Raw genomic sequence first — 72,089 nt, 5'->3', positions numbered from 1 at the left:
GCAAGATGAAGTCAGTTAGGTCAGATATTTTTCACTATCTCAGTTATAATTTTGCAATGGCAGTTCTATAACTTCAAATAATGACAATTGCAATTTTCTTAAACAATCTAGGTAAATGATTAAAATAAAATAATTGGGCAAATGGGATAAATACTTGTAGACAAACTTATAATTTAGAATCTAAAGTTATATTAAATAATAGATATTTCATTATTTGGGTATTGTCCAATAATATATTGTAGGAAAGCATTATTTCTAAAAACAAAAGTGTTTCATTTTTTAAAAGGTGAAAAATTTTTGTCTAATTCAAAGCTCATTTAAAGGTTATGTATAAAACAAGGCAAAAGGAACCAGGAAATAAAAGAGATGTAAAGAAAGTTTTAAAAATAAAGAGGTTTTTTTTTTTTCTGTAAGAAAGCTTAAAGAGACATAATTTTATATGAGAAAGAATCATTTATCGTAAGTTTAGTCCTAGAATACAATGACAGGTTGTTTAAAGAAAAGGGATGTTCAGCACAAACCAGAAAGTCCATGCATGTAATGAACAGTCTGTGTAAGTCACAATAAGAGAATTTATATATTTCAAAAAACAAAAAACTTTTATATAATAAAGTCTATAATTAAAGGGAAATTATAATGGTCTTTCTAGATATTGGGCTTGATGTAAGAAAAAAACATTTATACACTAAATATTTGACTAGAACAATGAAATTTTCTTAAGGGATTGTTTTACTTTTTTTTTTTTGAGACAGAATCTCACTCTGTTGCCCAGGCTGGAGTGCGGTGGCACGATCTCAGCTCACTGAAACTCTGCCTCCCAGGTTCACGCCATTCTCTCGCCTCAGCCTCCCGAGTAGCTGGGACTACAGGCGCCTGCCACCACGCCTGGCTAATTTTTTGTATTTTTAGTAGAGACGAGGTTTCACCATGTCAGCCAGGATGGTCTTGATCTCCTGACCGCATGATCTGCCTGCCTCGGCCTCCCAAAGTGCTGGGATTACAGACGTGAGCCACCATGCCCTGCCAAGGGATTGTTTTACTCTTAATAAATTATAACATATTTTAATCTTTTAAACTCAAAGTTCAACTTTTATTGCATCTCACCATTTTCAGTTTCCTCTTCCCTTTTAAAGGGTGCAAAATAGTGATAATCTCCTTCAACTCATTTTCAGTTCATATAAATTTGTTACCTTGAGTTCTGTTTGTTGTGGCCTGATGCTAACAATGTTTTCTTAAAGGTCCGAAGGCAATGTTTTCTTCCAACATAATGTTCTGTGCAGGGCAGAAGGTCTTTTCTTTTCCTTTTGGTAACTGGCCTACCTGATTTTATGGTTTATCAAAACTATTCCTGTGCCATTATTATTAAGTTTTGGTGTGCTTAGGAAAAAGACTGAGATAAAAACAAATTTTTAATTAAGGTTATCACATTCGTGTATCTTTCTGTGTGTGCTTTTAAAGTCCTTCTGACATTAAGTTACAGGGCTTTGACTCCTGGGTCTAAAAAGGACACCAAGTCCTGCTAAATCTTAAACACTGACTGAAATTAAAGCCTCATTTTCACACCCAGTAGACAATGCCAATCAAAATAAACTGCATTCCAGAAACATAGGGTCAGAAATTAAAGCTATTCAACTCCTCGAGGCCCCAGGACTCTCACAGAAGAGGTGGGCATGTGAGATTGTAATGGTCAATTTTGAGAGATAAAATAAGTTCAATTTCTCTGTAAGTTGAGCATTAATGTCAAAGGCACACTGATGCAAGACCAGCATATGGGCTCTTGAGTCAGATTAACAAGGTTTTCTTGAAGCATTAATTGACTCCTTAATAAAGGTTATAAAAGGGTTATGGAAGTTATATCTTATGGTCAATATTAAACTTTTATAGACTGTTTATAAAATTTTGAAAAATAAGTTTAATAGGCTTCATGCTGTTTCATTAGGGTCTCCTCTCCCAAAAATAAAGGTCCTTATCTTTTTTTTGAAATCCTTGAGTTATCACTTTCGTCAAGTGAATGACTTATTTTTCAATGACATGTGATATCAAGTGTTTTAAACCTTTGATATTTGACAAACTTTCCAAAATCAAATTACAAATTATGTATTTTTCTGACCTAATTAATCCTTTAAGATATTAGGTTCCCTAAAGTCCAAAAATGACATAATTTGGCTTATTTTGCATAAAAATTATACAGGAAGCATTGTCAAATATGAAATGGTGTTTGGTTTTCTTTGGGCTGTAGTTGTATAACTATGTTATTGATATGTGTTCCAAAATCATGAGAAACTCCTATAATTCTGATGTGACTTGGTATACATTATCAGTAACAGTTATAATTGTTATGCTAAATTATCGTGTACCACAGAGGTAACAAATTTCCTAGCCAATTGTGTCTTTGACTATGGCTACCCTAAAACCATTTGTCATCCTTGGACAACTGTTTTCTTGTTTTGGTCGTCTTTAGAAGGTGGTTCTACTACTACTACTGAAAACCTTGGTTTTTGTACTACCTCTTTTCTTTCCCTCAAGTCAGAAGAATCAGGGCAGATATAGAAGGAACACATAGACATTTTTCATTACCCAGGATGGTTCAGCTGGATATAGATATTAGGAAACTAGTCAGTGTTAAATGGCTATTTTTTTTATTTCAAAGTTTTTGGGGACCAGGTGGTGCTTGGTTACATGAATAAGTTATTTAGTGGTGATTTGTGAGATTTGGGTGCATCCATCACCCAAGCAGTGTACATTGTACCCAAAGTGTAGCCTTTTATTCCTCACGCCCTACCCACACTTTCCCCACAGTCCCCAAAGCCCATTGTATCATTCCTTTGTTGTTGCATCCCCATAGCTTATCTCCCAATTATGAGTGAGAATATATGATGTTTGGTTTTCCATTCCTCAGTTACTTCACTTAGAATAATGGTCTCCAATTCTATCCAACTCTCCAGAGTCTTTGACGTAACTTTATATTTTATCTGTATTTCCTTTCTTTATATGGAGAAGTGGAGAATTATAATTCTCAAAGATATAGCAATTGGTAGAAGTAGATGATTCCACAATTACTTTATTCCACATTACACACATAGTGGTCTTAGGAGAATATTATTTTTTTATTTGAGGCTTTTTAAAAAATTATACTTCTTAGTATTCTCCTGTTTTGATTTTCTTCATAAGGAGTTTCTGTTAACTGTATATTAAATCTTCTTGGACTACTTTCAATAGTCATTATTTTCAATCCTTTTTATCTATTCATTTATTGTGCATTTTTAAAAGTCTCATTTTCACCTTCTCTTTTTATTAAGGCATTATCTGTTGAGTTGAGTCATTCTTGTGTTCCTTATTGTTTAGCCTTTGTTTCTAAAATGAGTTTCTTTATTTCTAATTCTTTTCTGAATTGTTGCCTCATTTTGAGTTTTTTGGATTCCAAATTATGTTGTTCTTTCATACCTTGTGTTACTTAATTTAAAAATCTATTCTGTAGGTGTGTTTTTGTCATGCTTTTATTGTTTGTAGGAAAATTATTCTGTTCTTTATTCTCTTTTCTTTTAATAACTTTGTATGGGATTTGACCTTACTACTTCCCTGTTTCTTAGTTTTTTCCAAACTTTTAGAAGAAGGAATGACACGGGGTAGTTTTTCTACTTTGAGAGGGCTCTATTTTCTGTTTTGCTTTTTCTCTTTAGAGTTAAAAAAAATACGGTAGCTTGCTTTTTGAACTGTGTTCCTTTCTACCTTTTAATAACTTTTTCTTTTCTTCATCTTTATTGTTACTATTCTTTCCTATTTTGATGCCACTCCCAGCAATTTCTATACAGTGTTGGCTCCCTGGGAGGAAGCCATAGTGGGTTAGTTTTGAAAATTTATGGAGGCTGGAGGTCTCCAGCCTCTCCGGTTCTTACAGCAGGCTCTTGTAGTTATCTGCTAATAGAGCAGGCACACCCCTCCCAGGTTCAGCTGCTGAACCCATTTGGCCCATTGTGTGATGCAGTGAGTTCCTCTTAGCTATTTTGAGGGTTCTATTGTTCTTACCTCTGTCAGATGTCCCATTGCATCCCTCTACTTCCTCTTGCACAGAAGTTGCTGTATGCAGATTTATGCCTGTTGGTAATTTGCCCTCATTTGCTTGTACATTGTGCTCTATGACACACTTTATTACCTGTTGTTGTTTTTTTTAATTTTTTTTGTAAAAATTATTCATGAGTTTTTGGGTTTGTTATTTGGTTACCCTATTTATTTGGATGTATTTGGAAAGATTTAAAAACTATGCTGCTGCCGCCACCGTCTTCTCAAAATGAACAGGGAACTATTGAATCATATTAAGAACATGAAAGTTTTCTAAAATATTTTCTGTTTCTTTTAATACATCACTTTCCAAGGGAAAAAGTTTTTTGACTCTTCAGAGTTGTGTTTCTCTTTTACTATAGAGTTAAAAATTACAGTGGCTTGCTTGTTGAACTCTGCATCTCCCTTCCACACTTACATAAGCCTTTTTTCTTGTATATAAATATTAACTTTGAGTAGACCCTGTGATTTTTGTCCTGTCTCCCTTCCTTCCTTCCTCTCTTAAAACAAAACAAAAACTAAAAAAAAAAAAAAAAGTGTTTGTGCCTTTAGCAGCCAATGGTGGCTGATCCCCACCTCTATCCCTCACCTTCTCACTTTGCTGCACACTTCCTAATTTCCAGTTGCTGGCACCTGCATTTCTTTGCCTGTGAACTTTCCCTGACTACCAGAGCCTGCTGGATTTAACTGAGTAGCAGGCTGAAGTGCTAATGCTGTCCTTGGAATCGGTCTTCGACTAATGACTGATGAGAGGAGATGTATGCAGTAGAGAGAGTAAAGGCCCACCCAAAGATGTCCACAACCTAATCCCAAAAATCTAAATAAGTTGCCTCACATGGCAAAGACACTTTCCAGATGTGATTAAGTGATGATCTTGAGATGGAAGCTTATAATAAATATAAAATTATTCTTCTTCAATCCAAACTTGAGAATTTGAGCACATACCTCCATCAGTCTCTCACCAAACTCATATCAAGTTTCATTTCAGACTGGGTTCCCCCAGAAGCAACCCCTAATTCAAGGACTTGAGTGCAAGTAGTTTATTTGGAGGTGTTCCTAACATAATAGGGGGTGAAAAGGTTAGACAGAAAAGAGAAGGAAGCTACTAATTGGTTTGTTTTCTAGCTGTGGATTACCATTGTTGGATAAGGCACTTAATCCCCACCTCCAGGACTCTGAGAGCCAACATTAAACATATGCTTCAGTTATCCCACTCAAGGGCTGAGGAATTTTCCAGATGGGCTCCATCTTATCCTATGGGTTCTTCCTTAAAAGTGGAAGAAGGAGGTCATAGTCAGAGAGAAATTTGAAGATACTCTGATGCTGGCTTTGAAGATAAAGGGGACACCCCTTCTATTTGCAAAGGGTTGCAAATGGCCTCTAAAAGCTGAAGAGGAAGAGACAAGGAAACAGATCCTCCCATGGAGCCTTCAGATGCAGCTCTGCTGTCACCTTGAATTTATCCCAGTATGACCCATTTCAGACTGATGACTTCCAGAACCGTTGTATAATAAGCTTGTGTTAAGCCATCACATTCATGGTAGTTTGTTACAGGAACTCTAAGAAACTAATAAAATGCATAAATGTGCCAACTGTCTCAGCCCTTGAGTGGGATAACTGAAGCCTATGTTCAATGTTGGCTCTCAGAGTCCTCGAGGTGGGAATTAAATGCCTTATGCACCAATGGTAATCTGCAGCTAGAGAACAACCAATTAATAGCTTCCTTCTCTTTCCTGTCTAACTCTTTCACTCCCCTACTATGTTAGAAACACCTCCAAATAAACTACTTGCACTCAAATCCTTGAACTGGGGGTTGCTTCTGAGGGAACCCAGTCTGAAACGGAATAGAGATGAGTTTGATGAGAGAGTGATGTAGGTATGTGCTCAATTTCTTCAAGTTTGGATAGAAGAAGAGTTTTATATTTATCATAAGCTTTTATAGATTCAAGATGCAATAACACAGGGGCAGGTGGGAAGTGGGATGGAAGACTGAAACTCAGGTGGTCATAAAACATAGTCTCTATCTTTATTTCAATGCTTTTTAAAATAGGTGATTGTGTGTGTGTGAGAGAGACAGAGGAAGAGGTGGCAGGGGGAGAGCATAAGACTGTGGAGTTCAGATTTCTGCTTTGTGAGTCTCCAGAAATGAATCTTAGGGCTTTCACTGCCACTAAGGACTATCAATCAATCAATCAGAGGAGGGGCTTTGAGGTAGATACAGTAGGTCTGCTCACTTTATACCAGGGTTTCTCACCTTGCACAGTTGACAATTTGGGCTGGATAATTCTTTGATGTGAGGTCTCTCCTGTGCATTGTAGGATGTTTAGCAGCATTCCTGGCCTCTACCTACTAGATGCTGATAGCACCCCCACACCAGCTGAAAAGCAAAAATGTCTCCAAACATTGTCAAATTTCCCTGAGGGATAAAACCACCCTTGTTTGAGAGCCACTCCAACTCCAACTCCTTTTTATCTTCAAATCTGGGACTCTGGAAGCAGGCAAGTTAAAGATCACATTCCCCACCGTCCCTTGCAATTGGGATTCTGCATGTGCCAGCTTTTGAGGACACAGCTGGGTGAGACTTAGAACATGGTGTGGACATCATGAGACATGTGACTTTTCTGTTACCACTGTCATGGAGGTAATTTTTTCCAGAACAGTATGGGTGAAGGTTTAGTCTCTGACTTCACAGGAACTGAGCACACAGGCAGCAGCATAATTTTTGCTAATGCAACGCTGTTGGATAATTGGACATTTGTCTTTGCTGTGTTACTTCTCACTATACAGCATCTAAGTTCATTTTCTGGCACTTCAAGAAATTTTAAATGGCTCCTTTCTCATTAAACTAGTCAGAGACTATTGTATGAACTAGTCATTTTTACCAGGACTGTGTACAGAGTACATCATAATCTCAATTGTGGCTTTTGTTTCATGGAGGAAGTAGGGAGAAAGATACTAAGAGTTTGAATTTTCAGGCTGGAAAGCTAGTGAACCTAGTTATACGGTGTTAAACATTTCTTACATGGCAGAACCCATGCTGACTAAGCCTGTAACATTAGCCAAAATGTTAGGACGAAGATGCAGATCAACTCAAAGTAGAGATAGCAGGAATAGGAAGGACTTGGCTAAGATAGGCTATGGGCCTGTGGTCCACAATCTAAGTAGGCTGAGCCTTCAGTAATTTGGTATCTTGCAGTTAAAAAATTCAACTATGCTATTTACTCAATGAATTGAAAACATATGTCTCCCCTAAACGTGCACACAGATGCTTACAGAAGCTTATTCATTATTGCCAAAATCTGGAAGCAACCAAGATGTCCTTCAGTAGATAAGTGAATAAACTATGGTACGTCCGGACAATGGAATGTTATTAAGCACTAAAAAGAAATGAGCTACCAAGCCATGAAAAGATATGAAGGAAACTTACATGCATATTACTAAGTGAAAGAAGCCAACTTGAAAAGACTACATTGATTCCAACTACATGACATTCTGGGAAAAGCAATACTATGGAAACAGTGGTTGCCAGGTGTTAGGGTGGAGGGAGGATGATTAGAGAACAAATGTTTTACAGGGCTGTGAAACTATTCTTTATGTTACTATAACAGTGAATAAATGTCATTATACATGTGTCAAGATCCATAGAATATACAACATCAAGAGTAAACCCTAATATAAACCATGGATTTTGGGTGATGCTGATGGGTCAACATAGATTCATCGATTGTAATAAATGTATTACGCTAATGCCAACGTTGATGGTGAAGGAGGCTGTGCATGTGTGGGGGCAGGGACTATATGAGAACTCAGTACTTTCCACTCAATTTTGCTGTGAAAGCCACTCTAAAAAATAAAAATTTTTATTTTACCAGCTGCTTCTTTACCCCAGTTTTAAAACTGTAGCCTCAGAAGGAGATAAGTTTCTGACCCCAAGTTCTCTTCCAAAAAGTCCTATAAGAGTGCCTGATAGTGGGAACTCACTCATAAAGAGAAGATTAAGAATTGCTTTTCTACCAAGTCCTATTTTAAATAGTCTCAGGATAGCTATCATTATAATGTGAACTGGAGGCTGGGCAGAGCATAATGGCTAGTAAGTCTCTTTGGCTTCAAAAATCCACGACTGCACAAGTTCTTTAACTGAGGTTATTTGTGAACAAAACTTACTGAAAGAGAATAAACAGAAATCCTACCAGATGTTTGAGAGAACTCTAAGACTATTTTATAATAGACTATGTTAAACACCAAAACTCTACCTGGACCCTAACTTGCACAACCAGGAAATAGAATGAACCAGAACAGTATGGGTGAAGGTATCCCCCAAAGCCATCTTCTCTAATGCCCACCTCAGCTGTGATCTGTGATCATCAAGAAAAGAGAGCTAGTGTGGTGGAAGCTATGGATGCACCATTCATAGCCTCTTCAGGACTAAAGAATTTATTTCCCCAAGCTGTGGGGAGTGTTCCTGGCTAAGAGGCCTCAGCTGTCAGTCTTGTATGGGAATTTTCCACTGCGAAGAAAAATTCTTTACCCAAAGGCAAACCTCCTTTCCTGGAGACAGCCTGCATCCAGTGACTGGTCATTGCAGGTATAAAAAATCCCAACCTCCTTGGCCAAACTAAAAACTATAAAGGATCAACCCAGCTTCAGACCTTCTTCTGTTTTGCTGAGACCTTTGCTGAGACTGTATCACATCCTGATGTGTCCCTTTACCCTCTGCTGAATTCAGTTCTCTTTTCTGCCTCCACGCTTAATGATCCCCAATGCACACCCTAAAAAACTTCCTGCATACTAGTCTCTGCCTCAGAGTCTACTTCCCATTGAGCTTTATTTTCAAAAACTAGAAAGATCTTCCAAGGAACAGAGGCTGAAGCTACTGCATGGGCTAATTAAGAAACTTCATCCACTGCTGCAGCAGGGCACCCTGGCTATTGACCAGTGGCTACCTATGTTTCTTGTATTCCCTTTTCTGAATAGGAACATATGTGTGTCCCTAAAAGCTGAAAATTAGTCATATTGACATTTTCCCCCTTAGCTTAAAGCAGCTTTCTAACAGGGACCATTGATGCACCATGGCCTAGAAAACATCTTTGCAGAAACTTACATGACTGTCTTCTTCCATTTGTGCTGGTATGACAATATACCTTAAACATAATTTTTGTTTGTTCCTTTGTTTTTAAAGACAGGGTCTCACTCTGTCACCCAGACTAGAGAGCAGTGGCACAATCATAGCTCACTATAATCATAGCTCACTTCTGGAGAGTGGGAGGTCCAAGATCAAGGCTCCAGCAGACACAGTGTCTGCTGAGGGTTGCTCTCTCTTCCAGAATGGTGCCTTCTTACTGCCTCCTGACAGCAAGGTGGAAGGGAGCAAAAGGGGATGAATGCTGTGTCCTCACATGGTAGAAGAGATGGAAGTGCAGGCAGCTCTCTGAAGCATTTTTTAGAGACAGGATCTTACTCCCTTGCCCAGGCTGGAGTGCAGTGGTATGATCATAACTCATTGTAGCCTTGAACTCCTGGGCTCAAATGATCCTCCTGCCTTAGCGTCCCAAGTAGCTGGGCCTACAGGCACATACCACCATATCCAGCTGAGTTTTGAAGTTTCTTGTAGGTACGGGGGTTTTACTATGTTGCCCAGGCTAGTTTTGAACTTCTGGCCTCAAGCAATCTTCCTGACTTGGCCTCACAAAGTTTGGGATTACAGATGTGAGCCACAGCACCCAACCTGAAGCCTCTTTCATAAGGACATTAATTCCATTCATGAGGGCTCTGCCTAATCACATTCCAAAAGCCCCTATCTCTTAATGCCATCATTTTAGGGGTTAAGTTCTAACATAGGAATTTCAAGGAGACGCCCACACTCAAACCATAAAAGTTTTTATCAAAATGAGCTAAATATTATTCAGTTGGAATTGATTACTGTTATATAAGAATTTGAACTATGAATACTATATTATTTCTTCATTTGGGAAGACCAATTGTCCTACAAGTGAGGCTTCCTCACTTTATTATGTTTTATTATTGCAAATAATACTTCACTCAACAATCAAACATTGCTTATGAAATTTTTTTAAACACTATCCTGGAAATGTTGGGTGCATATAAATTGATTTTTAGTTCATAAGACATGGAACCATGAGACACTACATATAGACCTAAGGCCCCTTTGCAAATGTTTTTGTAATTTGGACCAGCTTTAAGCTACACCATTCCTCTGCTAATCAAAGCTTTATTATGGCATTTACTTTAGAGTTTTGATCTCTGTGCAACAATGACTCCCATTAGCAAGCAGATATTTTCAACTTGTTCCACCATCATTACATTTTGGCTTATTAATACAGGGCTTCTTGGTTCCAGAATGATTATAGTTGCAATTTACTGATTACTTTGCATGTGTCACCTCAGTTAACCAACAAAACAGATAGGTATTGTTACTATGTTTTACAGAACTGGAAATTGAAATGTGCTCTGGAAGCAGACACGGATAGATTAGGGATCAACAACTGTGAAAGGAAGGGATCAGAGGAAGAAACTGTGATGTAGGCCTAATATGCCCTTGGCAACTCAATTGGAAGTTCTGGATCAAGTATTGCCCATCAGCTTCCCACGTCAGTTCAAAACGGCCAGCAATCTCTACACTCTCCCTGCTCCATCATTGGATGCAAGCTGTCATGGGAAAGCATGACCTTGGTCAAGGTGTGTCTCAACTGAGACCTGGGAGAAGTTTACAGCCGGAGGTACTCTGCCTATTGTATTCCCCCCACCTAAGAGCAAAGACATCCTTGAAGGGGGATCTGAGAAGTGCATTTCTGTGTCTACTACAGACTTTAAGAACATAGAACATCTATTAAAGGTTCTATAGCTAGTAAGTGACAAAGCTTTGATACCACGTATGTGATTCAAAGGCTTATGTCCCCTGCCAACTCATAATTGGTTTCTAAATATTCCTTCAAACTAGTATATCAAAATCATCTTTGGAGCTTTCTAAAAATAGGGATATCTGTCCTTCACCTTGTGAGATTCTGATTCAATGGAAATGGATAGGATTAAAAAATTCCACCTATTTTATAAAAAGTGCCCAGGCTGATTATAAAGTACAGTAATGTATAGAAACTATTGCTCACAATAACATTAGTGAAAAAATGGCACCAAATTGAAAAATGTCAAAGGTTTTAAATTGCTGGACTATATTTACAGTAAAGCTATGGAATGTTTTGGGGGGATGTTAAAAAGATTAGAACCAAGATCCATCTCTTTGGGGTTGTCTAACATCAGGGGCAAGACTTTTCCGGGATCCTGTGTCATGTTTTATGATTGCTGGTTCTCTGATTACCTAAGGGAAAAATATTGCAGAAAGCATAGCTGCTTCATCATTCATGAAATCAACCGAGTCTGTAAGTGAATTGAAAAAATTTGCCCTCCAAGTAGTTCCTCAGATGTTTGTAAGGAGAGTTTGAAGATACCAAATTCTATTTCCTTTTTGTCTTTCAACATAAAACTCATTAGAGGTTCATGTTTTTAAAATTGTTTCAATTTGTAATGCAATCGCTTTCAAGAATGTAATAAACTCTTTAAATTTGCAAATATACATGAAAATTATAATTTTGGAATCAAACAATACATAACTATGATGGGATTACAAAAGTTATAAGCTTAAGGCAAGATTGATTTGTTACTAAGAGAATAATTACTGAGTCTGGCTTCTTTCAATTTTTTTTTCTTTTTGTCTTTACTAGAACAAAGACAGGAGTGAGATTCTGAGGCAGGGTTTTATCTACAGTGGAACACCCAGGACTCTACCTGTGGAAGGATAAAGAGCTAGGCATGCTAATAAAAGCAAGAAAATATATACATCTTTTAAAAATACATTAGATGCTACATAAGATTTTTTCTAAATTTTCTCTAATTAGCATGAACTTTTTTGTATGAAAAATACTTGAAATAGTGACATAACAGTTTTAAGCTGAGATAAAGTTAATATGTTCTCTCTCTGATGTGGGCTTATGTCACCCACAAGCCATAAGGTTATGGCTTTTGACCTCCGGGACATTTTAAAGGGACAATGAGCCTTGCTTCAGCTGCCTCAAGAAGCTTTTACTCTACTCTGAACACAGGAAAAGGAAGGAGATGTGTAAATACTGCATAAATATTTCCCAGGATGTTTATTTAATAACAGAAATTCCAAAAGGCTGTGTGTAGCCTCTCTGTATTATACTATATTATAGGACCAACACTAAAGGTGGACGTAAGGATGTTGTAATGCTGGTTGAATGAGTTCTTTAAAATCAGCAATAACAACTCATTCATCATTCATCTCCAAACATAGCACATTGTCTATTTGAATCAATAAATACGTAATAACTGTTTTTTTAAATTTTAATTTACCCTTGGCAACTCAGTCGGGAGCTTTGAATCAAGTATTGCCCATCAGCTTCCCGTGTCTCGCCAAAATGGCCAGCAATCTATACAGTTTCCTTGCTCTTAAAACTTTCCTTGTACTTAAAAACATTGAAGTTTGGCCTTGGAAGAAAGTCATCAGCCTCTGAGAAAAAACTTATATAATCGATTTCTGTCAGTGATCACAAATGCACAAATCTAGATCTCTTATTTGGAGTCTCGAATGGCAGGTGAATTTGATTAGCTCCTATGACTAAGCTAAGCTAATTATTACAAGTGATTGTGGAGAAAACAGTCCTATGGTGGCCTGTGCTATCTGATCTTGAACTTTTCCATTTCTTTCTTTACTGTTTCTATTCTACTTCATCAAGACAACTGCATGAAGAATGTTTAAAATGGAAATTTCCTTTAATTGATATTCAAGATCTCCTTTAGATTAAAACTTTATTATCTAGAGAGAACATGTAGCCAATATTAATGATGATCTTGTTCCATTGATATGTATCCACAGATTAAAGACGGCTGTTCTTCCTTCTTCTGTTGAGGAAGTGCTTCCTGTCACTCATTTTCTCCATAACCTCAGATAAATCTTCACTGGTTTAATGACAATAAGCAGTCTCATCTTACTGTGACACGTACAGGAAAAAAAAAAGAAACCTAAAATCTTTTACATAAAAGAAGTTTCATAATCACAAACTATCACAAAAGGGAAAATGTATATTTACCATTGATAGTTTTACCATAAATTTCCTGACCTTAATTTGATTAAAATCTCAACTTAAAGTCTGTGACAATATAGATTTCTTTAAAGTTTAATTGCTCATTTCACTGAACTCAACAGTGCAGGAAAAACCTCAAGCTGGGGCAAAACTGTGGTAGAGCGGAAGGAGAAGTTAAGGACTGAGCTGCTTTGCAGATCAGAGTGTTTGAAAGTGAACAGCCAACCTGACAAGAAGCAAAAACCACAGGACAGAGTACCACATCATCTTTCTGTTCACTTTGTTTCACAAAATCATCCAGGTTCTTCCTACTCTCCTCTCTTACCACCTCTCTCTTCTTTTTTTTTTTAGTTATTTCACAGATGCCACTGGGGTAGATAAACTGACCCAACTCTGCAGCACTCAGAAGACAAAGCAAAGCCTTCTACTTGAGCAGTTTTTCCATCCCTGATATGTGCAGGAAATGAAGACATTGCCTGCCATGCTTGGAAGTGGGCAATTATTTTGGGTCATCTTCCTAATCCCATATCTGGACATCCGGAACATCCATGGTAAGGCACCTGCTTAAGTTATTTCCGGTTTTATTTCTCAGGGGGTCTTCGAGGCAACATTTTCCCTTGCTGAACTTAGTACAGTGTAATGTTTATAGTAAGTGGGTAATCGTAGATGAAACCAAGCACTTACATTTGCTTACCGAAGACATCGTAGAGCATAAATCAAATTAGAACATAGTTTTCATTTATCTAAATCATAGGCATTTCATCCACAGCTTGGCTGACTTTCTTAAAAAACAGGTTGATGGCAAGAAAAGAGAACTGAGTAGATGTTATAAATAGTTAAGTATGAATCTATCACTACTTTTTGCAAAAATGCTCTGGCTGCCATACTGATGATGAATAGATAACTCGTTCTTTCCAAACTGAGTACAGTAGAGTGTTGCAGTGCTCAGTTGGGTAGGAGAGTTGTTGGATAATTGGGGTTATACATATCTTCATGGTTACTCTCAAATAATACTGTCTCTAAATAAAATCTCTATACTTGCTTTGTTGGGGTGTATGCCATGAGAATACCAGTTGAGAAAATGCTACAAAATATAGGAGCAGAACCTTTCGTTATTGCTTCTGTTTTGTTGAAAGGGAATGGTTCCTACTTGGTTGTTGTCAACTGAACACAGAAAATAAGTTGGATTCTGCAAAGATGACATTTAGCCACCCCTGCAAAGACTTTACACAGGCTAAAAAAAAAAAAAAAGGCAATTTCTTCTTTGTTGTAAAGTCGCTTGCTACCTTATATTGACACAGGAACCCACGTATTATCAAGAGGAAAAGCCTATGAGTGGCTCATCAGAAGCTTCTGATTTTTCAGGTTTTATTTTTTTACTTTTTTTGAGACAGAGTTTTGCTCTCGTCACCCAGGTTGGAGTGCAATGGCGTGATCTCGGCTCACTGTAGCTTCTGCCTCCTGGGTTCAATCAATTCTTCTGCTTCCCGGATTCAATTGATTCTCCTGCCTCAGCCTCTCGAGTAGCTGGGATTACAGGCATCTGCCACCATGCCCAGCTAATTTTTGTATTTTTAGTAGAGATGTTGGATAATTGGGATTATCCAACATCTGTCCTACCCAGCTGAGCACTGCAAAACTCTACTGCACTCAGTTTGGAAAGAATGAGCTAGCTATTCATCATCAGTGTGGCAGCCAGAGCATTTTCACAAGAAGTAGTGATAGATTTGTACTTAACTATTTATAACATCTACTCAGTTCTCTTTTCTTGCCATCAACCTGTTTTTTAAGAAAGTCAGCCAAGCTATGGATACAACGCATGTTGGGCAGGCTGGTCTGGAACTCCTGACCTCAAGTGATCCACCTGCCTCCGACTCCGAAAGTGCTGGAATTACAGGCATGAGCCACCATGCCCGGCGATTTTTCAGGTTTTAAATATTCTGTCTTATTATTCCCTACAAGCACATTTTTATCAGTTTGGCTACTGCAATTTTAAATTAGAAAATCTGACCACTGAGGTTCTATGGAAAGTCCATCTATAATTTTAAACTGTGTAGTTTGGAATTTGTCTCTATGATGCCAGGATGCCATACAGCCAAGTACGAAGTGAAAAAGTCCTTAGTTACTTAAGCATCTTTATGTTTGTAAGTATCTAGTATTAAGTCGACTAGGTGCTTAGATGGTTGACAATTTCCCACCTTCCATCAGATGCCTACAGTCACATAGCCACAACCGGAGTCAAATATTATTAAATAGAATTCTTCCCCATTTGAAGGACACATAAACTACTCTATGAAATTAAGAACACTGAGTTTCAGTGCTAAACCACATTGATGGTGGGATATGACATTTATTTCTCCTAATGTGCAACCTAGCGTTTGCAAAAGTGAACTTGGGTGTTAGAACTGGGTTAATTTACTGGCTCCGCCATATGGCATTGATTAAGTCTCTTATCTTTAGTTTCCTCACTTGTACAATGGAGATAATAATCATACCTAAATTATGGGGCTGCTGGGAAGACTGACTGTAAATGCAATAATATGGGTAAAGTGCCTAGCATAGTAAGTGCACATATTTAAAACTCAAAAAATGTTAGTGGTATTTTTCCTAAATTATTTTCACCAAGCAACTTCCATGTAATTAAATGAGAATTATGTTTTAACATTATTATTTAAAATAGTTGAGTTTTTAAAGTTAAAAACAAAATAAATAACTACAATATGTTTTGCAATATATTTAGCCCAAAATATAGTAAATCAAATTATTCAGAAAATGTAATACTGCTGGGAGCCATGGCTCTAGCCTGTAGTCCCAGCACTTTGGGAAGCCAAGATGGGCAGATCACCTGAGGTCATGAGTTTAAGACCAGACTGGTCAACATGGTGAAACCCTGTCTCTACTGAAAATACAAACATTAGCTGGGCATGGTGGGAGGTGCCTGTAGTCCCAGCTGCTCAGGAGGCCGAGACAGGAAAATAGCTTGAACCCAGGAGGTGGAGGTTGCAGTCAGCTGAGATCACACCACTGCACTCAAACAAAAAAGGGAAAGACTTGAGTGAAGTGCTGGTCAGATATATACCAGTTGATATAATTGCAGCATCAGTTTATTAAATTAAAGCTATAGGTTAAGAGAAGGAACATTTGGTGCAATTTGTTCTCCCAGGCAGAGCTGGCGGCTCCATTTCTTAAAACCACATTAACTACCTTATATCTTGGGGATTTCCCGTGATTTACTTAATTGCCGAGTTCTTTACAGTAACACATTTTTGAAGTGTTTCAAGATAGCCTTTGAAGATTTTTCCCCCTACTTCAAAGCCATGTGAGATCCGTGTCCTTGTTCCTAGGAGTGAGGCTGCGTCTATAATAAGGCTGGAAAAAATGTAATGTTCTCTACAAGCTTCCTGTTTAAGATCCTTATTTATTACAAAAGTATGCTTGCTTAGTTTTTGTGTTTCTCCAAAAAATTAGAGAAACTTGCCCCTCAGTGTGTGGCATACAATTTCTGTCCTGATAGAAGTAATAAAAATGTCAACACCTTCCCTTCATGGGCAGATCATGTTGGTAAGAACTAGACTTCAAACGCAAATGTCTCTGTCCATTGTCTGCCCTATCGTCTTGGACAATTTGTCTGAGGCGGCCCTAGACCCTAGTTCAGTTGAGGATCAACCAAGGATTCCACCTTTAGTCAGGCAGGAACACTGCAGTTAATGTCTGGGTATTGCCTAGCACAGTATAGGATCCAGAATAAAGGCAACTGGAGCTCTTTGATTGATTACTGGTTATTGTGATTTTTTGAAAAAGCAATCCTAGTCTGGTTCAGTAAGGGAAGGACACCTGTATTCTGGCTCTTTCAAGAATACAGTGGTTAGGGCTATGTCTCCATTTTGATCTGGTTTGTGTCATATTTACCCTTTATTATGATGGTCCAGTATGGTTTATGGACCAGCTTTTAAACACCATATTCCACATCCCACACAGATTGTTTTGCTCTACCACAAACTGGCCATATCTTTGGGTCAAAAAAAATCATTCCTTGAAGTTCAGGTTTTGTAGCACAGTATCTTTATAAGGCATATTTCTATGACTTCAGCTATTTGTTCCTACTGAAATGTACATATGGAGGAATGCTAGAGATAGAGCTCTGTCTTCTGCCAAGTGCCTATGTATTATTACAATAATACCTGCCACATAGTAAATAAACGTTTAGGAATGCATTCTGTGGTTACAGGACTTCTTGAATTAAAGCATGAAAAGATTAACCTTGTGCTGATTGCAACCTTGAATATACTTTCCTATCACAGAGAATTTTTCAATTTCTTGCTTCCTCTGTCCTACTACCAAAGTTTCCTCTATTGTAAAGTTGAGGTCAAAGCTATTTATCTTGCCTCTTTGGGACTTTCCTACTTAATTTCCATTATTTGTGAGTTTCAACTTTATGCAGAGTCCAGAATTGTTGAAAGAAAAATATTTACAGGCATTTGTAATCAGGTCCAAAAAATAATCATTTTCTTTGTTCCTTGGAGAAGCTGTGTGGTATAGTGGCTAAGATCAGGGACTCTAGAGCCAGACTGCCTGGATTAGTATCCTATGTCTGCCATTTAATGGTTTTGTGACTATAAAATCTCTGGTTTTCAGTTTCCTCATCTAAAAAAATGGGAGAATAATCTTATAAGGTCGTTGTGACTATTAAGTGAATTAATTCTGTAAAATACTTAGAATAGTGCATGGTATGCCATTAAGTGCTGTGTGTTATTTAGCTAATATTTTTTATTTTAGTCCAACATTTCATTAACTCAATAGTCCTGTTAAAGTAACACTGGGTGACAATTGGGAATCAACCACAAATAAAATTTTGGAGTTGACAAAAGTCTTCTATAAATTACTCTTGATATTATTATCTACTCTTTTTTTTTCTTTATTTCTTCTAAAAAAGGAAAACAGTATACATGTGCAGATCATGCAGGTTTGTTACATAGGTATATGTGTGCCATGGGGGTTTGCTTAACCTATTGACCCATCCTCTAAGTTCCCTCTCCTCTCCCCACATCCCCCATTAGGCTCTGGTTTGTGTTATTCCCCTCTCTGTGTCCATATATTCTCATTGTTCAACTCCCACTTATAAGTGAGAACATACAGTGTTTGGTTTTCTGTTTCTGTGTTAGTTTGCTGAGGATGATGGCTTCCAGCTCCATCCATGTCCCTGCAAAGGGCACGATCTCATTCCTTTTTATGGCTGCATAGTATTCCATAGTGTATATGTACCACATTTTCTTTTTCCAGTCTATCATTGATGGGCATTTGGGTTGGTTCCATGTCTTTGCTATTGTAAATAGTGCTGCAATAAACATACATGTGCATGTGTCTTTATAGTTGCATGATTTATATTCCTTTGGGCATATACCCAGTAATGGGATTGCTGGATCAAATGGTATTTCTGGTTCTAGATCGAGGAATCACCACACTGTCTTCCACAATGGTTGAACTAATTTACACTCCCACCAACAGTGTAAAAGCATTCCTATTTCTCCACAGCCTTGCCAGCATCTATTGTTTCCTGACTTTTTAATAATCGCGATTCTGACTGGTGTGAGATGTTATCTCCTTGTGGTTTTGGTTTGCATTTCTCTGATGATTAGTGATGTTGAAATTTATTCTTATGTTTGTTGGCTGCATAAATGTCTTCTTTTGAGAAGTGTCTGTTTAGGTCTGGCGTGGTGGCTCATGCCTGTAATCCCAGCACTTTGGGAGGCTGAGGAGGGTGGGTCACTTGAGGTCAGGATTTCAAGACCAGTCTGGCCAACATGGTGAAACGCTGTCTCTACTAAAAATACAAAAATTAGCTGGCCATGGTGGAATATGCTTGTAAGACCAGCTACTTGGGTGACTAAGGCAGAATTGCTTGAACCCAGGAGACAGAAGTTGCAGTGAGTCAGGTTGCACCACTGCACTCCAGCTGGGTGACAGAGTGAGACTCTGTCTCCAAAAAAAAGAGAGAGAAGTGTCTGTTCATATCCTTTGCCCACTTTTTGATGGTTGTTTGTTTTTTTCTTGTATATTTATTTAAGTTCCTTGTAAATTCTGGATATTAGGCCTTTTTCAGACGGGTAGATTGCAAAAATTTTCTCCCATCCTGTAGGTTGCCTTTTTGCTCTGATGATAGTTTCTTTTGCTGTGCAGAAGTTCTTCAGTTTGCTGCAATTGCTTTTGGCATTTTTGTCATGAAGACTTTGTGACAAAAATGCCAAAAGCATTATCTACTCTTGTCCTTAGTCACCAAGAAATGCTAATAGTGTTTGAGAATCATGCAGCTTGAGTTGTATTGTGTCAATGAATTGTATCATATGTGATTTCTTTCACTTTTCTAATATTTTCCATTCTCTTACCTCAAAATAAGCTCAATATTTTGTACCTTTCTGGTATACTCTCGTGGTTATGGACCTGATTTACATGTTTATCTCAATGGAAGAAGTGGCTTGTGTGCATGTGTCTGTGTGTATGCATGCAGAGGTGTCATTTTTAGTGTGCTTAGAATCTAAACATATACAATTTGAGATTCACTTAGAACAGAGTCCAGAAGAGTGTTAGATCAGTCCCAGGAAAACATCAAGTTTAGCTGGCAGAGCTCTTTAGTTTCTCTTTGCTGCCTTCTTGATAACCATGTTCATCTTATAAGTACAACCTGGAACTCACACACATCACAAATGGCCTATTATCCAATAAGTTGGCTACAAGGGAGGCTGGGGCATTGAGATTTTTATCTGCGGGGTTATGGCCCCACTTCATTTTCGTCTATAATATTAGAAGATGAGAATTAATACTGGAAGACATTTAGCAGATTCTGTCCACATAAGTATTGTTTACTATTTTCAAGGGCTTTGAAAATGCCAATGAATCTCAGTGTGATGTCTGTGGCAGAATGTATTAGAGATATGAGGAAGTATCTGGGAAGAAAGTAGAGATTGACTTTCCCTTTCCAATCACAATACATAAGCCAACTTAATCTGAACATCACAGGTAACCATCCTTCCACTGAAGTCAATATTTGGAAATACTCATGTTGGTTTCTGATCAAATGCCAGAGGTGCTCACTGATGCTACTGTCAACAGCTTCTCAGGTATGCTCTCTGCATTTGCTGCCCTGTGTTTCTTCCTCAAGTCCCTGTGACCAAGGTGGAAAACTTAGCCTCTCTGAAGGACAGGGCCTGTGTGTAACAGGCAATCAAAGTCTCTCTGGACCAGAGCTATTCTCTACATAGTCAACATAAATCATTGTTCTTTAGGACTCATTAAGTTGACTAAAAGCTTTTACTATTCAAGAGCAATAATTACATGTTGACCAACTAAAACCACCAGAAACTCATCCTTGTTACTCAGAGTATATAGGGCTCTAAGGGGTGCAATGCATGTGAATCTTCTGGCCTACAGAAGCAAAGTCAGTGACCAATAGGGTAGAACTGCAAGGGGACATTTGTGACTCGGCAGAGATGTAATGAAGAAATCCTGAAAGCAAGCTTAGAAAATTATCAAAGGACAAAGTTTTTTTCAATTTTCTAATTTTGATCAAGGCAAGCCTTGCTGGTTAATATATTTCTGTAGAATTTCCTCTCTCACATAAAAGAAGATCATGCTTATATTGGATGTGCTGCCTTTCTTCTCTCTATAATCTATATTTTTTTGCCTGGTGTATATACCAGTTATTATGCACCACTGCTGATCCCTAGAATGGTTGTTAGGAGTAATTTTTCACAGCACAGCCTTCTGTGTTTCCATCTTGTCTTTACCACTCAGGCTTTACACCTGTGGACAATGACTCAACTTCTGTGTGACTTCCCTAAATTCATCCTATCAGAAAACAATAATATCTGGTACTTATTCTTGTTGTTAGGTGCCAAGCATAGTGCTAAGAATATTTCCTATATGTTCTCATTTACTTTCACAACAATCCTGCTGGATAAGAGCTTGTGCTTTGGAGTTAGCCAGGCCTGGGTTAAAGTCCTAGTCTTCACTCTTCCTCCCATCAGTTAGTGACCTTGGGCAAGTGGTTTATATTCTCTAATACCCAGTTTCCTCAACTTAAATATAAAGGCCATAATAGTAATTCCCTCATAAAATCATTGTGAGGGTCAAATGAAACAATATATGTTTGGTATCTAAAAGTGCCTACTTCATAATAAGAACTTTGAAAATACTAGTCATATGCTTTTTTTCCTCCTGTTAAGATAGATCTAGGTTGGGTCTATAGCGCATAGATAATGTGAGGTGGAGTGTACTTGTGGGCAAGTGGCAAAGAATGTGTAGCAGTGATTCTAGAGGTGATCTCCTAAATGTAACTTAAACTTTCCATTGGACATCTGACCTCATGACCTCTAAAGATCTCTTCTTGTTCTACTCTTAAATATCTCAAAGAGAGGAAATGACACGGGGACTTTGTAAGCTTTGCTAGATGCCGGAAAAAGCAATGACAAATACTAAAATGACTGATTTTAGACAAAACAAGTTTAGAATTATTTCAAACATGAGAAAATCAAGAGATATATGGCTTAAAGTCTTCGGTTGCTCAATACAACTGCATTGAAGAGATCAATCTTCAAATTTACTTTCCAAATAGTCATACTACACTAACAATGAGGTATTCCCACTGTAGAAGAAATTATTTTAAAGTGTGCTAATACCATATGAAAGTACACTTAAAGAAACATTTCATATATGAATATAAGAGATATATTTTTGTAAGAAGGGGATTTTAAAGAGGAAATAATAATAAAAGATGATTGTGAAAATGCCCTCAATTTTCTTGTTTCATGGTTCTTTGTTTTTGTTTTTTTTAAATAATGGGCATAAATGTAGACTTAGGCCCTGTGTATTCTTGGCATTAATACTTTCCAGTTCCATTTTTGTGAAGGAAATTTTTGACATTGTGTGTGTGTGTGTGTGTGTGTGTGTGTGTGTTTACACAGCGAGAAAATGGCTCTTCTTGTCTAAAGACCAATATCAGGTAATATCCACAGAGAATAAGTTAAATCTACTGTTACATACTACATCCTTGTCCGTGATCTGTATTGTCTGTGATCTGTATCTTTAGTGTTGTTTTTCAGGTGAGACGTATGTAAATATACTTTCATTTTACACAAGGGACTGAGGGTCAGTCAGTTTTCACCGGACTCGTGAGAACAATCACAGGGTTTTCCTTAAAGTAACAATAGTCACTTTTACAATAGAAGCTCTGATTTTAACATATGTATGTGTGCATCACACTTATTTAATTTTCTCCAGGTATTCCTAGTACTTCTGAGAATATGTGACTTATGGAGTGGGTTTATTTACCATAGAGTTAAAGTAATACCTTTAATAGACATTACATAATACATTAAATGAATACTTTCTATATGAGGTGGAACTCCCCCACCCTAGCCTCATGTCACCACATTTCTGATTTTGTGAGTGTATGTCAGCTAGTTTATGATGGGAAAGTGTGCTATCTGGGTTTTCTGATGTCGTGCATGTGATTTCCCAAGGTGCGCAAGTCAATGTCCTCCCAAGATCTTTGAAGTATGGTTCCATGGCTGCTATTGTTGTGTGTGGATTTGCCCCGACTGTGTGCAAATCACTGCCTTATGGGATCCCTAAACTCTAATTTCAAGGGAAGATTTGCGAGACAGATTATTTCCCTTCCCTGGTGGCCATCATCTCTTCCCTCCTCTCTGCCATTCCAGCCTTCTAAAGTAAGGCGGAACATACCATCTGGAGGCCTTTTTGCTGCTGAGTGTAAAGACTTCTTTCCTTCTGTAGCCTCCCCAGCATGTATCTGAAGTTTTGGTTTGTTGTTTGTCTATGATAGTATCTCCTGATAGACGCTAAAATCCTGGTTGACGTCACAGAAAACTGTTGGTTTATTATACCTTTAGTAATCATTTTAGTTTCTCAAAAAATCATTTGTTTGATTTCTGTGTTAAACTCTGACACTTTCTTAGCTCAAGTTAGGGCAATCTGCATTCATTACAGTAATTCATTTCTTTCAATGGTTGTAACCCCTCTGAAGTTTCCATAAGTTTGTAAGAATTTTTCAATGGAGACATAGTGAAACTCAGGGGAGATTTTCTTCATGATAATGGTTATAATCAAAACATATGGTCTTTAAAAACAAGAAACAATGGTATTTTACAAAATGTTCATAATCACAACCCTCTTTTTTTTAATGGTTAATTGGTTTCAAAAATTACTTACACTCTTCAGCTCAGCAACTACACTTGCTTGGTTGGGAGTTACGAGACTATACAGTTGTTTGTGGCTAGCACTCCTTTCTGATCAGCTGGTCTGTGTAGCTGGATGGCCATGGAGTGTCACTTGTTAAATATTTTTAATATCCACCCCTGAGTGGACATAAATCAGGCCTTTTCAAACTGAATACTTGTAAAGTCTAGCTTTTCTTTAGTGGTTAAAACTTAACCATTGTAAGGTATGTTGAGTTGCATATATTCTTCACCTCTCTGCCTTTTAGCCCACCTCTCTAAGGGCTTAGCTAACTCTGCTGTGCGGCCAGTACTACATAGAAACAGAACTGTGAACAGGGGATTATTTGCTCCTTTAACGTCTTTCTGTTTAGTCTCAGGGCACATCATGCTTTCTCACCTTTATACCTTTCTAAGTCCAGCTCCTCATGCAGAGACAGGTAACACACTATCAAGGAAGTAGCAGACTAGATAGAAGACAGAAACATGAACACATGTAATTATAAAGAGTGATGCATGTCACACAAAATAGCATCAGACATTCGCTAGGGAGTGGGGATATGAGGGTATGGTGAGTTTGCATAAAGAAGCAGGGGCTAGGCCCGGTGCGGTGTCTCACGCCTGTAATCCCAGCATTTTGGGAGGCCAAGGCAGGCGGATCATGAGGTCAGGAGATCGAGACCATCCTGGCTAACCCGGTAAAACTCCGTCTCCACTAAAAATACAAAAAATCAGCCAGTCGCGGTGGCGGGCGCCTGTAGTCCCGGCTACTCAGGAGGCTGAGGCAGGAGAATGGCGTGAACCCGGGAGGCGGAGCTTGCAGTGAGCCGAGATCGCACCACTGCCCTCCACTCCAGCCTGGGCGACAGAGCGAGACTCTGTCTCAAAAAAAAAAAAAAAAAAAAAGCAAACAGTGACAGTGATGTGGAGAATGGATTGAGGTGGAGGGAGGGAAACAAGGCCAAGTTTGGAATGTAGACGACCATTTGGTAGGCTGTGACAATAATCCACATGAAACAGAATGAGCTTCAAATTAAGGCAGTGTCACGGAAACAAATATGGAAGACATTTTCCATCCTGAATCAATTGAACTTCGCAGCTGATGGAAAGGAACAGTGACAAGGAAGCAGACTAAGATGGCTCCCCCGGTTCTGGCCAATGTAATTAGGTAGATGATGGTATTATACTGTGATAAAGAGAGGAGGACCAAGTTTACCCGGGGGTTGGCTTGGAAGAAGAAAGAGATTTATCTTCCCCCATGAAGCCTCTCCTGATTGACCCAGCGAGAAAGACTATCTTCCTCTTGAGGGATCTGAAAGCTCTGAGAGATTATATCGTATCCTAGATAATAAAATAAAAATCTAATGGCAAAATTGAAAAGTGATGTAAGACTTTCAGCTTCTTCTTTGTGCTAGAAACTGTCTTGTTACTAATGTATCAAGGACAGTGGGATATCCATACTCCTAGGTGTGAACAAGTGGGTCCACTGTCTGTACTGAATTTGAAAACAACTACAAGTTGGTTTCCTTTTTTTATTGACACGGAGTTTCTCTCTTGTTGCCTAGGCTAGAGTGCAATGGCATGATCTCGGCTCACTGCAACCTCCGCCTCCTGAGTTCAATCAATTCTCCTGCCTCAGACTCTTGAGTAGCTGGGATTACAGGAGTGCACCACCACGCTCAGCTAATTTTGTATTTTTTTATAGAGACAGGATTTCTCCATGTTGGTTAGGCTGGTCTCGAACTCCCGACCTCAAGTGATCCACCCGCCCTGGCCTCCCAAAGTGCTGGGATTACAGGCATGAGCCACTGCGCCCAGCCGGTTTCCTTTGAATTATCACCATATACTAGCAAATATGAACCATATCAGAGGTGAAATATTTACCCTTCAAATATTTTTGGTGTAAGTTCTAAATACTGTGGTTACTGTTGAGTTTTATAATAGATATGTAAACTTCAAATTAGTACATTTGTAGTATATATCTTTTGACAAACTTTGCATTCTACTTGCAAGTTAACTCAGAGAACTTCCTAGTTATAGAGCTGGCCTTAATGTATACAATTCAGCTACTTGTGTTCATTTTGATAGTAAATTTATAATGTCCAGGATCTCTCCAGTTTCCTCCAGGGACACTTTGTGCCCTCAGTCTCGGTGGTACTACATACTCCAGTCGTTCAACATTCAATTTTAAATAAACAACAATACCACAGAGAATGCTGAGACAAAGAAGCAGAACAAGAGCTGTTTCATTTTTGTCATTTGGTGCAAACGTCTTGAATTTTTATTTGTGTTTAAAATTTAAAACAGTGAAAAGGATACAAATTGTGATGTATAACATTTTCAGCTTGGCAACTGTATTTCATGCATGAAATGTTAGATTGATTAATATTTTTACAATTGAAATGTATTTTTTAAATGTTGTTTTAAAACTAAAGAAGAAATCAAGAAAATAAAACTTTAGTGTTACAATTTAGTAGTTACCTAAATTGTATCTCTGTAGAATTTCATTTTTAATACAACTCATTATTTACATAAACTGTTATATCAGACTATAACTAAAGAATCAAAGTTCATACTGTTTAGGTGGATATAAAAATGATTGAATAATTATCTGTGCATTTTTCCTTTTTTGTATTTTAATTTTTTTAAACATTTTTTAATTTGCATGGTTTTATACATGAAGTTCAGCAGAAGACAATGTTCATTATCTATATTTCTTTTCTGGCCATTTTGTTACTTGTTTCATCTCATGATTATTTCTGAAAATATTTTTATGTATAGAGAAAGGGGTTGCTCAAAATGATGTACTCTGGACCTAAAATAAAATATAATCGGTACCACCTGATCGTGGAATATACATACCACTAGTGGTTTTGATAAAAATTTTAAAAATGAAAGAATTCCTAAACCTATAGTGACTTAACAAGGGATATTTCATTATATAAGAGCCTGGAGGGAAGTAGAAGTTTTTATTTTTTGTTTGTTTGTTTGTTTGTTGAGACAGAGTTTCGCTCTGTCGCCCAGGCTGGAGTGCAGTGGCTCGATCTCCGCTCACTACAAGCTCCGCCTCCCGGGTTCAGCCATTCTCCTGTCTCAGCCTCCCAGTAGCTGGGACTACAGGCGCCCACCGCCACGCCCGGCTGATTTTTTGTATTTTTAGTAGAGACGGGTTTCTCCGTGTTGGCCAGGATGGTCTCGATCTCCTGACCTCGAGATCCACCCGCCTTGGCCTCCCAAAGTGCTGGGACCACAGGCTTGAGTCACTGCGCCCGGCCAGAAGTTTTTATTCTTTTACTGCATGTATTTATTTTAATTATGTTTAGCATTGAAAATTTCCTATCATCAGACACGAATGCTTGAGAAAAACAGCAGAGGCAATAAGAGCAAGAATAAAAATAACTGATAGCTCCCACTATTTGGGAGGCTGAGGCAGGAGAACTGCTTGAACCGGAGAGGTGGAGGTTGCGGTGAGCCGAGATTGCGCCATTGCACTCCAGCCTGGGCAACAAGAGCAAAACTCCATCTCAAAAATAAATAAATAAAAAATGAGATAAAATAACTGATCATTGGAAGTTGAGTAACAGCCAAAAGCAACTGTCATAGTTATTCCTCTTCAGGAAATATTTATTTGCTAAGACAAACTTTTGGGGGATAGCTTTGTGTGTCCTGAGTATCATCAGATGGATACGCATAATTCAGGACAGGCGAAAAGGACTGTTAACAAGCTTGTCAGATGGACAATTAGAATTGTGCTATCTGTCAACAGGGCCCCGCGGCTCATGCCTATAATCCCAGCACTTTGGGAGCAGAGGTGGGTGGATCACCTAAGGTCAGGAGTTCGAGACCATCCCGGCTAACATGGCGAAACCTCGTTTCTACTGAAAATACAAAAATTAGCTGGACATGGTTGTGGGCACCTGTAATCCCAGCCACCTGGGAGGCTGAGGCAGGAGAATCGCTTGAACCTGGGAGGCGCAGGCTTCAGTGAGCCGAAATTGCGTCACTGTACTCCAGCCTGGGCAAGAGCGAGACTCTATCTCAAAAAATATATAAATTAAAAAAAAAATAGAATTGTGCTATTTGTCTCAGTGGGTCATTTTTCCACTATAAACATCAGTGTTAGCCTCTGAGAGATAGGAAGTATTATAATACCTTGTTTGTGCACACAGGGAGTCCTCTTCATTTTAATGCCTATTTGCAAGCCTGCATCCATCATTGGTTCATTCCTCCCTTCAAGAAAAATTCCTGTGCCAGTCAATATGATTGTGAATGGTCATTATCCTGCTGATAAGAATATTTAGGAACTGCAATGTTTCCATAATCCCGTTGTGAATCAGTGATGTCACCAACTCAAAAAGCTAGCTCTTTTCTCCAGCCCTAACCCCCTTTTGCACTGCTCCGGAGCATACAGTCACAAAAGACAGAACCTGAAGTGATGTCTAATTGTGCCACTAACATCAAGTGATAGCCCTGTGGCTAAATAGAAAGGTAATATATTGTGATAGAAAGAGAAATTGCAGGCTAAAAGTGATTTCATAGTTTCAGTCACACATTGAGGAAGGTGAAGTTGTGTGTGTTTGTGTGGTCACGGGATGGTGAGTTAGAACTTTCTTACTTTTACAGCTCAACCTTTTCATCTTATTTTGAAGAAACTGAGGACCAGCAAAACTGGGGGACTATCTTCAAATTCGCTCAGTGTGTTAGCATTTGAAACAGACATGTTCAAAGGAATAGTCTCATTTTCAGCTATTTCCATGTCCTTTATAAATATCCCCCAAAATTAGGCATTGTATTTTTTCATAGTGGATAAGCAAAGTTTAAACTCCTGCCTAATATTTATTCCATTTGTTCTGAGACAACCGGTGGTCTCTATGTCATCATGTCAGAAAACCATGATCTAGTTGTGTATCAATGATCTAAATCTATCATGAGATTTCTGGTCTCTAAGACTTTTCCATTCCATTTCCTCATTCTTAAAATACCTCCCCTGTCCCATGCACTGCTCTGATTGCCAAATGGCTACTCATTTACCGAGGTTCAGCTCAAGTATTGCCTTTCCATGAAGCTTTGTCCCAGCTGAAGTTAACCTTCTGCAGACCCATGCAAAGTTGTTTGTACCTCTGGTTTGTTTTTTTTTTTTTTTTTTTTTTTTTTAGAGTCTCCCTCCATTGCCCAGGCTGGAGTGCATGATCTTGGCTCACTACAACATCCAACTTCCTGGTTCAAGCAATTCTCCTGCCTCAGCCTCCTGAGTAGCTGGGATTATAGGCATGCACCACCACACCCGGCTAATTTTTGTGTTTTTAGTAAAGATGGTGTTTTACCATGTTGGTCAGGCTGGTCTTAAACTCCTAACCTCAGGTGATCCACCTGCCACAGCCTCCCAAACTGCTAGGATTACAGGCATGAGCCACCATGCCCAGCCTTGTTTATATCTCTTTACAGTGTTATATAACACTCTCCCAATTGTCATTCATTTTTATTTCCCATTAGAAGGCAAGTTCCACAAATGCAGACATCCTGTCTGATTCATTCCTAGGCTTCCTAACAACCAGCATGCAAAGTCCCTCAAGACTTGCTTTCAGCTCAGTAAACTGAAAGAAACAAAGAGTGGTATATAGTAAATTTATTCTAGAAAGGTGTCCTCTGGCCGATGTGGTGGCTCAAGCCTGTAATCCCAGCACTTTGGGAGGCCAAGATGAGCTGATCACCTGATGTTGGGAGTTCAAGACTAGCCTGACCAACATGAAGAAACCCTGTCTTTACTAAAACTACAAAACTAGCTGGGCCTGATGGCTCATGCCTGTAATCCCAGTTACTCAGGAGGCTAAGGCAGGATAATCACTTGAACCCGGGAGGCAGAGGTTGTGGTGAGCCAAGATTGTGCCATTGCATTCCAGCCTGTGCAACAAGAGTGAAACTCTGTCTGAAAGAAAGAAAGAAAGAAAGAAAGAAAGAAAGAAAGAAAGAGAGAGAGAGAGAGAGAGAGAGAGAGAGAGAAAGAAAGAAAGAAAGAAAGAAAGAAAGAAAGAAAGAAAGAAAGAAAGAAAGAAAGAAAGAAAAGAAAGGAAAAGAAAAGAAAGGTGCCCTCATTGTTAGATACTCCCGCCTTACCAATTAAATGGTAAACTCTCTGAGGGTAAAAGATCTTTGACTATACCCATCTCATTGCTTTTCATAATTCTAGCACAGACTTATAGGCTCCATAAACTATTATTGACTTATCCAAGAAAATTAAAAGGGAAGTTAGGAGGCTGAGGGAGTCTGTTAATTTCAGGGAGAGGAACGGACTTCTGGAAACAAGAGTTTCACTTGACCTTTCTGCCTCTGGCCTTCTTACTTTTTTGTTGTAAGTCTAACCACATTCAGGTACACTTCCTTTTGGTAAAATATTTTACCCTTTCTCTTCATTTTTTTGAAAACCTCATCCTTATAACTTACCTTTCAGGTTGGTTTCATTTTAGTTCTGAACTTTTGGAAGCAACTGAATTAAGAAGTCTTAAAGTGAACTTGTTTGAGGTCTCAAAGCAGTTATAAATAAATAAATATTAAGAGGTTCTAAAAGTTTTCTGCAGGTCTTTTTTCTCACTCTGATTCCTGGAAACTCAATCAAGTTTCTGTTAATCTGAGCAGAGATTAATGAGATGTGAGCAGGAAGGGTTTTTAAGTAGGATGTGAGTGAAAGGTATATTAGGTGTAAGAAAATAGACACAATGAGAATATTTATGCTGGCAAGGGTGTAGAAATGAGGTGAAACCTTGTTCTGGATAGACATGTATGTGAAACTCAGGGTCAAAAGTTGCTCCTTGGTTCAACATCTGACAAGCTGTGTGATCACAGGCAAGGCCTTTAGCTGTCTTTGTATTTAAAAGAGAGTTTTGGCTATGATCTCTATTATGCTTATGTCATTATAATGTATGATACTGTAAATCTATTCAGAAGAATGCACGAAAATGAGTGAAATAAATAAACGAAGGAGATGGATTAGACATATTGCTAAGAGGGGGGTAGTTCAAAACATAGAAATAAAGGCTAAGAAAGAACTGTAAGAGTGGAGAAAAATTAATTTAAAAGAAAATACTTTTAGGATCTTGTGCTTAGCCTTAACTTTACTGGAAAATAAAAAAATACACATCAACACAAAGTGCATAACTAAAGGGAAATGAGGAACAAGCCATTGGAAACTGGAGTGAAGGCCATCCTTGTCATATAGTTCCTAAGAACTTAGTAGAAGTGTATCTATGTCTTAGGACTTTACGGAAAGTAGAAATTAAGAGCAATAATTTAGGATTATCTGGTGGAAGAAATATCTAAGCCTCCAAGCATTTAGGCTGCTGTGTGGCTACTTTTAATTGCTTACAGTAAGAGGCAGGAGGGAAAAAAATGACTTAGACAAGGAATTTATAATTAAAAGAGAAGCAGAATAGAAAAATTTGGAAAATTCACTGCCTAGCCACATAAAAAGTGAAAAGGCATGTTTGGGAGAAAATACTAAGGGTGTGGCCTAGTAACCATTGTTAAAGAGATTAACATGGATAAAAGGGAGTGTAGTACTATTCAAGAAGTTGCAAAAAGGCCCTGAAGGCATTTCAAAGCCTTTGAGGCTGCCCCTCCCATCATAGACTCAGAGCTCAGAGGGCAAATTGTTTTCAGAGGAAACTGGAGTGCCTTTTACAGGCTTGCTGCCCAGATCTGCCACAGGTTTCTGCTCTCTGAATTCCAGCACAGTGCTCCTTGGCTGCTCCAGCTATGGCTCAGGTGAACCTAGGTGCAGTTCAACCCATCACTCCATAAGGTGCAATTGGTAAACCTTGGTGGCACACACTTGTTAAGTGTGCAGGCTAGCAGAATGCAAGAAGCGTGGACCACAACTTCCTCCATGTAGATTTCAAAGGATGTTGTGGACAGCCTGAGGGCCCAGGAAGAGTCCAATCCCATGGCAGTGCCTAGTGGAGGCATGGGAGTGGACCTCCACTGAGACCCGAGAACTGTGGAGCTATTAGCCTGAAGCATTAGCCTGGGAGAGTGTAAGTAGAAGTCTCTAACTTGTGAGTGCTGAAGCATCAACCAAGCCCAGCAATGCCATTTTATTTCTCTGTTGGGTTTTGGGACCTGTTACTTTCTCATTTTTGCCTATTTCTCCCTTTTGGAATGGGAATATCTATCTTATATCTGTCCTACTACTGTATTTTGGAAGTAGATAACTTGTTTTGATTTCACAGGATCATAGTTGGAGGGAATATGCTTCACAGTGAATCGTGCCTTGAATCTTACCTATATCTCATTTAGATAAGACTCTGAATTGGGTGTTTTGAGTTGATTCTGGAATAAATTAAAACTTTCGGGGCTATTGAGATGGAATGAATGTATTTTGTATGTGAAAAGAACATGAGTCCAGGGACAGAATGCTATGGTTTGAATGCCCCCTCCAAAATTCATATTGAAATTGTATTGCCATTGTAACACTATTATGAGGTGGAACCTTTAAGACATCAGTAGATTATGAATGTATTAATGCCCTTATTGTAGGAATAGATTAGTTATCATGGGAATGGGTGCCTGATAAAAGGATAAATTTTGGCCCCCATTTTTCTCTGTCTTGTGTGTTCCCTTCCACCTTCTCCTTTCTGTCATGAGATAATGCAGCACAAAGGCCTCTGCTAGATGCTGGCACCATTCTCTTGGACTTCTCAGCCTACAGAGCCATGAGCCAAGTAAAACTTCCATAATTCATAAATTATCCAATCTCAGGTATTCAGTTATAGTAGCAGAAAACAGACTAAGACAGTGTCTCACGTGTCTGTGTGAAGAGATCACCAAACGGCTTTGTGTGAGCAACAAGGCTGTTTATTTCACCTGGGTGCAGGCGGGCCGAGTCCAAAAAGAGAGTCAGCAAAGTGTGGTGGGATTATCATTAGTTCTTATAGGTTTTGGGATAGGCGGTGGAGTTAAGAGCAATGTTTTGGGGGCAAGGGGTGATCTCACAAAGTACATTCTCAAGGTTGGGGAGATTACAAAGAACCTTCTTAAGGTTGGGGGAGATTATAAAGAACCTTCTTAAGGGTGGGGGAGATTACAAAGTACATTGATCAGCTAGGGTGGGGCAGAAACAAATCCCAATGGTGGAATGTCATCAGTTAAGACTATTTTCACTTCTTTTGTGGAACTTCGGTTGCTTCAGGCCATCTGGATGTATACATGTAGGTCGCTGGGGATACGATGGCTCAGCTTGGGCTCAGAGGCCTGACAGAGGATTAAATGATTTATTTTACCTTTTAAACATATTTATTATGTGCCTAATATGTATGAGACATTCTGCTAGTGAGGCTTAATTACTAGAAATTGGGGAATTGATTTTGAAAATTACCAAATAATGCTTGAGAACTAATGAAGTCACATATATATGGTACTTCCAGAAGAACATATTTGATTTTAGTTTTGTTTTTATCTTTTAGGCAAAGAATCATGTGATGTACAGCTTTATATAAAGAGACAATCCTATCACTCCATCTTCGCAGGAGATCCCTTTAAACTAGAATGCCCTGTGAAATACTGTGCTAACAGGCCTCGTGTGACTTGGTGCAAGCTCAATGGAACAACATGTGTAAAACTTGAAGATAGACACACAAGTTGGAAAGAAGAGAAGAACCGTTCATTTTTTATTCTACATTTTGAACCAGTGCTTCCTAGTGACAATGGGTCATACCGCTGTTCTGCAAATTTTCTGTCTAATGTCATTGAAAGCCACTCAACAACTCTGTATGTGACAGGTGAGTTCTCAATATCTAGACCATCGGATATTTTTCTCATAATATTTCCAGGAAGAGGGGGATTCAGTTTCTCAAGTGATTATGTTAGAAAGTCAACTCCCATAGCACATCTGAAATCTGCTACACCTCACAGATTGTTATGTGCCGGTGTGTACATATGTGTGTGTATGTGTGTGTTTGAGGTGAGTGAGATAGAGGAGAGTAGAGAAATAGATAATAAAAGTTATTGTTTTTGACTTTAGGGATTATAAAATTTATTTGATAAGTCCAAAAGTAGACCACTGAAATATCGAAAAAATTATAAAGTGAATACCTATAGTTGCTAATAGCTCTGTGATTCTTTGTCTTTGGTTTTTTTTTTTTCTTTTCTTTTTTTTCCCATTTTTCTATTCTTTATTTTGTTCATTAAAATTTCTTGAATTTATGTTTGTGATGCTTAAGCAGTTACACACTTCTTAATAGTTCACAGTTTGTTTAGAGGAAAAACAGCAAACAACTAACCTGACTTCCTAATGATTTTCTGGGAATATTCAGAGCTTCATCTCTCTCCCCTATTCCCTGACAGAGGCCTTTAATGTGCTTTGACAACTGAGGAAGGACAGATAGAAGTTAAGCTGGGGGAAACCAAGCTGAATAAAACATGAAAAAATACATAGAGAGGGGAGTAAGTGAGAGTAAAAAACATTTGGTTTATAAAAATTTTATAGCCAACATCATATTCAGTGGTGAAAGGCTTAGAGCCTTCTCCCCTAAGAGCAGGAACAAGACATGGATTCTTGCTTTTGCCATTTCGATTTAACATTAAACTGCAAGTTCTAGCCAGAGCAAATAGGCAAGAACAGGAAATAAAAGGTATCTAACTTAGAAAAAAAGAAGTAAAACTTTATTCACAGATGGCATGAACTTACGTGTAGAAAAATTCTTAAAAATTTACTTAAAACTATTAAAGCTAATACATGAATTTAGCAATTCCACATGATACAGGATCAACACACAAAAATCAGTGATATTTCTGTACACTAGCAATAAACAATCCACAAAGAAAATTAAGGAAACAGTTTCATTTACCATAGCATCAAAAAGAATAAAATATTTAAGAATAAATTTAACCAAAGAGGTACAAGAGTAGTACACTGAACAAAGAAAACATGGCTGAAAGAAATTCAAGAATATGTAAATAAATGCAAAGACATTCTGTATTCATGGACTGAAAGATGTAATATTGCAAAGATAGCAATATTCCCCAAGGTGATCTGCAGATTCAATGCAGTTCCACTAAAATCCTAACAGCTTTTTCTTGCTATTGCAGAAATAAAAAAGCTAATCCTAAAATTCACATTGAGTTGCAACAGACCCAGAATTGCCAAAACACTCTTGAAAAAGAACAAAATTGAAGCTAAGACTTCCCTATTTCAAAACTTACTACAAAATGACAGTAAAACAAAACAAAACAAAAAACAGTGGAACTGTCATATGGATAGACAAAGAGATCAATGCAAATAGAATTGAGAGTCCAGAATAAACTCCACACATCTGTAGTCAATTGATTTTTGATAAGGGTGCCAAGATTATTCAGTGGGGGAAAGAATAGTCTCAATAAATGGTGCCGGGATAATTGGATATTCATATGTAAAAGAATGAATTTGAACCCTCATCTCACACCACATTTTAAGAAATCAAAATGTCAGAGATTTAAGTAGAAGAGCTAAAACTATAAAAACTACATTATATAAAACAATAAAACTCTGGTTTCTTAGGAGAGAACATAGGGATAAATGTTTCTGATCTTGGATTTAGTAGTGCTTTCTTAGATATGATTACAAAAGCGTAATCAACAATAACACCAAAAATAGATAAATTGGACTTCATAAAAATTAAACACTTGTGCATCAAAAGACACTAAAATTCAACAACAAATAGACTGGCAACCTAATTTTAAAATGAGCAAAGGACTTGAATAGACATTTCATCAAAGAAAATATATAAATGGCCAATAAACATATGAAAAAAAATGCTCAGTGTCATTAGTTACTGGAGATTTGCAAATCAAAATCACAATGAAAACCCACTTCATACCCATTGAATGACTAGAATAAAAAAAAAATAGAAAATAAGAAGTGTTAGCAAGGATGTGAAGAAGTAGAAACCCTAGGCCGGGCGCGGTGGCTCAAGCCTGTAATCCCAGCACTTTGGGAGGCCGAGACAGGCGGATCACGAGGTCAGGAGATCGAGACCATCCTGGCTAACACGGTGAAACCCCCGTCTCTACTAAAAATACAAAAACTAGCCGGGCGAGGTGGCCGGTGCCTGTAGTCCCAGCTACTCCGGAGGCTGAGGCAGGAGAATGGTGTAAACCCGGGAGGCGGAGCTTGCAGTGAGCTGAGATCCGGCCACTGCACTCCAGCCTGGGTGACAGAGCGAGACTCCATCTCAAAAAAAAAAAAAAAAGTAGAAACCCTATCCATTGCTGATGAGAATGTAAAATGGTGCAGTCACTTTAGAAAGTGGTCTAACAGTTCCTCAAAAGATAAAACCTAGTTGTCACAGTACCCAGTAATTCTATTCCTAGGTAAATATTCAAATGAAATTAAAATATATGTTCACATAAATCCTTGTGCGTGAATGTTTATCACAGCACTATTCACAATAGCCAAAGGGTGGAAACAACCTAAATGTTCAACTGATGAATGGATAAAAGAAATGTAGTTTATCCACACATGGAATATTATATAGTCAAGAAAAGGAAGGAAGTACTAACGTATGTTACAACATTGATGAACCTCAGAAGCATTATGCTAAGTAAAAGAAGATGTACACAAAAGTTTACATACGATGTGATTCTGTTTCTATGAAATATCCAAAATAGGCAAATCCATAGAGACAGAAAGTAAATTGGTGGTTGCCAGGGGCTGAGGAAATAAAGAATGTGGCATGACTACTTAATAGGTTTTCTTTTGGGGTGATGAATATGTTCTGAATCTAGATAGTAGTCATGTTTACACAACATTGTGAATATCTTAAATGCCATTTAATTGTACATTTTAAATGATTAAAATGGTAATTTTTGTGTTATATGTATTTTACCACAATAAAAATATATTTGGATCAAAAAAGAGCGCCCTTTAATTATAAGAAATAAGTTGGAGTTTCTTTTGTTGCTCATAAATTGACCCTTAAGGTTATTGGGAAGAAGAAATTTCAAAAGAGGGTTATTGCAATGGTAGCATAGCTGAACTCTAGATGCACCCTCATACAGTTTAGTTCCTTTATGGACATCATTCACTTGAATGCATACATTTTACAACTGTTCTTTTTAACATTAACTTATTACTTTATATGCTTACTTTTGAGTGTCTTGCAACTCCCTCAAATTAGCACAATGAAGGAACCCATTGAAATTCTTTTAAAATGCTTTAAGTCAGTTTAAAATTTCTTACAGCAGCCCCATGAAAAAATGCAGAGCACTTTAGTGATAGCAGCAACCTTCAATTATGAAATATAGAAATATAGAAGAAATCGATGGCAGAGTTAGGGACTCTGCTTTTGCAAATACAGCGTCAAGCTCAGTGCTAGTTACTTGTGACCATCCATGCACTGGCTGATAAACCCCTTCAGGATGGAGGCTGTGTCTTAAACATCTTTGCTCTGTATGATAGATGTCAGGGTACCTGGAACATGGTAGGGGCTCACTAAATATTTCTTTGTAAATGAATTAAAGAATATAGTATATGCAAAGCACAAACATTGTCTTCATTAACCTGGAGAAGCCTATATTAAGGATGTATGGAATGAACACTTTCTGGAAAGAACTGCATTATTAATTCACATTAATGAGACAAAATATTGAATTTTTAACAAATACTGTTTTGTAAACAGGCAAAATAAATTACAAAAATAAGGAAAATCTGCAAAATGTTAATTCTAGAATGATATATACTATTGAATAAATAAGTGCTATTAACTACTTTATATAATGTATTAACATAATGCATAATAAAATTAAATGTTGAGGTATTGAGTCCACCTTCCTTTGAAGAGAAGCCTTCTTGTGTAATTCAGTCTTTCTTTATGGGAACTAATCTACTTCTATACGAGAGATGAATTTAGCCAAGGTCAGATGCAAGGTCAGAAGTTAATAATTAATTGTGATACAAAAGTCTATTACACAAAAGTAACATTACAATTTCTGCTCTATCCCATATTTGGGTCATTCATGACAACTAAAGATAGTCTATAGTTTGTAAAGTGCATAAAGGAGCCTATTCTAGGGATCAAGTTGGGGCTGAGATTAGGATCAACAGTCTATCTATTCTGTGGAGGAAAGAGCCCAACTTTAGGGGAAAGGGAATAACATTCCCTCCTAATTCCTGAGCCCTGGGGGGTTTTATGGAACAAAGTACGTGAAGTATGAAGTGGTGAAAGAGAAAGTCTAAGAGCTAAATAGGAGACATGAAGGGCTTTATCAGTTTTTTTCCGAACATTTCAACTCCTAGTTTCCTACTCATCTACCCATCTTATCACTCCCTTCCTTATCAGTTTGTTAATTAATGCTCTTGATCCTTATGGCAAATCCCAGATAATTTTCTTTGCTTCCTACTCTTGTCTCTCCACAACATTCCACTCTGTGATGTGTTTCTTCCAATTGCTTCTATGAGCATCTCCCACCATCATTATCTTCCTTCTAAATAATTCCAATAAATTCTATGATTGGACTCTTTGTCTTTAGTGTTTCCCCATTTGGGTCCATTTCAGCCAAATACACTTAATTTACCTCATACCCTTCCTTCGTAACACCACTCTCTTGCATAGCATCCCCAGTGCTCACAATATTGGGCTCATCTTTGTTCACCAGCATTCAAATTCTTCCACAGTTTGATCCCATCACCTTTCTAGATTGTTTCTGCATTCCATATAGAGCCTCTCATCTCTAGCCTAATGGCCTTACTTGCCATAACCACACCTTCATCATAGCCCTGCCTTTATGCTGCTCTTGCCACTTGTAGAGCACCCATTCATCTGTCTCCACCTATGGAAATTCTACCCCTCCTTTCAATCTCAGCTTATTTTCCAAGTTCTTAAGGAAGCCTTTCATGATCACCTGAAGGGAAGGGATCACTCCTTTTTACCAATTTGGATGCCATTTAAGGTCTGTGCCTCTCATTTATCATTTCCTTTCACTGTAGTAATGTGTGGAAATGTGCTTTAGGTCCCATGAAAGATTATAATGTCTTGGAAGGCAGGAATTTGTGTAATATTTCTTCTTTTTTTTTTCTACTTCCTTCACAAAAGGTAAATTGTTTAGGAATTAACTTTAACTTAAACTCTGTGTGGATTTAAAACTAATTTAATCTAGGTGAGAAAACAAAATAACAAAACAAAATAATAAAACAAAAATAACAGGGAGGGTCAAAGAAAAATTCCTTTTCCTTCTGAACCTGAAAGTGCTCAGTGAACCAAGTATAAGGTGAGGAGAAAAATATATTTTGGAAATAAGTTTAAGGACCATGCTTTTCATAAAGAAATTTTGGAGGTCTGATAAAAAATATTTTGTGTTTTCCTGTGAAATATATTTCCAAAGTGATTTTGGACATTTTCTTGTTTTTATATGTGACCCTCTTTTGCTGTTTATGTTCAAGTTAAAAGTTCATGTAAGAACAGGTCTGTGACAGCGTTGGGGCTTGGATGCTCTTGGGAAAGCACTATTCTCCCAAGCACTATTCTCCCCTAGGACTTTGTAAAACAAGCCAAAGTCCTAGGGGAAAAGTTGACAGAGCTGGGGAACAGTCATTGAAACATCCATTGGCCTGCCACTTCACCCTTCCCAAACTTCCTTTCGTCAGTTTCTGATTAAGAACTTTCCCAAGGCTGGGCGTAGTTGCTCACACCTATAATCCTAGCACTTTGGGAGGCCGAGGCGGACAAATCACTTGAGGTCAGGTGTTTGAGACCAGCCTGGTTAACATGCTGAAACCCTATCTCTACTAAAAATACAAAAAATTAGCTGCACATGCTGGCAGGCACCTGTAATCCCAACTACTCAGAAGGCTAAAGCAGGAGAATCACTTGAACCCAGGAGGTGGAGGCTGCAGTGAATCGAGATTGCACCACTGCACTCCAGCCTGGGTGATAGAGCGAGACTCCGTCTCAAAAAAAAGAAAAATGAAAAAAGAACTTCCTCAAAATGTGATCCTTATCTGTGGCAGGAAAGTGGGTGTGGAGTGAGAGGGCAGGAAGTCCTTGTGGACTTCCACCCTGATTTGGAGCACCTGCTGAATGTGCCTCTTTTTATTCCAGATGTCAGAGGTATCATTGTACAGGCTATACTGTGTCCTTATGCTTAAGGAATGGGGAAGAGGAGATCAAAGCAGGCAAACGAAGATTGTGTTGTATTTACAGTCTTTCAGTGAGCTTCAAAATAAGCCCAGGAATTTACTTTGTGTCAATGATCTTGGGGTGATGTTCCACAAATGATGCTAACTTATCTTGAGATGGATTGTTGGATTCTCTGGTAGTGTGCAAACACTGGAATCCTCCCCAAGGCTAGCTCTGGTTTTGGACATATGCAGGTGTACACCCTCATTATTTTCTCAATCAATTTCAGTTCTTTATCTTGTTTCTCTATTTCAGAACAAACTCAAAATAAGTTAGAGGAGTTTTGAGTTTGTTCTGAAATAGAGAAAGAGTTTGTTCTGAATTAGTTTTATTTGATCAAACTAATCAAGTAAAATTAAGGAAATTAGTTTTTTGGGGGGTTAAAGAAGTAACAGAAGTTGGATCTTCTTGATCCAGCAGATTTGTTTGTATTAGGATATCTGTTGTAGAAACCTTAGTCCCCATTGCTATCCAAGACCCTCCCCCAGACAGCTGTTTCTGGCACACCTGGCAGTGGTTTGACTGATCACTAACTAAACAGCAGCTGCAGCATCAATAGACAACATTTGTTACCACTCTGGATAACCAAACCATTTTTTGTGCAGTTTCAATTGCCCTTAATCATTTTTACCCCAAACCCAAGCATCTAGCGAAACAAAATAACATTATAATAGAACTAATAGAATTTTTTTTTTTTTTTTTTTTTGAGATGGAGTCTCACTCTGTCACCCAGGCTGAGTGCAGTGGTACCATATCGGTTCACTGAAGTCTCCAGCTACCGAGTTCAAGCGATTCTCCTGTCTCAGCCTCCCATGTACCTGGGATTACAGATGCACACCACCACACCCAGCTAATTTTTATATTTTTAGTAGAGACTGGGCTTCATCATTTTGGCCAGGCTGGTCTCAAACTCCTGATCTAAGTGATCCACCCGCCTCGGCCTCCCAAAGTGCTGAAATTACAGGTGTGAGCCACCAAGCCAGACCTTAGAATATCTTACTCCAGTATTTTTCATACTGTGTTAATAGTAACCCAAAATTAAAAAAAAAAAGAAAAAATACATCTTACATCACAACCCTTAATACACACAAATATAAAAAAGTTTCATAAGGTCTTACTTAACTGTAAGACAGAGTTTCTCCATTGACATTTTGGTCTGGATAGTGTTTTGTTGCACTAAGTGGGGGTTGCATCCTGTATAGTATAGGGTGTTTAGCAGAATCCCTGGCTTCTACTCACCAGTTGCCAGCCTCCCTCCCCCTACCTTGTTACAGCCAAAAATGTCTCCAGACATTGCCACCTGTTCCCTGGAGCCAAAATTGTCCTGCTTGAGAACCACTGCTCTAGTGTGTGTGATGCATTCTGATGATTTCTATCCTCTTCTGTTTCCTTTTTTAAAATGCTATTTTTGACCTACTAAATTGTTTCACAACCTGCTAATGAGCTGTGAACAAGTGCAGACAAACAGGACCTCAATGCATATTAACATTGATCAATGGTAATGCGCATTAGCTGTGTGCCATGCAGAGCACTTTTGAGGATATCAAAAGTATTTGGTATTTGGAGATTCTGATGAGTTATGAGACAAGGAAAGGACATTGTGTTGAAGAAACTTGGATTTCATGTTACAAACATGTTGACTTGAGTTCCCATTGCCACTCACTAGCTATCTGACTTGGGTCTATTCTTGGGGCAAAATAAAGACAATGGTTTTCCTACTTAAGTGATGAATATGAGAGTTAGATACCATAAGTAGAAAATCTTAAAGAAGTACCTTCTGACAGCTATCATGAAGATTGTTCTGTGGAAGATTAACTCTATCAGAATAAAGAATTTCTGCAAAAGATAAATTATTGCAGAGCCACATCTGCTCAGCAAGAAAGTAAGAGGAGGCTGAGGGCACTGGTATTCTTGAGGAATGCCTCTGAAGGAGAAATGGGGGCATTGGCCTGAAATCTCCTTCATTCAAGTTCTGACAATGCAGAGGGGTGCTGCTGATCCCAATGTATCTCAGATTTCCTAACTTTCTTTAGCATTTACTAACATTCCAGATGTAAAAAGTGCCTCAGAACGACCCTCCAAGGACGAAATGGCAAGCAGACCATGGCTCCTGTATAGTTTACTTCCTTTGGGGGGATTGCCTCTACTCATCACTACCTGTTTCTGCCTCTTCTGCTTCCTGAGAAGGCATCAAGGTGGGTTCTATTTTCTCTCTGCCCCCAGTATCACACAGTCTTATTTCTGGGGCTAAAGGATTTTTACTTTCTTCCTGTTGTTTTCTTTCCCAATCCTGTAAACCATGGATAATGATTTTCTAGAAGACAACTCATACTTGTGCTAAAAAGCCAGATGGGTTGGTTGGGGCTTCCTTGAGTCACGAGAGAGGCATGCTTACCACAGCACAGTGTTCCAGCTAGAGTTGTGGCAAGCACAGCCCACTGCTGAGAATTCATCATTCTCTTTACATCAATCTTAGGTTTGTGTGAGAAAGAGCTCTTCTAAACCTTAACAGGATTGGAAGTTGAAACAATCTCTCAGATCAAGAGATCTGATTTATTTTGTATTATCCTCTTTTCACAGCCACACCACATCATGCCAGTCCCACACACACCCTTATCTGATTGAAGAACCAATGTTCCCAGAGAAAATTAATATGTCTGTACTTTCTGTTGCCATTATAAACATAGGCGTGACCTGAATCCTTACCCAACAATAATGCATTTGAAAAATGTGGGTTTGGCTATGATGGGAATGGTGTGATATTTTGAAAATAATTCCTTTCTACTTTTGTAAGAACTCCCTCAATGTCATGACCAAATAAGTAAGAGAGGAAAGCATAGAGAATTCTGATCTAGCTTTGGCCTGAACTACTTCAGTTTTCTCTTTCTTTTTTCTTCTCCTCCATTCTCTCCCATTCCTGTTTTCACAACACCAGCTACAGCGTAGTTACAGAAACTGAGCTAGATAGAGCAACACTTATTCTGTGTGTCACAGGAATAACCTTTGACTGGGCAAAAGTGCTTCTGATATTTTGGAGTGAGAACTTCTGGAGTTCAGAACCTTCTCTGGATTCTGAAGAATTCTCTCTTGCTCCAATTCTTCATCTGCAACTCCATGGCTCTTTCTACAGCCTCTCTGTATCTTTCATCATCTTTCTTGAGACTGCTGGAACCTCTCTCAGAACTTCAGAAAAGGAGTCAGGGATAAGTCTTTTGATTTACCACATCCAAAGTGAACTAGGTGGTAGGAGATCTTGGCTACATAGGTGACAGGACAGCAGCATTTCTGGCATTGAGTATGGAATGTCCCCAGAGCAAGGACTTCCAGTCTCTTGCAAGTGATATACTAGATCCTTCCCCTTCCTCTTAGATATGCCATGGGGCTATGTGGACTGAAAAGTGATGAACCAGAGAGAGAGCTGGTCACTGTGAATTCTCACAAACAAATGTGTGCTAGGCAAAGCAAATTAACAAGCCAAAACTAACAACACTATCCCTGGCATTCAACAGGGTAAGCATGGGTGGCAAGGTGGTTTACTTCTGCTTTCATTACTCCTTTTGATTACTTCTTTTCCTTTTGTCTTCCAGGAAAGCAAAATGAACTCTCTGACACAGCAGGACGGGAAATTACCCTGGTAAACTTGATGTATCTGTTGAAACAAACGCAATTTGTGTTATACTGTGTTTATGTATTTATTCAATGAATTTATACAACACTTACCATGTGCCAGGCATTATTCTATGTACCATATATATATAGCTATTTTTAAAGATGTGAATTTTGCATTCTGCTCTCTATGCAGCAAAGGCTCTTTAGGGTTAACAAGTGTCATAATAAGTGATTCTTTGGAAGTTCATGGGAGGCAGTCTAGATCCAAGACAGAAAATTCAGAGACTGAACCGTACAACCTTGACTCTGCTCTTGCCTGTTATGTGGCTTCAGGCTATTCATTTATTTTTTATGTAAACACCTTAAGGTCTTTCTGGAAGAGAGTAGGGAGCTGATGAAAGAATGAACCCATAAAAAACCTCATAAAATTGTTAGATATCTTCATAAATAGCACCAGCAAAATAGAGGCATGATCTTTGGCTTAGTTATTGCACAGAGGTCCCTGGCAATGTGTATGGGCTCATCAAGGAAGGGACCACCCAGACTAAAGGAAGGGAATTTTGAAGTCAGTCTTTCCTACGAGGTTTGGAAAATAAATGTAGGCTTTTCTTTTGAGTTGAATGTTATGGCGATATTAGAACTAAAAACGAATGCAAGACGAGGCAATATATTTGTGGAAAAGCATTCTGAAGCTCTCTAATTAAAACTAAACAGTCATAAATGAGACACTGCAAAGGAACTTGATGTGTACGTGTGTTTCAGTAAGGAAAAATAGTGATAAAGAGGTAGCAACCCTCTTAAAAATTCCACAAAAGACAAAGTCAATACAGCCAATAATAATATTAAATGGCATTCAACATTCCCCACCCAGCTGCTTAATTTTAAACCAAACCAAATACACTCAACTTGACAAACTTCTATTAAGTTTTCATGAGCATCAGTAGGTACTGCGTTGAGTGCTAAGGCTTTGTTCCCTCAAATAGGGAAATTTTCTTGAATGTTATTTTCTTTCTATAGTAAATAATAATAAAAATTGCATTTGATTACAATAAGGCCAGAGAGCTATGAAATTATTTAAGACAAAAATCTAAATAATTTACTGTGCAAGTAAAACCCAGGTTGGTTAAGCTGTGGACATTTTTCTTCCTGTGTAGGCTGGATAAATTACGATTTGAAGCTTAATTCAAAAGGGTATTTTCTGTATGTGCAATTGTTTGGGAAGTTTGTTTTAAAGTGTTTTTGCTTGTCACAAGAATCTGAAGATTTTTGCCCCATTTCAGTTGTCTAGCATTTCAGAAAATAATCAAAAGGATACCATATTAGATCCTTGGGGCTAAATATTTCTTAACGTAAAACTAGTATGGGAACTGTGGAGAAATCAAAGTACAGAAAGGAACTGGTACAAAGGTGACAGGAAAGGAACTGGTACAAACATAACAGGTACATATGAAAGCCAAAGCTCTGATCTTAATCCAGAATGATGCTTTGAGGGCATAAAGTGCTTGCCTAATAAAAACCACTGAATTGTACACTTAAAAGGATGAATTTCATGGCATGTGAATTATATCTAAACATATACTATAAATACAAATTTTAAAGTGCTTTGTATACCTCAATCTGCCATAGGAATGTAAGGTGGGATTGCTGTTTCCGGTTTTATCATCCCTATCCACCACATTGTGGTGCCCTGGCCTTGTGGCAGCCAGCCACTTTGACGGGGTGCCACAGCAGGGGTGCTGCAGAGCACTAGATTTTCCTTTGCTCCATTCACTTTAACAAAATTTTTCATGGAAATGAACCTTTTCTTGGGATGAGAGACAGGCAACTGAATTGACAGGCTTAAACAGATTGAAAAGTATCACAGGATCCTTGTTGATATATTGAGGACTAACGGCTATTTTTCAGTTCACTTGACAGCCTTCTTAAGTGTGCCACCTACTGAATTCAACCAGGCTCCTTCCAGTGGAGTTGGGAGTACTTTTTATCTTAGCCAAGCAACCTCTGCCTCTTTCAGTCGCTCAGCCTTACTGTTATTTCTGGGCAGCCACCACATCAGAGGGTGGCACTGTATCAGGAATTCTTACCTAGCTTCTCAGGGTAAAGCCAGACATGCTCGCATGATAGAGCTCTGCCAAGGAAATCTGCCACAGACATCCTACTGCACATAGCACAATGAGGATGACAAAGGACCAGATAAAGTGTGTAGATTTTCAGACTGTATACCTGATACCTTAAAGGAGTTAGGCTAGACGTCAAGAGCATAAATCGATGGGCAAAACTTGAATTTAAAGAACTGAAATAGCCCCTAGAATGAACACATCTTTGTCAGGTGAAACTTTGTATAGGTAGGAGTGGCTAATAAATAACTGCAGAGTGGGAAAACGTCAGGACTAATTTTACTGTTTGTTTCTACAAATTTACCTCTTTCTCAGAAGCTCTAAGATATTTGGCTATATTTGAAACTGTAAGAATTTTCTTGCCGGGTGCGGTGGCTCACGCCTATAATCCAGCACTTTGGGAGACCGAAGTGGGTGGATCACGAGGTCAGGAGGTTGAGACCATCCTGGCTAACACGGTGAAACCCCGTCCCTACTAAAAATACAAAAAAATTAGCCAGGCGAGGTGGTGGGCGCCTGTAGTCCCAGCTACTTGGGAGGCTGAGGCAGGAGAATGGCGTGAACGCGGGAGGCGGAGCTTGCAGTGAGCCGAGATTGCGCCACTGCACTCCAGCCTGGGCTACAGAGCAAGACTCTGTCACACACACACACACACACACACACACACACACACACACACACACACACACACACACAATTTTGAAAGAAATAACAACTGAAATATTGTCTTAGAACTTTTTCTAAGCTTTATCTTTCCAAAACTGACATCAATTCTTTAATTTGAGGTCTCAAATTATAATAATGTATCTTGCTAACTCATAATATTTATCCTTTCTGCCCCCTTAGGCGATATCTGTTCTGCTTTATCCTTAATCTTTTTATTCTAAACTGCATTAAATGCTATTCATCATATTATAAACTGCCTGACGTTTTCATAGGATATTTTTTGCTTTTTCCATCAATTTGGGCTATGCTTTTTATCTTGAAGGGGGATTAAAACATATTCTGTGACCTCAAAAGTGACCAGTAATAAAGCACAAAATAACTATTTAGAGGTGACATAGTGATTCTCAAGCCTTTCATCCTTTAATAATTGAGATTTAGCTGAAAACGTAGATGTCAGCAGCATCCATGAGGGACAGTTGATCATTTCTCACAATGGACATGACTCCATTGAAGCCTTTCATTCATAGTTTGCTAATGAATATGCACTACCATGCATAAGTGTCACTTAAAACCATCCTTTTTTTCTATTGTAGGTTGATGTTCCCTTTAAGAATGAGCAAACGGAAGCAAGCACCAGGCAAAATTCCCAAGTACTGCTATCAGAAACTGGAATTTATGATAATGAGCCTGACTTTTGTTTCAGGATGCAGGAAGGGTCTGACGTTTATTCTAATCCATGCCTAGAAGAAAACAAACCGGGCATTATTTATGCTTCCCTGAACCATTCCATCATTGGACTGAACTCAAGACAGGCAAGAAATGTAAAAGAAGCACCGACAGAATATGCATCCATATGTGTGAGGAGTTAAGTCTGTTTCTGACTCCTACAGGAACCATTGAATGATCAGTGTGTTGACATCACTGTCTGGGCCCAATAGGATGTCAAATAATATTTCTCAATTTGAGAATTTTTACTTTAGAAATGTTTATGTTAGTGCTTGGGTCTTAAGGGTCCATAGGACAAATGATTAAAATTTCTCTCAGAAACTTATTTGGGAACTTTTTATGTTATAGCCTCGGACAACAAAATCTCTCCAAAGCTGATTGACATCATGAATAGCAGAATAGTAGAATGTTTAAACTTTAGCTACATTTTACCTAATATACAAACTCGATCTTGCCTTTGAAGCTATTGGAAAGACTCCATAGGGAAAAGAGGTTTGTGTTATCTGCATCAGTTCACTACACACTCTTGAAAACAAAATGTACCAATTTGACTAACCAACCACAAATACAGTAATGATTGTATATTTCAAGTCAGTCTTCCATAATAATTTTTCCTGTGTCAGTCTAAGAATGGTGTTTCTTAAATGCAAAGGAGAAATCATTTTAGGCTTGATGTAAGAAAATGAAAATAATAAACGGTGCAATAAAAATATAGAATATACCAATTGGATGTAGGGTGGATGTTCCCCATACCTGGCAAACAAATGCTTATATCTACTCTGTTAGATTGATAAGTAAATATAGGTGTTAATGGAGCAGTCAACATATAGCACATTTATGAGCAAAGTAGAGACTCATGTTTGGATCACATAGACTAATGGATAGGAATGTGACATAATGCTGCTGAATTAATATATTTAATATACTTATGGGCATCCGAATAGTTTAAAAGTTAGAATAGGTATTATTGGGTAAGTGAAGATAGCTTAAACTGCTTCATGCTTGACTTGATAGCAAGTTAAAGTGCAATTAATGGAATGGAGGAAAACCCAGAATATTCAATTGGTCAGTAGGGGTCAATATGCTTTCATTCACCACATCTGCATCTTGCTGTTCTTCTTACTAAGGAATCAGGGCAAATCATCTGTAGTGACATATTTTAGTTTGCTAATCATCTATTTTAAAATACTGAGGTTGCAGCCACTTAAGAGTATAGCAAAAGATGGATTCAGATTTTTGGACTTTCCAAAGCACTTGAGCTAAATTATTTCAAAAAGAGTCTATAATTTTATTCAACAGTTTGAGACGATCAGAATTCTCAGGTGCTGCTACTGAATAATGTAATAGTCTTCATCCAAAGTGGATAGCAAAGGCTAAAATCCATTTGAACAAATATGTAAGCTGAGCTGCTGCACAAATGAATGTGATGTGTGTGTGTGTGTTTTAGGTAGAGTTGGTGACAACAGAAATGGTGCATGAGAAACTGATCAAAATGACATTACATTTTCAGTTTGCTTATGAAGCTCAAAATACTACAGTAAATGGGCCATTAAAGAAAATAATATGTGAAATTATGGAGTTGAGAGTATGCGTGGGGTATACATACAAAAAGAAAAAACTGAGGTTTTGTGGCGGAGAGATTTTCTTAAGTAACACTGGCATTTTTAGCTCCTTAGATTTGGGGGTGCAGATATCCTTTTGAGTCACTGTTATTTTGCCAATTACACCTAGAATTTTAAGCAAACAATTCGAGATAGGCTCTTTAACCAGGGTGCATTTGTGGACAACTTATGTAAGAAAGACATGTTAGAATAGCTGCTTGTGGTATTCTTAAAAATAGAAACAGGAAATATGGGGAGGATACATTTAGCTGTCCTCTTATCAGATGAACACACAAAGTTGAACAGTTCCTTTATGATTCTCTCAAACTTAAAAGCAAAATATTTCTGTCTTATTTAGCATATTCTTAGTATGTCTTATAGTAAAGATAATGCTGATAATGATTTGTCTCTAAGATTTATTAATATATTTGTACTGCTTGCCAAAATCACAAATCATTTATGTTTTTATTCCTTTTCCAAGTGGTGTCAGAGACATATATGCATTTTCCCAAATGAATCTATTTCACTATTATTTACATGGCTTACTTCATTAATTTATAGATGGTTTGAGAGAAAGAATATGTAGATAATTTAATGGTTTCTCACAAATTTTAAGCTTGTTGATTGTGCTCAATAAGAAGGTAAAGTTATTAAAACTTATTTGAAATCAATTTGGCATCTGCTTTTGTACCCCAAAATGTGTGGGCATGAATAGAATACTGATTCTTAAACCCCCTGACACATAAAAGTGACCTGAATAACTTGCTAACTGCAGACTATTAGCTTGCAGCACTAAGAAATTCTGATTCAGGAGGTCTAGAAAATGGTTCTGTAATCGTCATGTTTAAAAGACATGCCAATCGATTTTCATGTTTCCCAGTGTCCACAATTTGAGAAACCTAGTAGAGGCTAGGTTTGGTATATGTGGTTTATTTGATCAGTTTTGTGCACCAACCAAAACTATCTAGTCCCCAGAATGGATTCTCTGGTGTGATCATATCTATTTTGCTAAATATATCAACTTTTTTTCAGAGCACTTTTAGGTTCAGCAAAGCTAAGCAGAGAGCATTGAGAGTTTCTATACCGTCTTCCCTCACACATGCACAGCTTCTCCCATCATCAACATCCTGCACTTCAGTGGTACATTTGTTACAATCAGTGACTAGAATTGACATGTCATTATCAACCAAAGTTCATGGCTTACAGGAGGGTTCACACTTGCAGGTCTTTGGGTTTTGACAGGTATAATGACATGTATCCACCATTATGGTGATTGACAGAATAGTTTCACTGTCCTAAAAACCCTCTGTGCTCTACTCGTTTACATCTCCCTCCCAACCCCTGACAACCACTGCCTCTATTGTTTTGCCTTTTCCAGAGTGCCATACAGTTGGAGTCATGCCCCATGTAGCCTTTTCAGATTTGCTTCTTTCACTTAATAATATGCATTTAAGTTTCCTCCGTGTCTTATCATGGCTTGATAGTTCATTTCTTTTTAAAGGTAAATAATATTCCGTTGTCTGAATGTACCATAGTTTATTTATCTGTTCATCTACTGAAGGACATTTTTGTTGCTTCCAAGTTTTGACAATTATGAATAAAGCTGCTCTAAATATTCATGTGCAGGGTTTTAGAAAAACTTCAATTTGAAATTCAGGGGTACATGGGCAGGTTTGTTATACAGGTAAACCAGTGTCATGGAAAGTTTGTTGTACAGATTATTTTATCACTCAAGTATTAAGCCTATTAGTACCCATTAGTTATTTTATCTGATCTTCTCCTTCCTCTCAACCTCCACCCTTTAGTGGGCCTTAAATGTCTGTTGTTTCCCTCTATGTTTCCATGTGTTCTCATCATTTAGCTCCCACTTATAAGTGAGAACATGCAATATTTAGTTTTCTGTTCCTGCCTTAGTTTGCTAAGAGTAATGGCTTCTAGTTCCATCCATGTTCCTGAAAAGGACGTGATCTCATTCTTTTTTATGGTTGCATAGTGTTTCATGGTGTATATGTACCACATTTTCTTTATCCAGTCTTCCATTGATGGATATTTAGGTTGATTCCATGCTTTGTTATTGTGAGTAGTGCTGCAGTGAACATATGCCTGTATGTATCTTTAAAACAGAACAATTTATGTTCCTTTGTGTATATACCCAGTAACGGAATTGCTGGGTCAAATGGTAGTTCTGTTTTTAGCTCTTTGAGGAATTGCCACACTGCTTTCCACAATGGTTAAACTAATTTACACTCCCATCAGCAGTGTATAAGTGTTCCCTTTTCTTCGCAACCTCACCAGTGTCTGTTATTTTTTGACTTTTTAATAATAGCCATTCTGACTGGTACGAGACAGCATTGTGGTTATGACTCACATTTCAATTTTCATCTCCTTTGTGTAAACACCAAGGAGGATGATGGCCGGATTGTATGGTAAGAGTATGTTGAGTTTTGTAAGAAATTGTCAAAATATCTTCCAAAGTAACTGTACCATTTTGCATTTTTACCGGCAATAAATGAGACTTATTGTTATTTCACATCCTAGCCAGCATTTAGTGATGTCACTGTTTCAGAATTTTGCCATTCTAATAGGTGCGTAGTGGTATCTCATTGTTTTAACTTGGAATTCCCTAATGACATATACTGTTGTGCATCTTTTCATATAGTTATTTGTAATCCATGTATCCTCTTTGGTGAGGTGTCTGTTCAGATCTTTTGCCCATTGTTTAATTGGGTTGTTCATTTTCTTGTTGAATTTAAGAGTTCTCTGTATAGTTTTGATACAAACCTTTATCAAATATGTCTCTTTTTCTAGATTGCAAGTAGTCCTTTTCTTTTTTAAATTTTAGATTCAAGGGTTATATGTGCATGTTTGTTACATGGGTATTACATGTATAATGGTGAGTGTTGGGCTTGTAGTATACCTGTCACCAAAACATTGGACATTGTATCCAGTAGGAATTTTTCAACCCTCAACTCCTCCTCACTATCTTCACAGTCCCCAGGGTCTATTTTCTCCATCTTTACATCCATGTGTGCCATTTGTTTAGCTCCCACTGGCAAATAATTTATTTCTGTCTGTGGCTTCTCTTCCTCTCAGTATAATTCATAGCACTTATTTGTTATTATGTTTCCTGTAACATTAGACTGTGGGCTTCTTATGGGCAAGGACTATGTCACATTCTTCCTCAGTTTTTTAGCTCAGTGTTTGGCACATATTAGGATTAAATAATGTTTAATTAATGAATGACTGTATTTGCAAAGTACTCTCTTGATACTCAAAGGATGGCGCTCAAATCAGTAGCATGGGAATCCTCTGGGAGCTTGTTAGTAATGTAGAATCTCAGCCTTCACATGCTAAATAAGTATCTACATTTTAACAAGATCTTCAGGTAATCAGTATGCACTTTGATGTTTGTGAATCTTGTGTTCCACTTAACCTTTATGAACCCATCTTTCTCCACCCAAAGTCAGGTGTGGTAGGACTCCAAGTCGCATTTACAGGATAGACTAATTTAGAAAGTTCTATTTTAGGCAGAAACAGGAAAGGCCGCAAAGTAAAAATGACAAGTGAGAGAGCACAATACTATTTTGTAGAAGTTTTGCTAAACCTGAGAACATGAGAACTGAAAGTCCTGTGCTAGAAATCAACTTACAGTTTCAAAAATAAGTTCTGGGGGGTTAATCTTTAAAATCAGGCCCTTATTTTGAAGTTGGTCAGGTTAAACATTCCATGGCAATTGTTTTATCTGCACATAATTTATAACCACCTATTAGCACCTACCAGTTTGATAGGTTCTGAGGTTAGTATGGTTGAGAAAGATTTCATTCCTGCCTGACACTGCTTATGGTGTAGGTGAAGTAGAAGATAAACAAAAAATTATAATCCCATTGTTGAATTTTGTTGTGGAGATAGGTGCAAAATGTTGTGAAAACACCATCAAATTTTAAGTTTCTTGAGTATAAGAACTATGTATTCTTCACTGTAGTAGAATTCATGTTCCTAAGACTGAGGGTTTTGAGGTAACCCTAAATAGTCACATTCCTCTGGCTCTACAGATTCTCGGCCAACTGAAAAATAGAGGCATCAGCTTGGGAATAATATTAATAATAAAGATGGATATCAGCACAGCTTGGGCCCCAAACCAAAATATGTTTCCTACCCATTCCTCCACCTAATCTTGCTTGACTTTGGGACCCCTTTACAGGAGAGTTTGGTCTACAGAAAGATATCTACCCAGTCATGTGGGGATGTCAGCGTGCTTCAAGTTTCCTTGATTGCAAAGTGGAGTCAGAGATACAACTATAACCTCCTTGCCTTTGATGCAAGATGTTCTTTCAGAGGCTAATATGGTTAAAAGGGTGAGAAGCTCTGCGCATCACACCAGTATGTTAAATCAGTTCTCTTTCTGTAAGAAGCCTGCAAGAGGGCAGATCATAGGAGGACCTTTTTTTTTTTTTTTTTTTTTTGAGACGGAGTCTTGCTGTGTCGCCCAGGCTGGAGTGCAGTGGCCGGATCTCAGCTCACTGCAAGCTCCGCCTCCTGGGTTCACGCCATTCACCTGCCTCAGCCTCCCGAGTAGCTGGGACTACAGGCGCCCGCCACCTCGCCCGGCTAGTTTTTTTGTATTTTTTAGTAGAGACGGGGTTTCACCGTGTTAGCCAGGATGGTCTCGATCTCCTGACCTCGTGATCCACCCGTCTCGGCCTTCCAACGTGCTGGGATTACAGGCTTGAGCCACCGCGCCCGGCCAAGGAGGACCTTATATCATAGCTAAGGTGAGAACATGAGGAAAGAGAAACAATGACTTTTTCCTAGTTTGGTAAGTAATTGCTGCATGTTAAATTACTGAACTGAACGAATTAAAAACAAGAAACAACTGCTTCTTTCAGGGAAGTCAAAAAATGTCATTTGTGCCTTCTCTTAGAGCCAGAAAAAAGGGAGGAGAGAATTTTAAGTGCAGAAAAGAGCCATTCAAAACAGCATGGCACATTCTGAGATTGTTGGCCAGGTGGCCAGTGACTGTAGAGCAGGTTACAGAGAGGGAATTACAAAATATAAGACCAATTTTAGTTGTAATTACCACTTAAATACAATGTAGGTAGCCAAAGTTCTTTCCTGTATATTACACAAAACATTGTGAAAGATCTATCAGCAACGACTTTCTCTTTAAGCTTCTTGGCTGTCACAGATGTGCATAACTGACCTGCTGATAAAGGCACAGAATTTCTTTTTATTTCAGAAAATGTTATTAAAACTTATCCAAGTCTTAATAAATGTTTAACAGTTGATAAATGCTTTTATTTTGGGTTAAATACAGTATTGAGTAGAATTTTAGCAAACTCTATGAGGTCACAACCAAATAGAGGTGAGAAACCTTAAACTTTCTTATTTGCCATTCACAATCTACCTTAAAATAATTAAAAATGTTAGCTCCAAACTGGATAATGACAGACTGCGTTGTTTTTTAAACTTTTGGAAATGTGTGTTTTCGTTGAATAATATGCTATAATGCAATTGGACAACATCTGATTCCTAAGTTTATTTGAATAACATTGGTGTTTATTATGCATCTTAAAAAAAAAGTTAAAAAGTTCAAATTAAGTAGTATTATAGTCAATCTCTTCCAAGGAAGTATTCCAAGTAATAGTGGAGCTGGCCCACAGATTGACTAACTGCTATATGAAATTGAGACCTATGCTTTAGGGCTTTCTATGGCTCATAATCATATATTTATAAGCACTCCACAGTATTTTACATCTTATAATTCTTGATGATCCCTTGACAATAATAATAAAATGTTTATAATAATTGATATCTACCATTTATTTATTGCTTGTCTATGTGCCAAACACTGCTCTAAGTCTTTTAAATGTACAACTTTGTTTAATTCTCACAATCACCTTATGAAGTAAGTGGTTATCATTCTCATTCTACTGATCAGGAAACTGAGGCACACAGTCATCAAGTTAACTTGTACAAGTTCTCATCACTAATAAGTGATAGAAACTAAATCCCAACCTAGTAATCTGATTCCAGAACCTATATTCTTACCACAGCACCAACTTGAGGAGCAATGGAGAAGAATTTGGGATTGTTCTAGACTCTCTAGTATGCATAAGAAAACCTTAGATTTGTGCTGAAACCATCTCAGGATTGTCTCATTAAGCCCTGCTTAAGAGTGGTGATGCTTGCAATTGCCCAGTTATCAGTTGGGCCATCAGTAGAAGAAAGGAATTGAACTAAGCAAAGATCTGGCACTACACTGGAGAAATAATACTCATGCTGATGGCAAGGACAGATTACAAGATGGTCATCAGGGTAAGTGTGCACAGGAGAAGACAAAAATGAGCAGTCTCCAATCAGGAGGTCAGGAATCTAAATAACAATGTTCAGAGATTAGACAAGTGGTATAAGAAACTAGCACAGAGCCCAACAGCATGCAAGAAGCTGGATTCTGAGCCAATTGCATTTTAATGCAGGAGTCTCTAACATAATTCCCATTCAGACTGTGTCCTAGGCTGAGGTGGGCTTAAATCTCCAGATGAAAACAAATATTCAGATTTGTCTGGAGAAGAGAATTGAAGAATTAGAGAATCTAGAGGTTCATAACAGCAGTGATGGGAGAAGATATGGAGCTTAGGCAGACCCGACATTTGTCACTACAGCTCCCTGCCCCTGGAGAAGCATTGATATGTTGGAAAAACAAAGGAGAAACAGTGACAAAGTCAAAGAAAGAAGAGACTCAAGGACTTAGGAATAAACCATTGAACCAAAATTGCAGTTTTGTCATCTGTAAGCTAAAAATGCACCCTAGTGGTCTTGGGAAAACCAGAGTGTATCCCGTTCATTAAAACCCACATATCACACAAAATGTCCTAGTTTTAAAGTCTTTTTGCTGATAATACTTACAAGAACCCAGAACAACCTCCAAGTTCACGCGTTTTTTTTTAAAAGCACTGCCTATTCTGCATTGTATCTTGAATATCTTAAAGCATCTCAGAAATCTCAAAAAGTGGTACTATTAGTAGACATAACATACTTATCCACACAGTCACACACACATACGTACAGACATAAAAATTAATATATGTATATATACACTTAGTTCAAATAATGAAGACTAAAAATGTTTAAATGGCTACCTCTTAGAGGGAGGAGAGAATAGTGTGGAATAATTAAGGATCGAAATGAGACTACAGTGAATGTACTTTGGTGTAGAGTTTGATTGGAAATAATGAAAATTATTTGCATAATTAAATAATAATACTTCATAAATAAAAAGCAATTCCTCAAATTGAAAACAAACTGAAACAAACTTAAATTTATATTAGATTGATAGCATACCACACAGAATAATTATGTCAAATGACTTCAGTGTTTTGACTATACAACCTTGCAAGGATATACTATAACAACAAAAAGAACCATAAAGATATTTTAATCTTCATTTTGTGCTTGTCATGGTAATATTGATACTATTATTTTATTTTTTGGTTGTTTCTTTGTTTATTTTGAGACAGGGTCTTACTCTGTTGTACATGCTGGAGTATAGTGGTGTGATGATAGCTCACTGCAGCCTTGAACTTCTGGGTTCAAGTGATCCTTCCACCTCAACCTCCCGAAGTGCTGGGATTACAGGAAGGAACCACCATGCCTGGTGATATTATTATTTAAAAATAATATGTGGATAATACAGTATACAAGTATATATGTTAATATATTTAGAAATATAGCTTTCTTATATGCCAAAAATTAACAGAAGTATGGAATTAAAGATTTTAATGAAGAGCCCTGAAATCCAAGTTTTGAATTGGAAGTATATACATAAATTCCTAATTTTATTTATTAACTTGAAAGGAAAAAGGGCTTGTACATTTCTCTAATCATTAATGATTTTAAAGCCTTAAATAAAATATTTCCAAATGTAAATCAGTAAAATATTTAAAGAATAATATACTAGAACTAAGTGAAACACATCTCCAGGAACAACAAAAACAATACCTCCAGTAGGTAAAAGAGAAAAACAACCGTACAACTCTGTATCATATCCAGAATGCTAAAAAATTACTGTTCCTAGTCATTTATTAATTCACCCAACACATATTTTTGTGAAAGTCTGTTATATGCCAGGCCCTGTGCTAAGCTCTGTGGGGTTCAAAGAAATTTCTAGAAGACTTGTTGCCTGGTGAAAGAGCCATAAATAGGTAATTGTCTCACCTAATGGTAGCTGTGAAGACTGACGTTCATTTGAGTGCTCTGAGTTCATGGAAAGGCATCAATCTGGCCTCAGTGTGGTCAAACATGTTCAGAAGCAGTTTTTCTCATATGATACAAAATCAAGAAGCTATAAACAAGGAGAGATACTACAATTTGGTTCTCATAGATGCTTTTAATTAAGAGGCCTTGAGGCATGAAAACTAATGTGAGAGAAAAGCTACTTTTCTCAAACAGTCCAAAATCATTGGCCATCCTTCAGAATACAGTTGGATATACAAGTAGCTAATTTTATGTAATTCCAGCTATGTGCCAGGCAGTGTGCTACAGGTTTTGCATAGTTTATCTCATTTGATCCTTACAACATCCCTATGAGGTAGGAGCCAATGAAAATCTCAATTGATGAGAAACAGTGCTTAAAGAGGTTGCTCTTTTGCATAAGCCAGTTAAAGTTAGAATTCTGTCATTGACGATAAAAAATGTTAATTCATATATTTACTAAAGCAGGTCCAATTAATGATGCTTTCTGTTTGGAACATTTCATGAATTTTTCCTTGCCTGTAAGATCTTCCACCTAAGATGTAGAAGCAAAGGAGGATAGACCAAGGCTGTGTTGTCATGAGAGCTTGAGCTGCCCATAGCACTGCAAGTGGGTTGCCCATGGGTCATAGGATATGCAACTAAAATGGTACATCAGAGAAGTAGTATGCAGAGCAAATCTAAATCCATGACCAGGCAGATGGTCCAACCAGGTTGTCTGACTAAAGGGAATAAATAGAGAGAAATGGAAATGGGAAGAAAGTAGGTCAGAGTGGGTGGTGTGCTTGAAGCAAAAGGTAAGCAAAGAAGCTTTGAGGAAAACTTTGTATTATAGAGACATAGTGAGGGTGTTCATCCCCAGAAGATTCTTAATGAAGTCCCCGAAGCTTTTGGATTTTCAGGTTCCTCAACCTTTGGCTCTTTCTTACATTTAAATCATATCTGAGGACAATGGCTTTCAGTTCTGATTAACATTTCTGATGAAGTCTCTGCTAAATGTACACATTGCCAACGAATATCAGCCAGAATAGGAGACTTTCTTTTATGTGTGTGGCTGGGTTTTAAAGAGCCCTGTTGGCTACATCCTTGATCAGGGAGAGAACTACTTTGTTTGGATAATTATTCCACCTCTGTGTCATCCCACCTCCTGACAATGAAGTTCAAAGCACTCCTAGTGACTCCACTACCCTGTGACACCCAGAGAATCAAGAGCAGTTGGATATTGAGAGAATTTCCTGAAGTGTTTCAAGTTGGCTTAGAAGCAGTCTTAGCTAATTCCTTTAAAGAAAAAATATAGAGATGGGGTCTCACTCTGTTGCGTAGGCTGAAACGCAGTATTAGCTAATTCCTGACTGAGAAATGAATTTGTGAACACTCAGCAATAGAGGCAGTAGTCTACCAAAATACTGTACTCTGAAAAGCCAATTTGCCTATATCCTTTGGTTACAAAACATTTCTCCTTCCATCCCCTCTCACTTCTGACCCTGGGAATAGCGGGAAGAGGGCCCCGCCTTATTATTTTGGTCAACTCTCTGTGGGCTATTTTCCTATTTATTCTGCTCAGCCCAATTTCCTGGAGCCGGTCTCTATTCCCAGACCTCCCTGCCCTATTTTGGGAAAGTTTCTTCAAAGGACTTGGCCCTGCCTGATGGTTTCAGTCTCTCTAATTTGGGTATCTATAAACACAACTCCACTCTTCTTGTCCTTTTAGGACATTGCTTGGGTAAATACTTCAGCCTGGGACTGAAGGATATTGGCTTTATATTGGTTTGGGTTTAAGTGCAGATTCTCAGGGATGCTTTCTCTGCCCTGATTGGTAACTAGGCTCTTCCTACATTTTTAACAAATGTTATCACAAAATAAGTATTGTTATACATAGGGATTTACTTTATCAATGTGATTCGTTAAGTTCTCGTATTTCTGTTAGCCCCCTGTGCTTTCTGGCTCCCTTCTCTCTGTATGTCACCGAGCCAACTCTCTGTAGTCTCTTTTCCTAAACATCAACACAGGTAAGGGTAATAATCTGCACATTCTTCAGCAGGACATTTTAAAGTCTTTGCAATTTGGTTCCAGTTTACACCTCCAGCTTTATCTTTGCCACTTTCTTTCATATCCAATAGACAGAAAAACATAGCCAGAATCTAAGAATAGAAAACATAAATCATCTTAGCCTTAGAGTCCCTGAATCTTTGCAGAGATAGCAAGCACATAAATGGTCACTGATGTTTCAGTCGAATCCTGAATACCGTAATGCTTGCTTTCACACTGCATTCAGCATGTCTTTAAGTCTTTATAATCATAGCACCGTAAAATTGGTGTTGAGTTCTACTTTCCCAGTATGTGCATAGGGGAAACAAGAAGACACTCCTCTCCATAGCCTTCCTGCCAATTCACAGCCTGTAAGCTCTTTATGTTCCCATAATATTTTATACCTCTGTAGCTTCGAACATGCATTCTCTTCCATTTGTTGACTGCATGTTTTCCATCATTTTGCATCCTGGACAATACCCACTCATTTAAGATTTAATTCAAGTGTCATTTTTTAAATCAGTTCTTCCATAGGTTCTCCAGCAGAATTATTTCTACCCTACTTTGTGTTTCCTGACAATTATGAATTATGATTATTTCTTTGTGTTCTGAAAGTGATCTGACCCTTTCATTCACTTATCCCTTGAAGTCAGGGATTGTCTTCTTTATGTATATGTATTCGTTTCCAAAATAATGCCTGATACATACTGGACACACCACAAATATTTATTTTAAATAAATGTTATTTTGTATAGAAATCCACTGAATCAATAATTTCCATGAAATTGACCTTATTTATCCTGACATTTAGGTATAATCTGGTTTGAGTAATTTTTCTTTTTCTTTTTCTTTCTTTTTTATTTTTTTGAGATGGAGTCTGGCTCTGTCCCCCAGGTTGGAGTGCAGTGGCGCCATCTCGGCTCACTGCAAGCTCCGCCTCCCGGGTTCACGCCATTCTCCTGCCTCGGCCTCCCGAGCAGCTGGGACTACAGGCGCCCGCCACCATGCCCGGCTAGTTTTTTTTTTTTTTTTTTTTTTGTATTTTTAGTAGAGACGGGATTTCACCGTGTTTGCCAGGATGGTCTGGATCTCCTGACCTCATGATCCGCCCACCTCGGCCTCCCAAAGTGCTGGGATTACAGGCTTGAGCCACTGCGCCCGGCCTTTTTGTTTGTTTGTTTGTTTGAGACAAAGTCTCACTCTGTGGCCCAGGCTGGAGTGCAGTGGTTCAATCTTGGCTCACTGCAACCTCCACCTCCAGTGTTCAAGCGATTGTCCTCCCTCATCCTCCGGAGTAGCTGGGACCACAGGTGCATGCCACCGGGCCCAGCTAATTTTTGTATTTCTTTTCTTTTCTTTCTTTTTTTGAGATGGAGTCTTGCTCTGTTGCCCAGGCTGGAGTGCCGTGGTACAATCTCGGCTCACTGCAACCTCTGCCTCCTGAGTTCAAGCAATTCTCCTGCCTCAGCCTCCTGAGTAGCTTGGACTATAGGCACATGCCACCATGCCCAGCTAATTTTTGTATTTTTAGTAGAGACGGGGTTTCACCATGTTGGCCAGGATGGTCTCCATCTCTTGACCTCATGATCTGCCCACTTCAGCCTCCCAAAGTGTGGGGATTACAGGCATGAGTCACCATGCCTGGCCTTAACTAATTTTTCAGCACAATCTATCCTTATTTCCTAGTACCAAGGATATGGAATTTCTATACTTATTCTATGGTCTTCCACAACTGAGTTCCTATTTCTACTTGAAATGTCCACGATCTCAATTTTTAAAGCTTACCTGTAGAATTACTTTTGATCATTTACTTAAAGTTCTACCAAATAGAAATTCCAGACTAGATTCTGTCTTGATCTGGTTTAGAGAGACTTTTGGCTTAAGCTTTGTTTCCCTCTTAATTTCTTAGTCCCCATTTTAATCTACAGGCTTATGTTCTCACAAACCTAACCCATGCATCTGCATATGTGTTGGAGAGAAACTGATTCAGGGTATTAAGTGTGGGTTATGCCTCTAACTGCAAGAGAATTGAAGTACATGGAATGGCCTTTGGAGAAAATTAAGGAAAGAAATGAATTCCTTACATCTGAAAAAAGTTATTACTGGACCTTCCTATATCCCTAGCCCTGGGAAGACTATACTGGGTCTTAACTACCATGCTGACAAATGTGGAACATATTTAATAAGCATGAGGGAGAAACTGAATAGCTTGTGAATAAGGCATTTGCCTCATCCTCTCTGGGGTACCAACTTTTCAAATGAAAAATGAAGGCTTACAAAAACTGGCTGTAGAGATAACCTTCCTGTCATGCCCGTGACACTCAGTTACATCAGTCTATATGACATTCCAAAAAGTCACTTCTATTGATGAGTTTGTCTTCAAGACAAAATTTACATGCCATACTGGGGCTTGGTATGGTTACTTGGTTCTCTCCAAGTACTTGAGTGGCTATTTGGTTTTCTCCAATTCCTATATTTCATGTCTTTGATCCTATAAGAGGCCCAAGGGAGGACAGAAAAGTCATATAAACCATGGTTTCTGCCTTGTAGGAACACGCAATTTTGTTAAAAAGAAAGAATAAAATAAATTAAGAGAAACTGTACATATTTGTCAAATATAAGGCTTAACTATAAGTATGCATCTCTGAGTGATATATAACTATATTAAGAGTACTGAGGGTTCTTTTTATGGTTTGCTGTTTCTCTTCTGCACCATGTCTTCCTACTCTTGGATATTGATTTAGATTCATTTATCAGGCAACTGGAGTATTTGTTCCCCTACTTTCTTTCCAGTGAGGTGAGTCATGTATCTTTCGAGTCCATTTACGTCTGAAAATATACTTCCGTTGTCTTCACATATACATGATAAGGTAACTTTTTTCTCCGTCTTTCAAAATGTTTTGGCTAGTTTTATTTGGTTCTGCAAATGAACATCATAAATAAAGTCTGTTGTAAATAAGAGATATATAATTTTCATTTTACGTGCCCTGTTGTTTTGTTTCTGTTTTTGTTCTTCCTATGTAGAAATCATTTTTTATCCTTGCAATTCTGAATTTCAAACAGCATATATCTAAACATGTAACTTTCTTGACTCCTGTCTACATCTGGAATCTCAACTAAAAGCATACTTCTCCTCTTGGATCTCTCCTCCATTTTTTTTTTTAAGTTGTTTGGTTCTTTATCCTTTTTACTTTGAGTTCTAAATAATTAGTTGCACATGTTTTTTAATTCATTAATTTGGTTATCGGTGGTATTCTGGTCACCAACTCTTCTGCTTTAAAACAATTTTAAGTAGAAATTTTATGGAAATAGGCCAGGCGCGGTGGCTCACGCCTGTAATCCCAGCACTTTGGGAGGCCGAGGTGGGCGGATCATAAGGTCAGGAGATCGAGACCATCCTGGCTAACATGGTGAAACCCCATCTCTACTAAAAAAAATACAAAAAATGAGCTGGGCATGGTGGCAGGTGCCTGTAGTACCAGCTACTCAGGAGGCTGAGACAGGAGAATGGCGTGAACCTGGGAGGTGGAGCTTGCAGTAAGCAGAGACTGTGCGCCACTGCATTCCAGCCTGGGCAACAGAGCGAGACTCCATCTCAAAAAAATAAAAAAAGAAATTTTATGGAAATAAATATTTGTAGAGAAAAAGCACAAATAAAAGGTGCACAGATTGTTGAATTTGAATGGGATAATCTATGTAATCAGTACTCTTTCAGATTAACAACTAGAAGACCAGAACTCCCCAATGCCTCCTTAAAGCCACATCCCTCCTCCCCAAAGAAACTATCTTGACTTCTAACATCATATGTTAGTTTTAATGCTTTTGGACTTGATATAAATAGAATCATATAGTATGTAATTTTTGAGTTTAAAATCAAGAACCCCTAAAGGTCTGACATTTTACCCTGTTTGCAAGCTGACAGATTGGAGTCTCATAGTTTCATGCATGCTGGTAGAAGACATGAGACCCCTGGGACTGAGACAAAGGACATCATTCCTCACAGCCCAGCAAGTAACATAACCATCAGCATATTTGTGCCAGTTTGCCTTGCCCCTCAAGTCCCATGGGGTGATACAGATGGGTTCAGATGAATGCCTTTTCAAATGGTGGGTTAAATTACAGGAGAAAACTCCAAACACAGGGAACCTAAATCTTATAAAGGGTAGTAAGCATGCCTTCCCTTTGCTCTGAAAGGAGACACTATCTTTATCTTCCAATATTGTTTGCTATACAAATATCCTGGAAACGAATCTGAAACAAAGCATTTAACACTTTGCTTTACAAGGTATGCGGAAAGTGAGAGCCTCATGGAGAACTGTTTCCCAGTATCTGAGAGATTCCACATTGATATGGTTTTGCTGTGTCTCCACCCAAATCTCAACTTGAATTCTGTCTCCCAGAATTCCCACAAGTTGTGAGAGGGACCCACAGGGAGGTAATTGAATCATGGGAACTGGTCTTTCCCGTGCTATTCTCATGACATTGAATAAATTTCACGAGATCTGATGGGTTTATTCGGAGTTTCCACTTTTGCTTTTCCTCATTTTTTCTTGCTGCCACCATGTAAGAGGTGCCTTTCACATTCCCCCATGATTCTGAGGACTCCCCAGCCATGTGGAACTGTCAGTCCAATTAAACCTCTTTTTCTTCTCAGTCTCAGGTATGTCTTTATCAGCAGCATGAATACGGACTAATACACACATTATATGTTTATGTGTTGGTATTCATCCATGGTTTTGCTTATAGCAATAATTAGCTCTTCTGTAGTATGGTAATCCAATGCATGAATGTCTCACAATTTTAAGTGTACTTTCTTTTGTTGATGAAAATTTGGTTTGTTTCCAGTTTGGGGCTGTTATAAATATTACTATAAGTAAACTTGCACATTTTTGATGCATATTTGTTTGCACTTCTATTGGGTATATACCTACAAATATAATTGCTGAATTATTGGTTATGCATATATTCAGCTTTAACAGATCTTGCCAGTTTTCTAAGGTGATTTAAAAAGTTTACACTTACCACCTTAACTGGTATCTGGCTTTGTTTATCTTTGGCAACATCAACTATATAGAATGAATTTGATGTAGAGTCTCAGTTGATAAAGATAGTTTCACATAAAGTTTTGCATTTTTTTCTTTCTTCCTTTTTATTTTAATGCCTTGATGGAGGGGTTGGAATTGGCAAATGAAAGTTCAAGTTGAGGGGAGAATGACCAAAGTTATGTAACAAGAATGCGCTGAGCATATTCACAGTTGATGATTTGTCTGGTCTGCATGGACTGTTCAGTGTAACAGAAACATATTATCATAAGTAATTTATTCTCTTTATATTATACCTTTAAAAAAATCCTCCAAACTCTTAAGCCAAACTCTTAGAATAGAGAAAACATTGAAATTATCTTTTGAAGTGTTGTTTGAATATCTCTCTTGGTTAGTAATGTGCGGTAACCTGTGGTGTGATCTTTTAGCCTATGAATCACTTATTTGCTTGGAATGCCAGATTACTTGGTAACTGCCCATTCATGATTATTCCCCTTCATTGCTATGATCTTACTCCCAAGTCTTGAAAGGAAGTATGACTAAAAGTCCCTACTGAGGGGAAAAAAAAGCACAGAAAATTTTACTTCTCAACTAATTCATAGGAGGATGTGGTTGATATTTGAAATACACAGAAGCCACCAGGAAAAATGAGGGATAAGAATTAAATGATGAACTAATGAATAAATGCACAAGACTCTCAGAGTAGGAGAAATGATACTGTGAATTATGAGGGAAAAATTCAGCAGAATACTTGATAGGTTTGTAAAGGATTGGGCCAATTGATGATTAATTTTATGTGCCAACTTGGCTAAACTGTGGTACTCAGTTATTTGGTCAAACATTATTCTAGAAGTTTCTGTGTGGGTAGTTTTTAGGTGAGATTCACATTTAATCAGTAGGCTTGAAGTAAAGCAGATTATCCTACATGATATGGGTGTGCCTCATCCAGTCAGCTGAAGACCTTAAAAAAACTGACCTTCCTTTGGGAAGAAATTCTGCCAGCAGACTGCTGAGGGCTCATACTGCAGCTCTTCCCTGGGTTTCCAGCCTGTTGGCTAACCTGCAGGTTTTGGATTTGCTAGCCTCCATAATCATATGAGCCTATTCCTTAAAAATCTCTCCTTCTCGGCCAGGTGCAGTGGTTCACACCTGTAATCCCAACACTTTGGGAGGCCGAGGAGGGCAGATCACAAGGTTAGGAGTTCAAGACCAGCCTGGCCAATATGATGAAATGCCATCTCTACTAAAAATATGAAAATTAGCCAGGCGTGGTGGTGGGCGCCTGTAGTCCCAGCTACTCAGGAGGCTGAGACAGGAGAATTGCTTGAACCCAGGAGGCAAAGGTTGCAGTGAGCTGAGATCGTGCCACTGCACTCCAGCCTGGGTAACAGAGTGAGACTCCATCTCAAAAAAACCCCATACAACAAAAAAACAAAAACAAAAAAAAAACCTCTCTTCTCTCTCCCCCTCCTATTGGTTCTGTTTCTCTGGAGAACCCTAACTAACACATGCAAATTCTGCATAACTGGCCCAAATCGCCTTGGCATTTTATTGAGGCTCCTGCTTTGCCTAAGGAAAACCAAAGTTTATTGTTAAAAGGAAAAACACCCAATATTATTACATAATTTCTGAATTTGGAAGATTAGAATTTCTGATCTCTTAGGTTCTATGCAAGTATAATACAGTCTCAATAACTCTAAAACCTATGCTGTCATCATTACATGAATAGGTTTATACTCAACTTCTCAATCGTCCAGTCAAAGAATAAGTTAAGTATTATTTGTTTTCCTAAAGAATCTGTTTTTGCCTGAGCTGGAAATTCTTATTGACTTTTCATTTCCTGACCATACTCTTTTCCCTTGGCATTTAATAATCAAGTCATAATTAGAACTTAACTTTGCTCTAATGAGCCTGAGGGAGTGAAAATGGGTGAGCCAAACAAATCTAAAGCCTGAAACTGCCTCCATGAACTATAACGGGTAGATACCCAAAAGTATCTTATGATTCTTTTACCACTGAAGTGGTGACTTTTCCAGATGAGATTGTAGCTCCTTAGAACATTTTCTTAGTATTCCTTTCATTTCTTCATTCACGCAATGTAAGTGTTCTGGCCCTATACTGGGAGTAAAGTAAAAAGATATTTAAGATCCACCCTCTACCTTCAGGGAGGTTAGAGACCAAGAGAGGAGGAGAAATATGAAGACAAATTAGCATAAGAATATTCCAGGTGTAGTGATGGAAAAATGTATTACAAATGTGTACGTTGCAGCCTAGTTTTTTCATCTTTATACAGAAACAAAGAAGTGCTGGCCCCAAGTTTTATATCCAAGTCTATTTCTGATCAGGCACAGGTAATAATTATTCAAAAGGAATGGCTGGTAAAAGTTTAAATTATATAAATGTCTTGCAATAATTTTTCTGCCACCAGCATTGTAAAAATTCTTTTCTAAATGGTGAGCATTCATGCTGATCAGTATGCTTACCCTTACTAAATCTGTTTGTGTCTATCTTTCTGAATTGACCCAGCTAGTAGGCAATTTCCTTTTACCAATGCACACCATCAACTTCCCTCATACTATATGTCTACTGCTTTATCAATAATATTTCTAAACTATTTTTCAGCCTCCTCTTTAATACATTTTTAGCTAGAGTTCTCAAACCGATTATGTGTGTTTGTGAGATTATAGGTGGGATATAGCAGGTATATAAGATGATGTTGGTGTCCCTCCCAAATCACTTTTATCAGCAATTACACCCATCGCCAAGCTGTTGTAAGGGCTGGCAGCGAGTGGATCACAGGTGTCTACCCATGTACTTTCCTGGAGAATAGCTCTCAGATGACGGCCACCAGATGTTCATGCAACATAAGTGTTCTGGCCCTATACTGGGAATAAAGTGAAAAGATATTTAAGATCCACTCTCCCACCACAGCCTACAGCTAATGACTGACTAACTGATGCTACGTTATGATAGACCAACCCTTTGCGTCAAGGAGGAACCATCTCTGTTGGGCAATTTATGCTCCAGGGCACCCCTACCTGACTAATGTAATAAGAAACTGTAGCTTTGGCCGGGCGCGGTGGCTCAAGCCTGTAATCCCAGCACTTTGGGAGGCCGAGACGAGCGGATCACGAGGTCAGGAGATCGAGATCATCCTGGCGAACACGGTGAAACCCCGTCTCTACTAAAAAATACAAAAAACTAGCCGGGTGAGGTGGCGGGCGCCTGTAGTCCCAGCCACTCGGGAGGCTGAGGCAGGAGAATGGCAGGAGAATGGCGTGAACCCAGGAGGCGGAGCTTGCAGTGAGCTGAGATCCGGCCACTGCACTCCAGCCTGGGCGACAGAGCGAGACCCCGTCTCAAAAAAAAAAAAAAAAAAAAAAAAAAAAAGAAGCTGTAGCTTCATCTACAAAAACAGAAATCTCTTGGAATGGTTTCAGTAAGGTTGCTTGAGGACAGAGGCAAATACAAAGCTGGCAAGTGGATTACATTCTTTCATTACTGGTATTCCCCGGGGGCCACAGATAGGCTTTAACTGGATTGAGATGGCACTACAATGAGTTTGCTTGTCTGGTAAGAGAAGAAACCTCCAAGAATACTTTGTAAGGTTCTGGAAAAGCAAAGTGTCCATCAATTTTGTCCACTTGAATATATTTCTTTTGATTAAGGTACATGCTTTTCTTCTACCAGTGTATAGAAGTGAACATCTCTACCCTGGGCAACAAGAGCGAAACTCCATCTCAAGAAACAAAAATGTTATGTGGTTATACCACATTGTCTTTCATGCTCAGAGCAGTGATTTTACTGAAAAATTGGAGTGGGATTTAAATCCTTTGTTTCTCAACAGGCATTGAAAAAATACTTTCAGAGTTATTCATTCAAATGACTGAATATTAGAGGAAATAAAGTGAAGACTTCACTGGAACTATTCCGAAAGATCTGGAGATGAGAAGGAGGAGTGGGGGAAAATGAAATTACACAACTTTGTAAATTTCTCACTTCACAGAATTTTTTCATTTTGCCTTATCTACTGATACCAGGCCTGGGTTGAAATTTACATGTGCCCAAGAAAGGTGATATAAATGAATAAGACACAATATGCCATTTCTCTTGACACTATATAATTTTACAGGTATGTTTGGCTAGATCATAACTTTACCCCCATGTAGCCAAATTTGGGTAACTATAAATGTGATTCTGTTTCCAAGGGGAAGGGCTAAACCTATTTTTCTTTATCTTTCAAATACTATGAAGTCTTCTTGGTTGTGGGGCCAAAGAGAAAGATAGCATAGCTTCTGTTATTACTACCTATGTGGGTAAATGGTACATCTACTGAGAAAAAAAAAAATTAGCTATGGAATGGGGAAATGTGTGTGTTAAAAGGCAATAGTTGGAAACAATGAGAGATCATAGTGGAAGGAAAGGGCACTTGTCAATGGGTCACAATCCCAGGGAGAAGTGCAATCGTGCTATTTTCATAAGAGCATTTCAGAGCGAGAGAATAATACTCTTAGCTATCTCTTTCAGAACTAGCACTGGCTCATGTTGGGAAGGTTTAGCACATGGACTCTTTTATTTAAAAAGTAGAACTTTCTCAGAAGCCACTCAACAGAATTTCTTATAGCTCATGGCCCAAAATTGAGTGCTATAGTTATTACCACGTGCAAGGGAGTTGTGGGAATACAACTACATTCTGTAGTAGCATTAAGAAAAAAGAGTTGAAAATAGCTGTGGTTTTGCCCTATTGACAACATCTTCCACCAGGGGTGGGAAGGGGTGGTGATCAGATGTACATTTTTGAAAGGTCATTGTATCTGTAGCATAGATGATGGACAAGAAACTTGCAGAACTGGAGTTAGGGAAACCAGTTAACAGACTTTTGTGCGGGGAGAGGGGATGCAGTGATGGGTATTGAAAAGGAGGTAATATATGAGTGATATGGAGGTATACTTGTTAGAACTTGGCTGCTAGATATGCGGGACTAAGAAGAGGGAGAAATAAAGGAGGACTTCTCAGGTTTTGAACAAGGTAAGTGATGCTAATAGAAAAGGAAAATGTTGAGGATGGAAACGATTCATTTAGTTGTTTATGCTTATCTAATTTCACTTATTTCTCATTTTCTGCCTTTTGATGTCTCTCATTATTTATGGACCATTGTGTCCTAAAATAAAGTAAAATGGGTCTGAAATGTTATGGCAAATGAGACATTTATTATAATAAAAAAAATCCTGTAACAGTAGTGTCATGGGAATTTTTGTGTAGATTTTAGAATTACAAGGTTCATAGTTACTTCCAGGATTCCTGTTTTAGGCCCTGCAGCTTGCTACATCCCAGAAGAACCCTGTGAGGTAATTATGAGATAATTATGAGATAATTGAGATAAAAATGAGATAATTATGAAAAATCTCTTGTAAGCTGCAAAATTCTATGCACATATACATGATTATAAGAAATCATTTTGGACAGATATCTAATGGGAGAAATACATAATCTCTGATTATTAATGTGCCTGTAAATGAAAGTGAATTTTTACTCCACTCCATTCAACATTGAATATTACGTGAAAAATAATTATAATTCTCTACTCCTTTCTCACCAAAGGGGAAGAGAAGTGATACAAATGCCCAGTGAAGTTGTGACATGGAATCAAACTTCTGGGTTTGCTCTTACTTTGGATCTGTGACAGAATCATTCTGGTCTGCTCTCCTATTCCTGGTGGTGGTGGAGCAGACCTTGTCCCCTTCTTTCTCTCTCTCTCTCTGTGTGCACATGTGTCTGTGAGACAATATAGGATGATCTCAGTTTAATTCTACATAAAGTATTAGAAAACTCATTGTGGCTCTGTATTTAAGCTACATGCTCCAATCTAGCTTTTGATTGCAATAAATTAACCTTTTGATTTTTTTTTTTTTTTTTTTTTTTTTCAGATGGAGTGTTGCTCTGTTGCCCAGGCTAGAGTGCAGTGGCGCAATCTCGGCTCACTGCAAGCTCTGCCTCCCTGGTTCAGGCCATTCTCCTGCCTCAGCCTTCTGAGTAGCTGGGACTACAGGTGCCCGCCACCACGCCCGGCTAATTTTTTGTATTTTTAGTAGAGACGGGGTTTCATCGTGTTAGCCAGGATGGTCTCGATCTCCTGGCCTCATGATCTGCCCGCTTCGGCTTCCCAATAGGCATGAGCCACCGCGCCCGGCTGACCCTTTTGGTTTTTATCAGTCGAGCTATGAGTCTAACTCTAACTGCCCAACTTAAAAGGGAAAAAAGAGGGTTATCTATCTATCCTAGACCTCTATACTATCAAAAACATCTCTATTGGTGATTCTAACAGCCTCAGCCAATAATTTGCTTTGACTACAATCTACTTTATATGTCTCTACAGATTAGCCTATTCTGGACATTTCATATAAATGAAATCATACAAGATATGACCTTTTAGTCTAGTTTCTTTTACTTAACACAATGTTTTCAAGGTTTATCTGTGCTATAGCATATATCAGTCTTCTTTCCTCTTAATGACTGAATAATATTCTATTGCTTGGATCTGCCATATTTTGTTTATTCATTCATTAGTAGATGAACATTTGAATTGTTTTTACCTTTTGGCTATCCGAATATTGCTGCTTACAGCATATGTTGTCATTAACCTTAAACTATACTTGCATTATCACATATCTATCCATCCAACAATCAATTTATGTTACTGATATATTTCAAGGTAATTGTAAATATCAATTTATCCATCAAAAATATTCTTCCAGTTAAATACTTTCATGTTGTCAGCATTAACTAGATGTAACATTTTTTAGAGTTTTTAAATATAAAATTGCATGCAATAAAAGGTGCATTTGTTGAGTAGAAAAAATGCATAGACCTGGGTAAATGAATCTCATATTGAGATATGAGCCACTACTCTCACTCCAGAAATTTCCTTATGTCCCCTCCCAGCCAATATTCCATACCTCCGGAGACAACTGTAGTTTTTATTTTTTTCACCATAAATATGAACTAGTACATACCAGGGTTTTTAAAAAATGAGTTTCTGTCTTGAAGCTATATAACTCCTTCATTTTTAATGTTTATTTATTTCACTGAACTTCTTTCTTATCTCATACTTCATATTTAGCATGTTTTGTTTTTTCCCTTTTTTTTTGCCTTTTTCTCTATTCCCCTCAACTTATATACATGTTTTGTATTCTCATTCTGTTCTATAAAATTAATTTTTTGGCCTACATAATTAAATGTATATTTTTTCTAAAAATGTCTAATTAGTAGCTACATCCACCAACTGAACAAAACAAGAAAATTGATGCATTTAAAAATGTATATTACATGAGTATATTGCACCCATGTAACAAACCTGCATATATACCAACCATACATATCTAAAATATAGGGAGGATAAGCCCAACAGGTAGTTTTTTAACACATGCCCCCTCCCTCTGTCTCCCCTCTAGTAGTCCATCGTGCTATTGTTCCCATGTTTATGTCCCATGTATACTCAGTGTTTAGCTCCCACTTGTGAGAACATGCAGCATTTGGTTTTCTGCTCCTACATTAATTTGCTTTGAATTATGACCTCCAACTCTATCCATGTTGCTGCAGAGTACGTGATTTCATTCTTTTCTATGGCTGTATTCTGTGGTGTATATGAACCACGTTTTCTTTATCCAGCCCACCATTGATGGGGACCTAGGTTGACTGCATGTATTTGCTATTGTGAATAGCATGACGATGAACGTATGAGTACCTGTGTCTTTTGGTATAATGATACATTTTCCTGTGGATATATACCCAGTAATGGGATTGCTGGGTATAATGGTAGCTCTGTTTTAACTTCTTTGAGAAATCTCCAAATTGCTTTCCACAGTGTCTGAACTAATAATACTAATGTAAATTATTATTATTGTAAATTATTGTACATTGTAAATTATTATTATTGTAAAATATTATTGTAAATTATACCAATAGTCTATAAGCATTCCCTTTTCTCTGCAGCCCCACCAACATCTGTTGTTTTTTGGACTTTAATAAAGCCATTCTGACTGGTGTGAGGTGGTATCTCACGGTTTTCATTTTTACTTCTCTAATAATTGGTACGGATGACAATTTTTCATGTTTATTGGCCACTTGTATGTCTTCATTTGAGAAGTGTCTCTTCATGTCCTTTGCCAATTTTTTAATGAGGCTAATTTTTGCTTGTTGATTTGTTTAAGCTCCTAAGAAATTCTGGATATTAGACCTTCATCAGATGCACACTTAATGACTATTTTCTCCCACTCGGTAGGTTGTCTGTTTACTCTGTTGATAGCTTCCTTTGCTCTGCAGAAGCTCTTTAGTTTAATTAGGTTCCACTTGTCAATTTTTGGTTTTGTTGCAATTGCTTTAGAGGACTTAGTCAAAAATTATTTGCCCACACTGATATTGAGAAGAGTATTTCCTAGGATTTTTTTCCAGGACTTTTATACATTAAGGTTTTATATTTCAACATTTAATCCATCTTGAGTTAA

The 72,089-nt window shown here is 38.1% G+C and overlaps 1 protein-coding gene across 3 annotated transcripts; it reads left to right on the top strand.

The window, feature by feature from the left end:
• The first annotated feature begins 13,288 nt into the window (after positions 1 to 13,288).
• On the top strand, positions 13,289 to 48,711 carry BTLA (B and T lymphocyte associated). Of its 3 annotated transcripts, XM_023213132.1 has the most exons (6): positions 13,289 to 13,430; positions 13,527 to 13,726; positions 32,860 to 33,174; positions 41,598 to 41,741; positions 43,134 to 43,180; positions 46,532 to 48,711. In XM_023213132.1, the coding sequence occupies exons 2-6, from the start codon at positions 13,639 to 13,641 to the stop codon at positions 46,805 to 46,807; spliced, it is 870 nt and encodes a 289-aa protein (XP_023068900.1). In that variant the 5' UTR covers positions 13,289 to 13,430; positions 13,527 to 13,638; the 3' UTR covers positions 46,808 to 48,711. The 3 variants fall into 3 exon arrangements, with proteins under 3 accessions (XP_023068900.1, XP_031790991.1, XP_023068891.1); XM_031935131.1 differs by lacking the exon at positions 41,598 to 41,741; XM_023213123.2 differs by lacking the exon at positions 13,289 to 13,430 and having other exon boundaries at positions 13,437 to 13,726.
• The last annotated feature ends 23,378 nt before the right edge of the window (positions 48,712 to 72,089 follow it).

The sequence above is a fragment of the Piliocolobus tephrosceles genome, chromosome 2, assembly GCF_002776525.5.
Source record: "Piliocolobus tephrosceles isolate RC106 chromosome 2, ASM277652v3, whole genome shotgun sequence".
Taxonomy (NCBI): domain Eukaryota; kingdom Metazoa; phylum Chordata; class Mammalia; order Primates; family Cercopithecidae; genus Piliocolobus; species Piliocolobus tephrosceles.
This window is presented reverse-complemented; position numbering and strand designations above follow the sequence as displayed.

What these genes read in the sequence shown, in the direction of transcription:
- BTLA (XM_023213132.1), top strand. Translation starts at nt 13,639, where the DNA reads ATGAAGACATTGCCTGCCATGCTTGGAAGTGGGCAATTATTTTGGGTC. An exon ending in CTTCCTGAGAAGGCATCAAG is followed by an intron (nt 41,742 to 43,133) that starts GTGGGTTCTATT and finishes TTTGTCTTCCAG; the next exon opens with GAAAGCAAAATGAACTCTCT. An exon ending in CAGGACGGGAAATTACCCTG is followed by an intron (nt 43,181 to 46,531) that starts GTAAACTTGATG and finishes TTTCTATTGTAG; the next exon opens with GTTGATGTTCCCTTTAAGAA.